Genomic DNA, 72089 nt, shown 5'->3' on the forward strand with positions numbered 1-72089 from the left:
ATGTTCATCAAAACCGCCAGCCGAGTATTCGACATTATATCAGATAATGATCGCTCCAGAATGGAGTCAGTATATTGTTGAATATCTCACAAATAGAACTTTCCCAGAAGGAACGTCAAAAGCTCGTCAGAAATCTGTAGAGACAGAAGCTAGAGATTACGCTTTAATAGGAGATCAACTCTATAAGAGAGGTAAAGACAACCAGCTTAGGATTTGCGCATCAGAGTCTGAGTATGTGATAATCCTAGCAAGCTCATGGAGGAGTAGGTGGAGGCCATTTCTCAGGTGATAAGACAGCAAAACTTGTCTTAGCCGCAGGAATATGGTGGCCAACATTACATATGGACGCTGAGGAATACGTTAAACGGTGTGATGACTGTCAGCGGACCAAAGTACCACTTAAAAGAGATGATATGCCGCTTAGACCAATGATGGGGGCAAGAGCTTTTGCAAAATGGGGGATTGATTATGTCGGACCCATTTCACCTCCTGCATATAAGACTCATGCACAATACATCATTGTGGCTACAGACTATCTAACAAAGTGGGTCGAAGCAAAGGCAACTCAAAAAGCAGATGCCAGGACCACGGCACAATTTCTATATGAATACGTCTTTGTACGATATGGATTGCCAATAGAAATTGTGAGTGATCGAGGCACACATTTCATAAATGAAGTGATAGAGATCCTTCTAGATGAATTCATGGTAATCCATAGGAAATCAGCCCCGTATCATCCACAAGCAAACGGACAAGCTGAAGCAACAAACAAAACCATATGCACGGTCCTTACGAAGATTGTATCTGAGTCGAGAACTGACTGGGACCAGAAGTTGCATTCAACATTATGGGCATATAGGGTAGCGTATAAAACATCCATAGGAACGACCCCATATAACATGGTTTTTGGGCTAAATGCTATCTTACCAATAGAATTCTTGATTTCAACCTTAAGAGTGGCTAAGGATCTAGAGTGGATAGGGCACGAGCTCTCTGATAGAATAGATGACCTGGAAAAGCTAGATGAGCTTCGCCTAAAAGCAGTAGCTTCCATCTACGCTCAAAAAAGGCGACAAAAGGAATTTTTTGATAAGCATGTGCGGACTAAAGAGTTTAAAGTTGGGGACTATGTCCTAGTTTACACTCTGAAACAGCATGCTAAGAAGCTTAAAAGCGAGGGATGAGTCCTCTGGTGATTAAAGATCTATCACCAAGTGGAGCCGTCAAGCTTGCTACATTAGACGGAGAAGAAATGCCCAATTGGATTAGTGGATGCAGAGTGAAAAAGTATCTGTTGCCGCTAACACAAGACATGCTTCTCCAAATACATCAAGAAAAGCTGCGTGTCCAGAAAAAGAAAAAGATTGAGGAGGAAGCGCAAGCCGAGGCGAAGAAAAGAATGGAGAAAAGAAGACTACTGCGTCAGAAACAGCGCAATGAAGGAGCAATACGAATAAACGCAGTTAGTATAACAGAAATGGGGAATGACAAAGAAGAACCCATCATTGAATGCAAAGTAGGAACCAACCAAATCAAAGCCAGAGCACTATTGGATTCAGGAGCTCAAGCTAACCTACTTTCACTCAGTTTGTATAGACAATTGACAAATGACACTAAATTACAAACTGCCAAGCAAGAGTTAAAAAGTTACTCTGAGAATTCAATCAAAACTGTCGGATGCACAGTTTTACATATACAGATTAACCAATATGTGTATCCTCATATGTTTTACGTGGTTGAAGACCAAGCTACACAACATCCATTATTGCTAGGACAACCATGGCAGAAGCAATACAATGCAATGATTGACTGGAGTTCTAAATCAGTGCTTATCAAATACGAAGGTGAAAGTCAATCAGTTAAGTTCACCAAAGGAGCAGAGCCAACTCCAAAGGAAGAATCCACGGACAAGGGCAAACAACAAACAGAGAAAAAGAAGAAGCAATGGCAACCAAAAGTTTCTATACAACCGGATTACTCTTCGACGAGGAATTCTCAACAGTGGATAAGGAAGACAAGCAATAATATAACAGCTCAACCTTGGAAAAAAAGGAGTCAAAGTTGGTATGGAGACCAAAAAAGGTTGTGCCAGAGAACAAAAGGTGGAAAACAGAGTCTTCAATACCAGACAACAGAGTGATCCCCGACAATCAAGGACAGTGAAACAGATTTGGATTCCAAAGAAGTTCATGACGGCACAAAGCTACAGCAAGCAAATTTGGATCCCAAAGATTTGTAAACAGGAACTCCCTTCAATACAATCAACGGAAACTCCTAGGTATTTCAAGGCGAGGAAATCAACACACAGAACAAAGCAGGTTTGGGTCGCAAAGAGTTTGTGGCAAGCACAAGCAAAGCGGAAGCAGATTTGGATTGTGAAAAAAGACAACAAGGTAATGAAGAATCCATCTACTGATTCTACTACCGAAGTGCCAAAACCAACCCAAAACCCGACCACCAATCCTTCAATCAAACAAAGAGCAGCTTTATTGGAAAGAATGTTGTATCGTCGCTCTACAATTGCATTGGGAACTTATGACCAAAACAACTACAATGCTTCACCCACAGACACTTCATAGTCGTCCGGGAGGACTCAGACTAGGAGGGGGGGAGGTATACAGGAGTTACAAAGCAGCTACAAGTGAAAAAAAACAAAGAAAAACAAAAATTATATTACAAGGGCAGTGTCTTACATGATTTTGCAATTTTTTTATGTTTGATTGCGGATATTGATAATATTTATGCCCTTATATACCTTGTTTTGCAACAAGAAGAGATCAAATGATGAATTTGGGTCTCTAGATGTGTAAATATCACTAAATAAAAGTGTTTTTGGAGCTAAAAAGTGAAAAAAAGTGGTAATCCAAGTCCAGAAATCACAAAGAAGTGTATATTCATATACACAGGGTTACCAGCTATTTATCATGTATGTTTGGAATTTTTTGGCTTCAATTTGCTATTTTCCTTTATTTTTTATGATTTTCTTAATAAAATTAAAAGAAAAATAAAAAAGCAGGTGAAATGAGATCGGAAAAAAAGAAAAGAATAGACGGTGATGATCCTAATGACAAGGGCAACCCATGGTAAAAATGGGGTACAATGCTGAAAAAGTTGCGGAAAGCCCGAAATGACAGAATTTTGGCAAAGTGGACAGATTTCTCAGAAACAGGTCAAATGGAGTCCAAATTGAGAAATTTCAAATCCTAAAGTGCATTTCACGACGAGATAGGAGCACATGTCAAATTTGGTAACAAGTGATCCGGGAAGCCCGAATTAAGTATTTTTCACTTCACTATCAAGCTCATTTCCACTATTACCTTCTTGGAGAGAGCAAAGAGCACACAGGAGCATCCGACCTTCTACCGCCTTCTACGACTGCTACGAGAGCTCAGAGGACACCAGACATGAGAGGTAGACTCGTTGCCATAAGCTTTTGATGCTTATCATTAACTTTTGTCGCGAAAACTCACCAAAACCAAGAAACAAGAGCAGACGGGAAATGGGGAAGAACGCTAGGTAGGGGCACAACCGCCTAACCAAACCTTGCAAGAACTTAGAGGTGGGTTACCCTAGTATAGGAGATGAGTTTCTAGCACTCAAAGCTCGAGAAAGAACGACTGGAAAAACCCTAGGTCAACAGAGCCTGCAAGAGGCAAACAGAAAAAAGTTGTCGGAACGACACAAAACTTCTCAGAAGCTTAACAACATCGAGGGCAATGCAACCATGGAGTATCTCCAGGTTTGGACCACCAAAAGTAGGTCGGAACAACCGATTCGGCTGTGGACACACAAAGCGTCATTTTGGCATAACGGCTAAAATTGACGACCAAATGACATGAAACTTCACAAGCAGTTTCAACTATACATGGATGACTTATGTTTGCAAGCAAAACCCAAAAGAAAGCTGATTCACTTACCGATGGTGAAAAAGACGCTTTCGGGCAACCAAATGGAGAAAGATGGAGAACGGGGAGCCAAAGTCAAGTTCAACCGAATAGGTGGCTTCACAACATATCCAATGAGCTGGAAATGCAACTCTCAAGAAGAAAAGTTGAAGAAATTCAACTCCAAGGCAAAAAGACGACTTCGGAGACTGAAATGCCTATAAGGGGGCTTTTTAGCTAAACTGATGACTTTTTAAGTTGAAAACTAGTTAGCAGGGCTTAGGGCACTAGCACAAAGCATTCTTTGCACAAAAAAACCAACATTTCAAGAAAAGACATCATACGCGTATGATGTCTCACAGCATGATTTTCACATCCATTTCAACATTTGAGTGCATAGCCTCATTCCACATGTTAATCACATCCTATGAACCAAGTATCATGAGAATTGGAGTTAGAAAACCCAAGGAAAACCAAAAAGACGCAAAGTAGGCCATAAAATTGATTTTTGGTCCTAATTTTGTCAAAATAACTCCAAACTCATTGAAACTTTGTAGGATTGTTGATTAACACATCTACAAGCTATCTGGAACCAAAAAGCACCATTTTGACACAAAAGACATCATACGCGTATAATGTCTATTTGCACTTACAGAGCCAAAAATGCTCATTTGTCATCATACATCCATTATATATATCTAATACATGCTACATATGAAGTTTGGAACCATTTGGTCAAGTGGATCACCCCATTAGCCCAATTAAGAGAAAATCCTTCATACAAAGCCTATTTTTGTCCCAAATCCAACATATTCAAGTCCAAACCAAGATTTGAGTATAAACAGTCCTTCACTAGCACATGGAGAGTCCACAGAACCAATCCCATGAAAAATTGATGAAAAAGACATCATACGCGTATGATGTCTCCAGAGCCATTTTTAGCCCAAAATCTATCCAAACTTCATAAATCCACTGAATAAGCCTATTAAAGCCAAATCCAAGCTTATAGAGAAATTTGGTCCAAAAATGCACTAAAAGACATCATACGCGTATGATGTCTCACTATGTGATTTTGGCATCTAAGGGCTTCAACCACCAAACAGAAGTGTTCTACATGCCATTTGAAAGTAATCCACCAAGTTTTACCCAATTTGGATCATAAAATCCATTTCCCTTTCAAAATTTTGCCAAGAGCCTGAACTGGACTAAACTGGCCAAAACTTGACCAAATGGGATCCAAACTCAAATCCAAGCATATGATACTCATGTATACACTATCAGCTACAAGCACAACCAATATGAAGTCATTCTGACACAAAAACATCATACGCGTATGATGTCTCAAGCATGTTTTTGAGCCCAGTTTGCATATTTTTTCACCTACATTGCATCCTTAGGCCCTGAATAGCTCATGTTTCAATTTTCAAGTCATTTGAATAGTTAAAAGCTTCATTTCGGCTTTCAGTACTAAAAAGACGCTAACTTCTGAAATTGGAGTTACAGGATCCATGGATTCCGCTAAGTCATCGGCAACTAAGAGAAAAAGACCAACCATCAAGGATGCTCTTGCAGAAGCAGAACCTTTTGATATTCCAACAGAAACCCTCAAGCCAACCAAGACTTGGATGGAGGAAGCAGTACTAGAAAAAGAGGGAATAAAGATCTACCAGGGACTTTCAGAGATCCTCAAGGGCAATCGGTCGATGTACCTATGATCCCACGAGAATTAGTGGATTATAGTAGAACAGAGAACATAAGCAGATACCTGGAAAAGGCTGACTTACACAGGTTCTTCACCTCGAGACCATCAGGTGTAGACACAAGAAGAGTGTATGAGTTGGCAACATCCATTCAGAAGGATGGGAAAGCCACGTTGACAGCCATGGATGGAGAAACAGTTGAAGTACAGATCACTCCACAGCTCATTGCAGATGCATTGAAGCTGCACAACAAAGGGAGTTCTGTCAGAGAAAGAAGGGAGGCCATAGAGGTCTATGGATCAAAGAAACAAAATACAACCTACGGAGATATGGCAGATCAACGAGCGGCAACCCTTTGCCGATTATACAACCAATTTTTCCATGTGTGTAGTAAAAGACCGCAGAAGTATACTACACCACCCCATGCCATTGCGACAACCATCACATGGGCATTGAAAAGCAACATGCCAAAAGAGGTGAATTATGCTCAATACATCCACGAGCAAGTGATCGCCATGCACAACCAGAAGCCAAAGTACATAGGAGGAGGAGAAATCCTAACAAGAATAGCTTATGAAGCTATTGGAGCTAGGGATCAAGGGCCCCAGATTCCCTCCCAGAATGAGTGGCTTAGAGAAGCCGATGAGGAGGAAGAACAGCAAGAAGTATCCAAGAGGGCGTCCACAAGAGCACACCGAAAACTAGAAATAGTTTCAGAACCTGAGGAGGCCATGGACGAGCCGCTCAAGAAGAAAGTGAAGAAGAAGGCTGATCCCAAGCAAACCAAAAGTCAAAAAGCCGCAAGAATGGAAAGGCTGGTGGAGCAGTTTAGAGCGGAAAGAGCTCTAAAGGGGGACTTCGAAGAAAGGTGGGTGCCAGACCCCAGTAAAGTTGGAACCAGCTCAGCCAGGCCACATGTTGATCAATATGATCAATATATTAGAGCTTATGAGGAGTCGGAGGCCATACTGGAGCAGCAACCTGTCGAGCCTTATACTGAAGAGGAAGTACAGCTTTTAAAAGCTGAGCTGCAAAAGGACGACAAGGGGAAGAAGAAAGTAGATGAGTCTACTGAACCTCAAAAGAAAGACGGGCAAGCAAACAAAGGGAAAGCCAAGATGACTGAGGACAATCAGCCCTCTTTTACTGTTGTACCAAGCCCGAAGAAAATGGAAATTATTGTGGAGGAGACCACAATAGAAATAGAAACAGAAGTTATGGAAAAGCCGGAGGACGGGACCAAGGAAAAGGAGATAGATCCAGTTCAGCAAAAGAAAGATGATTATGAGGATCTGGTCGCTATCGGATACAGTGAAGAAGAGGCCCTGGAGGCAGTTTATGGGATATCCCTACGGAAACAAGATGATCGGAAAGGGACGAAGGAAAAGACAAAGGGTACAATGGAGAGTAAAGAGAAAATGGACGAGCCGAAGCCATTGGAGGTGGTGGCAGAAAGAGCTGTCAAGTTGACAGATGAAGATGAAAAAGACATGCACATGGTGCATGAACTGCTCAGCAAGATTAAAGAAAGATCCAGAGCAAAGGAAGTAGCACTTGAGACAGCAAAACAAAAGGAAGCAGATTTGCAGAAGCAGTTAGAGAATGCTATGACTGAATCTGAAAGTCATAAAGCATCACTCTACGACGCAGAAAACGAGAGAGACGGCTTGATACTCCAACTAGCCGAAGCTTCAAGAGAGGTAACAAGTTCACAGGAAGCAAAGGAGCGAATAGAAGATGAGCTGGAGGCAGCCAAGGATGAGCTCATTGAGCTAAGGGAAAGAGTCGAACTTCAAGAAAGGACAATCATGAGACTCAGGACCACCCCTAGAGCTAGCAGAGCAGGAACAGAACAAGAGGGAGCCCTCGTACCAGCTCTGGAAGAGCAGGTCAGAAGTTTGCAAAGAGAGCTGAGGTTAGAGCAAGTACAAAGATTGCACATGGCGGAGGGATCATTGGCTGTAGAGGAGAGGCTCACATCAGAAAACCAAACACTAAGGACAGAAAATGAGGCCCTCCGCAAACAGCTCCAAGACCTCCAAGAGCAACAAAGAAGAGAAACAGAGACACCACAAGAAGAAGCAGGGGGAGCAGCCATAGAGCTACCAGAAACTGGAGAGGCAACCACAATTGAAGATCCAGCCCCAGTTCAAGAAGTGGCCTCAACTTCAGGAATCTCTGAAGAAGAAGAACAAAAGCTCCAGGACCAAATAGAAAAGTCAACAGAGGAAAGTGCCAAGGCGGAAATGGAATGGGAAAGGAGACTCCTCATCTCCATTAGACTTCAAGGTTTAGACACAAAAGTGCTCCATGAAGAGTGGATGCAACCAAGCCTGCCTTTCCCTCTGATGAAATTTGAAGTGATAAAGACGAAAAAGAGAATAGAGGAGGAGCAGTATGTCGCTCTTTACGAAGGCGACATCACAAAGGATGAACAATCAAAGAAGATTGTAGATTCTCAACCTAGATGGAGGAAAGGTTGGCTGAACAAATATCCAGCCTACCTCATCTACTTGGTAGAGGCTCCAAAAGAGATTCGGGAGGATGCAACCTTCTGCCCGGTGCCAAGAGTCAGAAGCTGGAAAGAGCATGGCAGGATTGCAGAAAAGAAGCCAAATTGGCTTAATTACCCAAGGATGCCAGGACCAAAGGAAGGAGAGAGAATAGGTAAAGCCTACATGGTGAAAACCCTAACGGGCACCATCAAACTCTTTACTGGCTCTCCTGACCTTTCGTGTCAGATGCTAAAGAAAATCTGCAGGACTCTCTTAGCATGCATTGAAGTGTTCGCGCCAGATAAAGCTACGACCTCGAGTCTACTATCGACGGCCGACACAGTGACAGATATGATGTATGATCTTTCTTTGCAGCCATCACCAAAGGTGTTACATCTCTTATACCAAAGAATTATGTTTTTGCCTAGCTTCCACATGCAAACATTCGAAGAAGCTTTCTACACCGGCTTTTTCACTCACGAAAGCAAAATATTCGGCCCAACCTTGACCATCGGCAACCTACGCTATGAATCACATTTGCAGATGCTCAAGACGACAGGACTCTATTGACCAAGCCTAAAAGTCATGTCAGGGACGACATGAACGCGGAGGGGGGGAGTGTTGAGCCAGCAGAGGATCACATCCGCATTTCTGCTCACACCCATAATTTTGTAACCATTGATTGTAATAAATGTCTTTCCGACATTTAATTTTGATTTGAGCCATTCATTAAGTAACGGGACTCAATTGAGTTTCCAGCTTGTAATCTCGACGTAATTTCATCTGCTGATGTAAATAATTAGAGATGTTTTCACCTCCAAGGCTGAGGTATATAAGCCAAAGTTTTGTAACCTAAAGGAGATTCAATTATTAATCAAAGTGAGTTTTTGAGCGCCGTGACTGTGTCTGAGAGAGAGAGAGAGAGAGAGTCTTATCTCCTTGCTACGCGAGCTATGGGGCCGCCATTGGAGAAGCGACACCACCATTGTGTTAGCAACGCTGAGAGCTACGCACAGATACCAAGAGTGCGCGCTATCGGCTTCTATGTGTGGTAAGTTCCTACGAGCTTCGGTGTGAGTTTTCTTCCAACTCGTGTGTCGGAATAGAGCGTGCAACATATCTATAGAACCACAACGAGTAGAGCTACACATTCGTACCATCGGGGTCAAGTTTCGGTCTCCTGTAATTTTTGGCCTGTCTTCATACGCGTTTACCGCACGGAGTGGTTATAGGTTGATTTTGCAGTTCAAGTCTTTAGGGTGTTGTTCTTACCTAGTGTATAGACTCCCCCTTGAGTTTGAGATCGATTCGATGATTCTAGATCCTGTTTCGTATAGCATTCGTTCGTAGTACGGATTTCAGTCACTTGCGTATTTTAGAACTTAGATTTGATTTCCTTGGTAGTGATTGTCATTAGAAGGTCGAGTAGGTGATTTGACACCCACCTAGTTGTTTCCATGCGCCTGCGGGTCAAGCTCCGTCCTCGTCTGACAAATTCTGTTGTTGGTTGAGTTCTCGCTATTTAGCTTCCGCTAGCGGCGTAACCGCCTTAACACATACCCTGTTGCTCAACATGATCACCCATGGTTACCCACAAAATATCACCCTGGCAGTTTCGCGTCGGGTTCACCAAAAATATGTCGAGAAATTTGCGGTCTTGCCAGGAAAGCACTGGGCTTATGGCTGTGAGAGTTTGTGAGGGAACTCAACAAAAACTATATGAAGGAGTTAAACCATAGATGCCATGAAGACTATGGTTTGGAAAGAAGTGCAATCAAAGAAGACTCACTCTTTCTCTCTTGCACTCACACACACAAAGAAAGAACACAAAAGACAATGTCAAAACAATACGAAGATGAAAACATCAAGGCTATGGTCATATCGTATCATGGGTAATATGAAAGGGTTAATAGATGAGTTAATGGCATTCAATCTTGTCTTACCAAATAGGCTATGAATTGTTCTTTGGAATTGTAGTTTTGTGCTTACCATAATATATATATTTTGTCTAGTGATTGGGATTAATTGTGTGTACAAATCCTCTTGGTTCATAGCAAGATAACTACGCTTACATCAAAAGAAAAATTATAGTCTATGAGAGGTAGTATGATGGGATCCGGTGATAGAAGTATTTCATTGAGCCTTTTAGGGCCGAAGAGAAACACTATACGTTATTGAAAGTGTATTTTACGGCTAATCCATACGTTAATTCTAATAAATCGTACAGAGTGAAAGCGATAGAAATGATCATCATGTGGGTTATTCATCTAGGATAGTATGTGAAAAATGTAGATATGAGAAAAATGCAGATATGAGAGAAGTGAAGAGATGAGAAGTTTCCCTCCCAAGCCCTATTCTTGCCCGTAGGCAATAAGGATACTGCGGGGAGAGATGTACCTGTAGCAAGGAGAACCTAAAATTTGTAGAGAGGATGAATTACTAAGAGTGAGAGAGATAGGTTTGTTTAAGGAGATGAGATTAGATACATATATATATATTTTGGGATTAGAGATGAAAATGAAAACAACAAGAAATCAAGAAAACATCAATGTAGAACACATCTTACTTGAAAAACCCTTTCGGCACCATTATTGATGGAGAGAGAAGAAGAGGGGAGAATTCAAATTTGATTGATACGCCAAGTCCACGCCCTTCTTTGATTATAGTTGATCTTCCAAGGATAGCGTACAAGAATGGCTAGTCTTCCTCTAGGAGAAAGTGTAGGCTTGGGCTTATGTTAATGGGGCTAAGTACAATTAGGCATTACTACTCACTCCCTCAAGAATTCCTCTCATCAATGGATTGAATGCTTGAGTTCCTTTTCAAGGAAGAAGAGGTCCCCTTTTATAGGTGAAGGGAACCCCCAAGGGTTTACACAAGAAGAGAAGAGCCAGTGTGAATAGGAATTGGAAAAGTTGGAAATGAGCTGTCCCTGCATGATGTGGGCAGACTGGGGTCCAGTATTTTGATCATATCTCCTCAACCGTGGCTCCAAATAAAAAAGTAAAAATATAGGCAGAAACTTCAGCTCATTAGCTACGATTTTCATTTTAAAATCATTTTCCAATTCGGATTGGAACCTTGTGTAAAAAAATCATCAAAATAGGGTCCATTTCTGGCAGCAAAAGTCTTCCCGTGGTCCCCTTAGCCTAGACTTTCATTTAATTCCAAAGGACACCTCATGCCATATGAAAGCATGACATTACTCCTTGACAAATTTTTGTAATCATGCTTGCAATAATGCATTAAAATAAGTGTATCTTTGAAATCATGCCACCTAGTGTCCCACTAGGATTTGATTCCCTCCTAGTAGCTATTTAAAAAGAAATATAAGAAAAGTATAAAAAATACATAGAATATATATATATTGGAGTTTACCCTAGATATAGGATCTAGCTAGGGTATGAGATGATAATGAGATAGTAGAAATAAAGAATCAATGCTTTTTTCTCCAAGTTAAAGAGGCGGAGCTATTGATGCTTTTCCCATAGTATTTTCTGATGGTAAAGTAAGAATAGGTTATCCTTGAGAAAAATAATAGGATGAGATAGAAGGCTTATTATTATACTTAAATATGCATATGTACATTATAGGAAAGATAATTATGTATCTAAAAAGTTACAAGATAGATCTTGTAGCATGAATCCCCACTATGTACGTGTCACATCACGACACAGTTAACTTTCTCTCTCATTCACACATGGTGATCCTATTTTGTGTGTCTGTTTAGACATGGGAACGACTTTGAAGCATCATGGGAGGAGATGGTGAGGTGGTTACACCAAAGCTTTGAGGGCTCTTTGTGGGCATGGCTTGAGTTCAACATCGAGTGATGTTTGAATTTTGCGCAAGAAAAAGAGTCGCTTCTTGAGAGAATAGATAGAGGTTAAGTGAGGGGAGTGCTTATGCCAATGATTATTTCAGCTTGTCTAGTAGGTCATTTAGGTTGAACTCAGCACTTCCAGCCTCAGGAGGTTGGTTTGTAAGTCCTTATTGCATAGGACTAGAGTGGTTTGGTAGAGGTCCATATAGCGAGGCATATCGTTGCAGCTTTTCTTGGGCCTTCTATAACTCTATCTCAAGCTCAAGGATTCTATTGTGCAACATGTTAGGTGTCTATCCTTGGCTTGCTAATTCAATCCGCGTCTCTAATTCTTTGGGAAGTAGAACTATAGGGCGTTTGCATGTAGGCATTGGTTTATTGGCGTTGGTTGTTTCCAGTTTTTTTGCAATTCAACCATGGCCAACACTAGCATTCTTTGGGTGGTGTGACCAATCTACCCATTCGTGTAGCCAAAGTGTGTCAACCCTAGCAAAGGGCACATGTAGTGATGTGTATGCTTGTAGATGTATGGCAGAGGGCTAGAGGAGATGGGAAGAGCCGAGACAGGCAAGTGGTAGCGGAGATGTATGCCTTATGTGGTTTAATAGGCCAAAAAGGTTCCACAAAAGGCCAATTATGATAGTAGGTAAAGAATATATGAGGTGCTAGTTTTTGGCCCATATATATAGAGCTTGAAGTCTTGAAGGAGCAGGTCCAGATGGCTTGTCAAATGGAGCTATAGGGCAAAAGATATGGCTGGTCAAAGTTGGAGTGCATTGTAGATCTAAACAAACAGGCCACGTAATGCCAAGTGGTTGGAGCTAGTTTCAATGGATGCGTGTGTAGTGCTTGATTTTTGGAGTTTCTGGTCTTTTCAAATTGGCAATCAGAGCTTTGTATGTCAAGTTATTAGCAAAGTCAAAGTTTTGTCGGGGGCCAGGTTTGTACCGGGTTGGTCACCTCGATTGGTGTGCCATCTAGTGGCTTTTGGAGCTTGACATGGTTTGAGAGGGTGGTGCTTAGTATATCGGGCTAGCAGGAAGTGACTGTGCATCAATCGGGACCCCAATCAGGAAGATATTCCAAGGTGAAACTGGTGCCAGCTGCCTGTGGAGTGGCGACAAATGAACTTTGCCGGTTTTGTTGGCCTCAGTTTGCAGTCTTGAGAAAGTCAAAGTGCAAAGCATGCAGGTGAGTTTGAAGTCCAAAATGATATCTTTTGATAAAACTTGCAACTCGACCATTTGGCAAGAATCGGGAGAAGTTGGAAATCGGGGCAAAAAAAAGATGAATTTTTTGAAGTTCATGTGGATTTTTTGGGGGCCTTGAAGGCCAAGGGATGGAAGAACTCCACGTGGCACAATATTCATCCCACATACCATGTGAGGAGGTGGGCTCGCAAGATATATGAGCTGGAGGGGGCGCCCATTGTGGCCAGTGAAGTGGAGAAAGAGCTCATGAGCTCGATGGTGATGGTGTTGCCGGTTGTGGGTGCTGCTGCGCGTACGCGGGTGGTGGCCTCGGGTGGTGGCCTGGCGGCACTATGTATGGATGGAGGTAGTTGTGTCTATTGGTGCCGTCGGCGGTGTTGCTGCACCAGTAATGACATGGAAAATTAGTAAGGGGCCATGCTCGTACGTGCCATAAGGCCGCCAACTATTTTTTATAAGGGGGGCTCCCCACAGTAGAATCCAGTGTAGCTGGCTTCACCAAATGGAGGTGAAGTCCCAAGGGTGAATATCATTGGAGTAGATAAACAAGATGTTGAATTTTTGGCTAACAAAAGGGCAAGAGCTGAGAGGGAAACATATATCAAGAGGGAGATGAGAGCTTTCAAGGGTAAAGAGAAAGTGTACAAAGGCAAAGAGAAGTTGGAGGCTAGAAAAAGAAGGAGATGCCGCAAGAACAAGAACATTTTCAATTGGAACGTGGATACTTCGAGTATAAATTCCTCATCTTGTATTACCATGGCTGCAATACCCCCATGCAGAGCCTTCAATTTTGTTCGAAGATGATCCTTGTAATACTTGCATCTCCATTGGTTTCTGTTTTCTTCATCTAGGAAGGTGTGAAGTTTTCAATAGGCGCGTTGCTTCTTACCCATGGTTGTACATACCACTCATGTGAGTGTTGATGTATTATTACTAATGATTATACACAAAAGAACTTTTAGTTCAAAAGAAAACATGCTTAAGACAATTGGAAGATGGATTGCACAAAACCAGCTCACTCTTAGATTCATTTTTGTACAATATGGTAAGAATGATGAAGTTATTCTAATAATCATGTATAAAAATTATTTGAATTAAGGTATTAATCTTTAGAGTTGGCTAAGCTAAACCATTTTAAGAGAAGGTAGCATTCTCACATGCATCCATATAAACAAAACAACAAATTTGTTAGCTTTGAACGTATATTACAGATGTCAAAGAACCTATCAAAAGTTATCCTTGTCCTACATAAAGATAATTTAAATAAGCTATTATCCTAATAAGCAAAAGATTTCTTTCAAAAAGTAGGTGAATTCTTTTAGAAAATGTTATTATGACTCATCAAAAGGCAATCACCTCTTTTGATGCAAATGGTCATACTTGTTTAAAAAATGTAGTCTTATTTTCTTTTAAATGAAAAAACAAACCCAAAACATATCTTTTTATTGTAGCTAATTGCAATGTTTAAAAAGGAAACAAAAGGAAGCTTATATCTTTCCATTACCAGGCAATGCAAGATAATTAGATTGCCACAAAATTCAAAAGGTAACAACTAGCCTTAATGAGGCATTATCAAAGTAAAGCACTACTCGCACTAGTAGACTACTCTCACTATGTCCAACCACTATTTTCCATACAATAAAGCTCCACCCATATCTTGTGTGCATCTCTCCCCTTACCACTCTCTCATGTGCTCTTCTCGCTCTCGCATCATCAACAACGATCCTACAAGTGGTATCAATGCTTTGGTTTCATGGAGGGTGTCGTGCTATGGAGAGGTGAACCGTTAGCTATAGTGAGCTCACTTTGGGTGGGCAACCACCAGATCTGTGCTCATGGATTCTTGAGGAAAGTTCCTAAGCTTGAGAGGAGAGTGTATTGCAAGTATATGCCTTTTTTGCATCCATATTTCAGGAAGAATGCAAATTTGCATTTTTGTAGGTCATTTTTGGGCTCCAAAATAGTGCTTTTTGCAAACTTTTGCATACACAATGCAATTTATGCAAGTTCAAGGTGTAACTTGGGATTCTGGCACACTCCAAATGCAATAATAATGTGTATTGGGACTGATTTGTACCTCTACAATTTATGCAACAACAGTCCATGGTTTTTGTATTGCAGGAGTTCTCTTCATACCATGTTTGCTATCCGATTTTGTTTGTTGTGCATCGAGGCTTCCGCACATGATTTTCTCTTGGGTGTGAGTGTGGTATTGGTAGTTCATATTGAGTGTAGATATGATGCGCATTTATTGCTCATGTTGGAGCTTTCAGCTTGTTTGTTATTTGAGTCTGATAGCTAGTTTACTATTAGAACTCTATCAATTTTTTTGGAGAAGTCTTATGTGCATGATTTGATGCGATCCAGGTAGTGATTGCAAGTTGCAATCATGGATTTTTATATTATTGAGGAGGGAGGAATATGGGGTGGGGAGAGAGAGAGAGAGAGAGAGAGAGAGAGAGAGAGAGAGAGAGAGAGAGAGAGAGAGAGAGAGAGAGAGAGAGAGAGAGAGAGAGAGAGAGAGAGAGAGAGAGAGAGAGAAACAATCCCCCCCCCCCCCCCCCCCCCCCCCCCCCCCATTCAAGGTCGAGAGAAAGTCCCTTCTTTAGCCACCACAAAATAGATAGAGAGAGCGAGAGAGATGACCCTTCCAATCCTTCAATTTCCCTTCTTCAAGGTTGAGAGAGAGTGTGTTGAGCCAACCCCCTCTCCCTCACTCCCCGAGCCAAAAAATTGAGTGGACTTGACATGAATTTTTTGAGCACCTTTATTGACTTGAAACGCTTGATGAGACGTGATTATGAATAGTTGCCAGCATATATGCCCAAAGAAGAAACTTGAAAGAATTTGACAACTAAAATATCAAACTCAAAGAGTTTTTAGTGGACAATTATGTCCTTGTTTGGCTATTTCATCATACAAGTGTCCACCTAGTCAACCACCACATTTTTTATATATTTGTACTGGGTGTAAGCATGTTAACGTGTCACTGAAAATATTTTCTGGGGACAATGCTAGGTAGTAGTGCTTGTTAGCATATGTCAAAAAGCCAAGACAATGTCCATTTTCAAATTAAAATGTCCATAAACAATTATTATCCGTTCAAATGAGACAAGGGATATGGTAGTATCTCATGTTACTCTATAGTATAGGGGATTTGATGCTATCTTTTGATCCAAGAGTAGAGTCACAATCCTCATGATTTATGTCAAATTTTTTATATGTCTTTTGATCCATGAGGTGATTATGGTGCTTATGGTTTAGGCCAAGATGGAGGACTCCACACTGATCATGCTTTATGGAGCTTTATGGAACTATGCTTACATACTTATTGATGCACTAGTTTATTTATAGGTGCTTATGCCATTATTTCAAGCAAGCCTTTTTGTTATCCCTATGATTTAAGAGGGGTTTATGCTTTTATGAAGCCATAGATTGGGAGATTTTGTACACCATGCTCCAATAAATAGCGAGTATGTGCTTTTACAAATTTTATGTTTGCATATCTGATGCGGTTGGCACATGCTAGAGAATGCGCAAGTTCAAAGGGGGTGGATTTTGTGCCACAATGCACACACAAGTGGAAAATCAGGAATCACATAGCAGATGTGAAGGGGGTAATGGGAAATATGCCCACATTGTTGTCAATTTATAGGCAAGAACACAGATTGCACCTCAATCAACTAGTAAACACATGCCCAACTGTAAAATTCTTCCCAACCAATGCACAATCACACACAATTAAACAATCCAACACCATCAAACCTTCAACATCCCACTTTTCTCTCTCAATTTTTTGCAACCTCTCCCCTTAATGCTCACATACAACCAACATGGTGTTGTGCCGCAATGTGAGCATGGATGGAAAATTGGGAATCAAAGAGTAAATGTGTATTTTGACAAATATTGTGGAAATTGGAAATTATTGTGTTTGCCAAAGGTGGTCTCAAGGTGGCCAAGAATGTAGTGATCGTAGGATATGCCCAACATGGTAGTGGAAAGGAAGCTTTGATTGTTGTTGCCGCTCCATTGCTAGACTCACGGTACCATGTCAAAAGCTTTCTTGAAATCCACAAAGCAGCAATACAACTTTTCCTTTCAATCGAGACGCTTCCATAAGAACTCGAAGAGTGACAAGGTGATCAATAGTGCTATGATGCTTCCAAATACCTGCTTGGCGAAGCACATGTTTGGCGTTCTTTTCAGCCCATTCACTTATCTTCATCTCCATGATACATCTAAATAACTTTGCCATCAAAGAACCAACCATTATAGTGCGATAGTTGTTCACATTGTTTACATCTCCTCCTTTGTGCAAAGGTTTGATCCAATTTGCACTCCAATCATGAGGCATACCATGATGAAGTGCACGGTTAAACATATCACATATCCAATATCATGTTTTCTTGCTTGTCCATTTAATCATTTCAGCCTTGACACCTTGAAGGTCCACTGCTTTGCAAGTAGCAAGTTTCTCAAGTGCGTGGCATACATCTTCAATAGTGAAGAAGGGAGGCATACACGGAAGGGAGCTACAAAACTCCATCTTATCAACATTGGTTTGCTCATAGAGGTTCTTGAAATGCGTATACATATCCTCAAGAGTCAAGTAACCAAAGCTCTCAACACGCTTGCCTTTTAGATTTTGCCAAAACTTGCCACATGCATGTGATTTTTCTTGTGCTAAAAGAAGTTGTTTTTTGACTTCCCACCTTCTCCTCTTTTTTTGAACAAGTGCTTTGTATGTGTGTGAACGTTCCAAGTAAACTTCCTTGTCTTTGCTTGCATCCAAACGTAGCAAGTGTTTTCGGGCTACTCATTGATGAATTGGAATGCATGGTTCTTGATTTTATGCAGCAAGAAGGCATAGAAGAGGTCAAGATTGGAAATGCGGTGATCATGCTTTTGCTTTATGCCGATGATGTAGTGCTCTTGGCACATATTTTAGAAGATGCAAAAAATCTTATGAGTGTCTTGGAATGCTTTTGCGTACATAGCGGGCTGATCGTGAATGGATCCAAAACCAACGTTATGCTTGTAAAGACCCTCAATGACAAAAATCCATGCATTGTATACAACAATGAGTAACTTGAAGTGATAGATAGCTTCAAGTGTCTTGGCCTTGAGGTTCCATCCAATCATAAATGGAAGGATTGCGCAATGCGTTGTTTGGAAGTAGGAAAGAGGGCTTATTATGAATTTGAGAATATGTGCAATGCTGGAGAGATCAAGTGTTGGGCTCTCAAAAAGTATCTCTTTGACACATTGGTGACACCGGTGCTTCTTTATGGAGTGGAGGTGTGGGGTGGTAGCATCAAAAAGTCTACTTGGAAAGAGTTTGAGAATGCCCAAAAGCGTCTTTTCACCAACTTTCTCCAAGTCAAGACACAAACACCCTACATGCTCTTACTTCTTGAGTCTGGATCGCTTCCCATTGAGGTCTTGGGCATGCAAGGGGTTGTGGAGTACATGCTTAAGACACAACGTAGCCCTTTGCATCGACTTCCTAGAATCTCATATGAAGCAAGTCAAAAGGTCCAAAAGACATGCAAGAGTAAAATACTAAGTTTGGTGGATGCTTGACATCAAGAAATGGCTTGGAAGATGGGATGCATAGCAGGAACTGATGGTTGCTTGGCAGAGCCCCCATGTCTCTTGCCTATGGCCCCCATGCCTTGCTTCCCTACGTGCTTCATCAATACACTTCACTCAGTAATGTCCTTGCCGAAACTAACTACTAAAAATGAAAAAAGGGAGCTTTGGCTCACCAAGTTAAAATTTGAGTTCAAAAAATGTCCCACCACTCAACCTGACATGATTGCACCCCACTCATTTTAAATACACAATTCCATATACTCATCCTAAATATTGTCCTTATGATGACGATATGTGCTTGTTGGCACATGCTAACTAGCACAAAAAGCGTGTCATGTTAACATGCTTACACCCTACTCTATTATTTTCTAGATCTATTGTAGCTCTACTATGTGTAAATATGGATTCTAGAGTAGAAAATATGTTCTGTGAGTTGTAATTCTTTTATGATATTTGTAAAGGCCCATGTGAGCTGGCCACTCGCCATTTAGAAATCCCTAGGTATAAAAGACAATAACCTTAGTATGAAAAGGAGGCTTATCTCTTGGAGAATGAAGAAGCTCTATGTACATACGCTCAAGTGGTTGAGAAACTCCAACTTGTAATCAACTTTTCTAATGATTGGCTAATCCAATTTCAATTTTAAAACTTACATCATGTTCCTCTTTCCATGGTATTTCAATCAAGTGTAAGCATTTCAAGTTCTATTGACGTTTGTGACTATGTTTTTGCAAGCCTAATCTTCAATTTTTGAGTGCTAAAATCACTATTTTTTGAGGTTTCAAGTTCTGTTGAGGGTCGTTTTGTGACTATGCTTTTGCAAGCCTAATCTTAAATTTTGAGTGCTTAAATCACCATTTTTTGGACATTCTGACCATAAGAGAGTGTTATTAGACCTTAGAGTGACCTGTTTGGGCTGTTCTGCTTCAATTTTTGTGACATGGTACCTGAAGGATTGACTTTGGTACCTTGTTAGGTTGCAACCAAACTTTGTAGACATGTCTCCTTATACCTAATATAGCTTCCCTTAAATTTTTGTGACAATTCGAGTCCTTTTAGTCATTAAAATGACGTGATGATCGAGGCTAGTGAGAAAGGACATAGGTAGATTTTTAGAGTTTGGAGTTGGTGATTTGCTTGTTGAGTTGATGTATTTGCTTGTTAGGTTCACTTCTTGAGGATTGACAACCTCAAAGAGTCTCCATGCCCCATGAAAGTCACTTCCCTGAGTATTAACATGACTATGCTAGTGCCAGATAGCTATGCTATAGGTGTCCATCATGACCACCCACTAACATTGGTGCCATTTTCGAGGAATGGTCCATAGATGGTGAGTGACCTCATGTGTGTTTTGACTTTTGATCTCTAGAGATTAGTCTTTCCATTCCATTTACACTAGTAGCAAAGTAGCTAAATGAGGGTTTAGTACTTGATAAAGTCTAGAAGTCGAGGCCTTGCTAGATCTATTCTCGAGAGGTAAAGAGGGTTGTCAGTGAGATAGCCAAAAGCAATTCATTCTTTGATTTTCTCTTGCACCATTTTTTGTTACAAATTTTATTCGCATTGTTTTGTCAGATTTTGTTTCTTGTTTCTTTCTAGCACATAGAAGTAGGGTAAGTAGAAACTATCACTATCAAATTGGACTAAAAAGGTCAAGGCAAAAAGGGTTGAAAACCATTTTTTGGGCGAAAACAACCATAACTTTGAAATTCTAAAAATTGGATTGGTAGAGATCTAAAATCCAATCTAAAACCAAAAAGTTGGTGCTCAAGGGCCTCAATAAACTCATCAAAAGAAAACTTTCATCAGATTCTGTGGTCAAAACATGGATCACGATCCATGTACCTCAGAGGCTATTTTTGCAAGAAAGTTGTCTCAATGACAGTTTGTATCAGTATACACCCATCACTGTAGGGCTAACTTATCTTTCGATTGCACACTAAGTAATACACTCTCTATTGTGTGCCTTGCAAATCCTTCGTCTTCTTCAATCTATGTGTGTTTTCTTTCAACCCTAGTTCCTACAATTGGTATCAGAGTAGGTTGCATCCTCTCAGGGTAAGTCGCCGGTAGCTCCAACACACGCCTGCTCACTTTCTTTGATTTTTGTGAGCTTTGGTAAGCATTCACAGGTGGACATATATTTTAGGTAAGCTTGTAGAGCTTATTATGCTTAGATTTCTAATTCGAGCTCATTTTGGCCTCTATTTCCACTTTAGGCTGTACTACGTAGGCTATTTTGTCATTTTGTGTAGAAATTTAATCAGTGCCGTTTTTTGCATAACAATTCTCTTACAATCTTCTATGGTTTGTCCTATATATCACATGTTGTTCCTGCTTTCTTTCTCCTCTTTTTGGGCAATTTTCACATCAAGTGCAACATTTACCATGGCTAACAACAACACAGATGTGTTCAAGATGTTTGCTGCTAAGGACATATTGGATGGAGACAATTACCCTATGTGGGCTTATATGCAACATTTTCTTGTGTCAAAGGGAATTTGGAACATTGTGAAAGGCATTGATGTACGTCCTGGTTCTGAGAATATAGGAGATGTTGTAGGTCTTGTTGCTGCTAGAGTTGTTTTGCCTAAGGTTGAGCAAGCACGTTGGGATGTAAAAGATGCTCATTCTCATGAATTGCTTGTGTTTTCTATGAAGTGCACTATTACTCCCCACATTCATGCAAAATCTACAAAAAAAGCTTGGAATATTCTGGATGGTCTTTATGCAAGTCGCAATGATGCAAAAATTGCATTGTTGCATAAAGAGCTGGATTCAAAGATTATGCATGAGGAAGATGACATGGACACTTTCCTTGCTAGTGTCAAGGATATCAATGAGCAACTTATTTCTGTAGGTGAAGTCATTTTGATAGTTCCCTTGTGAAAACTGTTCTTGATGCTTTGCCAGATTCTTACCAGACTTTTTCTAGTACTTGGAGACTTATGACCCAAGGAAATCCTGAGTTGTCAAGTTTGATGCATTATGCACATTGTTGTGCAAGAGTCACTTTCTAGAAAAAATAGGACTAGGTAGCGTGAAGTTGAACATGCCTTTATTGTTTCTTAAGGAAAATTGTTAGGAAATAAGACGTAGCTAAATAGATAATTGAGTAGATTACTTAATGGAGAGAGACAGATTTACATACACGAGATTATAGAGTAGAGAGAGAGAGAGAGAGAGAGAGAGAGAGAGAGAGAGAGAGAGAGAGAGAGAGAGAGTACACAATATACGTGGTTCACCCAATGTGGGCTATGTCCACGGGAAAGCAGCCACTCAATGGCTTTAGTACTTCACAACAAGAAGTAGTTTACAAAGGGATTATACCCTTAATGGAGCTCCCGCCTTGCTTCACTCTCACCACCTCACACTCACCTTGTTGCATCAACTTCACACTATGAAATGTGTGTAGAAATGGCCTCCTTTTATAGGCCAAAAGGGCTGCCCTCTCTTATGAGAGACAGCCATTTGTAGCCGCCCTTGTGCGAATAAGTCCAAATCGGACCCTCCAATCCCCCCATGTGTGGCTGCCCTTGAGAAGACAAGTCCGCTTTTGAATTCGGCCACCGGCCACCGGCCATTGACTTCCGACCACCGGCCATCGGCCAACCGATTGGTTGTTTTCCAACCACTTTCCGGCCGCCGTCCGCCATAATATTCCGGCGAAAAAAAAGTATCGGGGGCCTTCGTCCCCGAGGCCTCTAAAGTTGCCCCTGATTCTTGTCCGTGAAAATTTTGGTTTCCGGTGAGTGATTTTCCTTCATGCACGATGGCTTCTCCTCATAATGGGGGCCTTACAAATGTGCGCTTTTACCACAAAAAATTACAAAGGGTAAATCAGGCTCCATACTTGACAATCTCCCACTTGGAGACTGATCTCCAAACCAAACCTGTGACTGCTTTCCATTCTGGCTTCTTATCCTTGAATGCCGATTGAAGATGAGCAAAAGCTCAACTTCTCCTTGTTGACCACCTTTGTAAACATGTCTGCAGGATTTTCACTTGTATGCACCTTTCCTAGCTTTAGCTGTCCCTCTTCCAAAAGAGTGCGTATAAAGTGATATCTCACCTCAATGTGCTTTGTCCTTGAATGAAAGGTTGAGTTCTTCGCAAGATGGATAGCGCTTTGGCTATCACTGTACAAGACACAATTGTCTTGTTTGAATCCAAGCTCTTCTAAGAATATGTGAAGCCACATAATTTCTTTGCTTGCCTCCTTCATTGCTACATACTCTGCTTCCGTGGTAGAAAGTGAAACCACTTTCTGCAGCTTTGAAGCCCAGCTTACTGCTGTGCCTCCAACCGTGAACACATAGCCAGTAGTGCTCCTTCGAGTATCTTTGTCACCTGCCATATCTGCATCAGCATACCCTTCTAGAAAAATATCAGTTCCTCCAAAATACAAAGCATTTGTTGTTGTCCCTTTTAGATACCTAAGTATCCACTTCACAGCTTGCCAATGCTCTTTACCTGGGTTGTCCATGAACCTACTCACAACTCCCATTGCATGTGCAATGTCTGGCCTTGTCCAGACCATAGCATACATTAGAGAACCTACCGCTGCAGCATATGGAACTTTAGACATATAGGCTATCTCCTCTTGTGTCTTTGGACACATATCCTTCGTTAGTTTAAAATGACCAGCCAAAGGTGTAGAAACTGGTTTTGCATTTTGCATTGCAAACCTTTCTAGGACCTTCTTGATGTAATCTTCCTGAGATAGCTTTATTGTCTTCTTCGTCCTGTCCCTTGATATTTTCATACCAAGTATCCTCTTTGCAGCACCTAAATCTTTCATTGAAAAAGATTTGGACAGCTCCTCTTTTAGGTCTTTGATGTCCTGCATGTTAGCAAATGTAGTTGTGGATTCTAAGGCTATTTTAGATGCAAAACTTTGGCATGCACGTTCTTTGCATCTGAATTTTGCCTATTTGCTACATTTGCAGAAATCTCATATGGTTGATTCTTGGCCGCCTCTTAGCACATGTCAAACATGTTTGTGAAGGTTGTATTTTGGGTAAGATGCAACATTCTAAGTTTTTGAAGGATGGTTCAATTAGGGCCACATGCAGATTGTAGCTTGTGCATAGTGATGTTTGAGGGCCCATGCAAAGTTCGTCCTTGGGCAATTACCTGTACTTCGTGACTTTATTTGATGATTACTCTAGACATGCAGAAATCTCATATGGTTGATTCTTGGCCGCCTCTTAGCACATGTCAAACATGTTTGTGACGGTTGTATTTTGGGTAAGATGCAGCATTCTAAGTTTTTGAAGGATGGTTCAATTAGGGTATATCCTCTTAAAGCTAAGTCTGAAGTTTTTTTGTGCTTCAAGAAATCTCTAACTATGGTTAAAAATTTCTCAAAATGTACTATGTGCACCCTCCATTCCGATCCGTGGGGGGGGGGGGGGGTATATGTCTCATGAGTTTAATGAATTTTTGGATAGTCATGGGATAAAACACCAATGTACAGTGCCTTATACACCTCAGTAAAATGGTGTTGTTGAGAGGAAAAATAGGTCACTTATAAAAATGGAACGATGTATGGTCAAAATTCAAGCTTTGCGGCATTTGTTTTGGCTTGAGGCCATCATGTGTGCCACTTATGTACTTAACAGGTGTCCTACAAAAGCTTTGCAGTCTATGACTCAATATGAAGCATGGCATGATAGAAAGCCTTCTATTGAGCACATGCATGTTTTTGGTTGTCTGGCATATGCTTTGGTGCCATAGATGCAGCATAGGAAATTGGATGATAAGGCTATCAAATGTACTTTTGTTGGGTATAGTGCTGAAGCAAAGGTTACAGGTGTATCATCCGCAAACAAAGTGTATCTTGGTTTCACAAGATGTTGTGTTTGTGGAAGATTTTGTTCAGCCCTTGCTGTCATGTACTAGAGACAATAATGTAAGCTCACAGGACATTTATGATACTTTGTTTCCTCTTTTCAAAGGTGAAAGTTTAAATGTAAATTCCAATGAGGCAAATGTCCTATGGGGGTTTCTGAAGATGTTACAGATCCTCCTATTACTGATGTAGTTGTACATGATGTACTTGATGAGGAAAGGACTGAGAATGAGCAGGCTAGAGGTATGCCTAGATGGATAATGCATATTTTATGTGATAATAAATTGGATGCACCTTTGTTTAATCTTACTCGTTCAGTTTCTCACCATACATCTTATGCATCAGACTGTTATGCTTTGGTAGTTTTTAGCTTACATGATGTTGAGGAACCTCTATCTTTTGATGAATCACATAATTCAAAAAATTGGATGGTTGCCATGCAAAGAGAATATGATGCACTTAAAGAAAATGACACATGGACTTTATGTGATTTGCCTCATGGAAAAAAGGCCATTGTTACATAGTGGATTTACAAGTTGAAACGCAAGCCAGATGGTGAGATTGATTGCTATAGGGCTTGACTTGTTGCAAAAGGTTATGCACAGCATGAAGGCATAGATTATGAAGATACTTTTGCTCCTACTTGTTGTATGACTACACTATGTGCATTGGCAGCTCATTTTGATTGGGATGTATATCAATTAGACATTGTTATCGCTTTCTTGAATGGTAACATATTTTACACAGCCTCGTGGTTTTGTCAAGAAAGGACAAGAGGATAAAGTGTGCAGACATAAGAAAGATTTGTATAGGTTGAAGCAATCTCCTCGTGCTTGGTATGAGAAAGTTGATACTCATTTGGTCAAACAAGGATTTAACAAAAAGCACATTGTATGTAAAGCGTGGGGTGATGTACTTCTCATTGTGGTTCTCTATGTGGATGATTTGCTGACCACTAGACCAAATGAGAGACATATTGTTGCGTTTAAGGCTGATTTGAATGCTACTTTTAAGCTGAAAGATTTGGGGTTGTTGAATCATTACTTGGGTATACAGTTTAAGAAGTGTGATGGTGGTATTGACTTGTGTTAGAAAAGTTACATAGAGACATTGATATGTAAGTTTGAACTTGAGGATTGCAAACCTATTGCCACTCCCATGGAAATAGGTTTAAAATTGAGTCTTCATGATGCTGGTGATCCTGCTGATGAAACTCTTTACCAAACTCTTGTTGGATGCCTCATTTATGTATACAACACGAGGTAGGATATTTAGTTTGCAGTCTCACAGGTCAAGAAATTTATGCAAAGCCCAAGGTCTAAGCATTGGCAATGTGTCAAGAGGATTTTTTGCTAGTTGAGTGGCACTTTATATCTTGGCTTGTTTTATTCCAATTTGGGATTATTGCCGCCAGATTTACATGCTTTTTTGGACTCAGCTTGGGTTGGTTTTTTGACACACGAGTACAAGTGGTTTTTGTTTCATGCTTGGTAGCTCATGTATCTCATGGTTGAGTAGGAAGCAACCTACTATAGCCACTTCTAGTTGTGAGGCTGAGTATAGGGAAATCTTCACAGCAGCCAAATTTACATGCTTTTTCGGACTCAGATTGGGTTGGTTGTTTTGACACATGAGCATCCACAAGTGGTTGTTGTTTCATGGTTGGCAGCTCATGAATCTCATGGTTGAGCAAGAAGCAACCTACCGTGGCCACTTCTAGTTGTGAGGCTGAGTACAAGGCACTCTTCACAGTTACAGTTGAGTGTGTATGGCTCATATGCGTTATGGCTGATTTGGGTGTTGGAAAGGACACTGCCAACACTATCTACACTTACAAATTGAGTGCATTGGCAGTTGCGAGGAACCCAATTTTTCATGCTCGCACAAATCACATTGAGGTGCATTAAAAATATTTCAAAAAGAGGCTCTTAGCAAGAGAGATCAACTTGGCTTATGTGCCAACATAGGATAACCTTGCAGATCTTTTCACAAAGGCATTGTCTCGTGATAAGTTTGAAGCTTTCCGCAAAGCTTTGGGCTTACTCCCCCTTGTGGACTGATCATGTCCTTAGGGCATGGTACTTCCCTATACTCTATGTTCCGGTTCTTGTTCACCGCATCACTCCTAGAGGGGATTTGTTACCATATACAAGTGGTAGTGATGTGTGTGAACACACTTAGGACTATCAGGGCATTTTTTCCCTCACTAGGAGGTTTTTTTCCCCCGTGCATTGTATATGCGTCCATCACCCTAGGGCTAACTTATCTTTCCATTGCACACTGAGTAATACACTCTATTGTGTGCCTTGAGCTTCCTTCATCTTCTCCAAGCTGTGTGTGTTTTCTTGCAACCCTAATTCCTACATGTGAATGTGAGCATGGATCTTGAAAAAATTAGAAAGTGACTTGTATACCCAAAGTCCTTCATTTTATTTTGATAAAATCCTTTAAATTGACTAAAATTTATAGATTAAAAATAAATCTTGTGACAACTTGTTAGAGAATGAAATGCGGGTCAAAAGAATTTGAAAATGAACAAATATGCCATCGTAATTATTAATGGGAGAAAAATTCACATCAGTTACAAGCTTTTACAATAATATATCACAAGAACACAATGTCCTCACAATCAAAGGATTTTTTTTTTTTGTTTCTAGAGTCTAGACCAAACAACCTTGTCATTGCATAGCTTGGGAAATGTATATCCCCAATTGAGATACTTGCGAAGATGGCCGAGGTGCCAATTGTCTTTAACAAAGATGTTGTGCACCGCATCATCCTGGAAACATATTTGAAGGTCAATTGTTTCTTGAGCAGCAACATTAGAGTCTAGCGCCTCCCATACTTCTATCATTTTCTTCAAACTTCTGTAGGGAAAGACCATTGACAAGCTTTTCCTTGTCAGATGTTATCTCCTACGTGATTGACCACCTTGGTCTCCAATCCAACTACAACGATCTACTCATCACACCACCCCCTTTTCAAATCCACATTGTTGGTGTCCTAACATGAAGAGACATAAACCATTTTACCATTGCTTTGTGAGACCCATAGGTGAGCTTCATGGCTACATGCACTCCACCTACATTCTCTTATTGTTTGTTTCCATCGATGCGTGTCTAGAATGGGCGGTTCCAAACTCTTCAATCTTGGTGAAGGTATGAGAGATAGATAACATATCCATTTTGCTTAGGCATGAGATAAGTGGCTATAACAAAAGGTATCCCATGAGGCAAGCTTAAAGGATAGAAATGTCTCATGAGGCAAGTTCAAAGGAAAAAGATGTCCTATGGGGCAAGCTTAGAGGATAGACAACCAGGATATAGTAGTTTGCAAAGCTCCAATGGATGGCTTCAAAGGTCCCTATGAAAATTGGCAGATGAAAAATACTGCAAGAATGAAAACAGATTAAAAGTAACATATGAGGTGAAGGTAGAAAATAGAAATCCTAAAAAAATTTATACAGAAGTGGAATTACAATTTACAAGAAACCTCGGTTGAGTCAATGTTGTTCCTAACTTCAATTATGAAGCTATATACACATGTGGCATGTTGGCTAGCTACTTACCGTCTTGAATTTTCTTGAATTCCTTGATTGTTTCCTTTCACTGGTGTGCTTGAGAATCTATGTGTCGCCTTGAGACCTTGTGTGCACCTCTAGAGCTTGGTTGTATTGTCATCGGCCACATAAATTGTTTTAGTTGATAGTGAGAGGCGGAAGTGAAAAATAGACCCGGTGGCCTCTACACCAAGACTATGCACAATGGCCTCATCATGGGGGATACACAATAGGGGCACCACCTAGCAAGATATGCGGCTAGGACGCATACATATACACAATGAAGCATGCCATGGAAAACAATTCAAGATCCACGCCCAAATGTGGAATGGGGTGGTCGGAGAATAAGGTGAGAGGAGTGGTGAATGAGTGAGAATGGGCTTGCTACTCGTGCATGTTAGTAAGGAAGATAATGAGGTAGGGGAAACTTGCGAGTATGCTCACTTATCATACAAGAGGTGGCAAATCCGCACACCTCAAGATGGAAGTAGCAAGATGATAGGAATATGAGAGGGAGAGAGAGAGTGTGTGTGTATGGTGGCGAATCCGCACACCTTTACATAAGCAAGGAAAAAAAGGCAAGGAACAAGCATATACCATACTCACAATGAGATGTAACCAAAGCGACACAAAGTATGACACCAAGATGGAGTGTGTTGATTGCTTGCAAAAGATGAATACAATAGGTAGCGTATGGCAGGAAAATGAGAAGGGGACAAAATCGTAGGAGGCATAATGGAGAGATGGGAGTTGATGGCGAGGAATATCATGAGTGTGTCCACACTTCTTCTTCTTGAAATTGTGCCTTCAACCCTTAATTACAAGTGGTGTGGAGGTGTGGTGCTCATCTTTTGTGCATGGTGATGGTGATGATGATGGTGTTGTGATTATGTGATTAGGGTTCATGCTACAAGCATGTAGCACAAGAGTGTGTATGGATAGGTGTGTGTGTGTGTGTGTTCTTTTAGTGAGCTCTCATGGCCTCCTTATATAGGGAAGGAGGGGAGGATTTAGCAATATTTCTATTTGAGGTGAGTGTCCCACTTTGGTGACTAGGAAAATGGGGTGCATGTGACTGTGGCTCCCATCTTGTCTCCTCATTATTTAAAATACCAGAGTCAATAGAGAGAGAAGATGAGAGAATGTGGCTAGGATGTAGAGGATAGGAGATATTTACAATAGTCTAGCTTTGGCTAGACATAAGCTTATTAGGGATAGAAGAGAGAGGTAAGAAATTTACAAGAGAGATTGTCAAAGGTGGATAGTTGTTGATGAGGATGGATCCTCCAAAAATGGTGATAGAATCACTCTAGACTTTCCAAGACCTCATTTAAAGAGCCTTGTCTCTTGTAATCATGCTTGAAGACTTGTAGAAACATAGCCATTCTAGAGGGAAGAAAATTGGGGATGGCCTGTGTCACCATTACACTAGAAAACTGGGGTCCACTACAAAAATCATATCTCCGTGTTCATAACTCCAAAAATTCTGAAAATAATTGAGCTAAAATTTGAGATCATGAGCTACATTGTTTATGTTGAACGCTCCTTCAGATTCGGGGTTCTTCTTTACTTAAAAAATTCAGCCAAATAATGTATTATTTGTGGCTGCAAAGGTCTTTTGGTGGTCCCCTTTGAGTGGACTTCTCTCTTGCCTTCAAGTGCAAGGTCCTTCATGTGTATAAAAACATGACCTAGAGTTTTGAAAAGAGTGGCAATCATCTAGATGGAGGTATTATTGAAATTTTAAAGTGGGGTTGAGGTTTGAAAATGAAAACTAGTGAATAAAATATTTGGTAGGGTGGAATAATATACATACATGAAAAATATATTAAAAAATACTAAAATATATAATGTAATTTAGAATATATATATTTAATATTTAAGGTCAAAAGAGAGATCAACAAAGAAAGCTTACTTATTTATGCTACATCGTGATTGATTAGCATAAGTCTTATTTATTTAATAAAGGCTAAAACGTTTGTGAAAAAGGGAAGAAAAAATCAAAAGTAACTTATATAATAGGAAATATTTTTGGTAAAAGAGAAAAAAAAATATGGGGGGTTCTCATGCATGGAAAAGCTTGCCTCATTAGCCCTCCCCCTAAGGCTAGAGGTATTCATGCCTCTAGCTCTGTTGTTGAGCATGTTGAAATAGAGTAGGATTTCTCCTTGGTGGCTGGTAGATCCTTGTAGGGAATGATGGATCCCTTGGAAGCATGAGGATCCCCAAAGTTCTTTTCGGTGTCCACCTGGGTCCCACACTAAGCGTAAATCCATTGTATGCAATAATGTCCTCTTCAGAAGATCACACTTATTATGATTCTTGAGTCCACAAGTTGCATAAGAATTAACTCTTGCATAAGTGATAGAAGGTATGGAAAGAACTTGATCAGTCCTTGAAAGTATTCCAAAGCGGGACCATGCATGGCTTCCTCGTCCAGACACATAGCCAAAAGGGAGTAAGAAACCATAATCCTCATATCTTGCTTGTTTTCCTTCTTCATGCCAAATTGATAGAGACCTGTTGCCCACATGGATAGATTGCATGGTTGATGCCTGTTGCACAAGAGAGCCCACCATGTACAAAAGATAAACTGCAAACCACATTTTGAAAAATGACTCAATGTTACCACGAGTATGCAAAACCATTCTTCCTTGATTGGTGTGTCCTAGATTGATTCCACTGGTTGTTGATGTCAATCCTTCCACTCTTGTCACAACCCAACTTAAAGAGCTTCCCAAATTAATGTTACACACAATGTTCACAGTTAGAAAGGAAAACCTAAAGTGCCAGTAGACCTCAATTGCATTTCTCTGCATGAGTCTTTCACCAATCTCGTGCCATAGGGGTAGTTGAAGTGTCTTCACCACTTTCATATGTGCCATAGGGGTAGTTGAAGTGTCTTCACCACTTTCACATGTGGTTGCAAATTTGAAGGGTCCACCTTGTTGTGGTTGAATGTGAGGCCCATTACCTCAATGGAGCTATCACTTCCTTCACTCCCTGTTGACTCCTCCTCTGAAGTGGTTGAAGAGTCACCACTAGAAAACTCATCCATAGAGGTTTCTAGATCCATGTCGCATTGCCGACCTTTCTTCATGTCGTAAAGTATTGGCCTCCCTTTTGCATCCTTCATCTGGATTATGCCGATGTCCCACTCCTGCTTAGCTCTCATAGCCATAAGCCAAGGCCTCCCTAGAATGATAGGGTAGCCCTCCCCTTTGTGTGGCATGACAAAGATGTCCACATCTACCTCGGTGTTGAATGCCTTTATCCTAACTCCATTTATAACACCAACACATTGAACTTTTAAATTATTTGCCATTTTGGATCGGCATGGTGCCGGCCGACTCACCTCTAAACCCAAACGGTGCATCATTTTTTCACTCATGACGCATATTTGTGCGCCACCATCGATGTAGATATTGGAGATGTGTTGCCCTTTGATGTAAGCATCCATCACTGGTAGTATGTCATCTAGATTCCTCCCAGAGATAGCCCCAGCTATCTTTGGCTTTGGTCGTCTAGTGCTAACCATCTTTGTCCATTGTCTCCTCACCCTAGGTGCTAGGTGGAGTAACTGGGGCCATGTGATTTTTGGGCCCTGCATAGAAACATCTTGAACCAAATCATATGGTTTAGAACATTCACCCAAAGAGAAATCTACAATGTCAATTTTACGTCGTGACTTGGACGGATTTTTGCTAGATTCCCCTTTAGTCTTCATCTTTTCTTCCTTTTGGGAAGATTCACCATGCCTAGCGCGTTTTACCCCTATGGCATCTACTCCTTTAACTTTGGTCTTATCCTCCTCCACTTTCTCCTTTCCTTTACCTTCAAGACTGATGACGCTTACTGTTTGATTGCCAACTGGTGGTGGGGGTAAGGGTGGAATGAGAGGTTGTGGTGGTGGTGGTGGTTGTGGTTGAATGGGTGGTTGTAGGATTTGCATGGGTGGTGCTTGTTGTGGTGCCCTCGGTGGTGGTGGTCTTGCTCTCGGTGGTGAAACCTGGTTTTGCCTGGCTCCTCTGTTGAAATTCTGCCTCCTTGGGTGTGGACAGTAGTACATGCCATGACCATCCTCCCCACAATTGTATCAGTGGTATTCTTGGTTTTGCCTTCGTTGTCCTCTTCCTTGCTCTTGGTTGCGATTGTGTGCATGACCTTGTTGTATCAAATGGACTGAGAGATTCTCAAGTTGATTGGTGATTCGATTGAGCAGGTCTTGCTGATCTTCAGTTGGTTCTTGTGGTTGAATCCTCTGGGCGGCTGTTGTAGGTGGTGCTAGAGGTGGTCGGGTCCTAACGGCTTCCTCTTTATCGATATTCCTGGCTTGTAGGCGCAACTTCTTGTCTTTAAGGCGGGCCACTTCAACTGCTAGCTCATACGTAGCAGGAAACCTTCCCTTCACCTTCTCTTTAAGAGTTGGCCATAACCCAGCCACAAACCGATCCTTCTTTAGGAAATCAGGTGCCCCCTCATCCTCTCTTAGCGATGCAACCCATCGCCCCCATAAATCTACAAACTTTGACTCATATGATGCGTATTCCAGCATACTGCCCTGCTTCAACTCTGTCAACAATTGCCATAGCTTCTCTGATGTTGTGCCCTCTTTAAAACGCTTGACAAAGGCTGCTCTTAATAAGTCCCACTGTTCCTTGGTTGCTTGTGCCAAGGCATTGTACCATGATCTTGCCTCCACCTTCATTAGAAGTGGGAAGATGCGCAAGCGCGAAGCATCATCAACTCTCGCAGAGATGACACATGCTATTTCCAAGTTGTCTAGAAAGTCTGCAGCATCCTCACCCACCTTACCAGTAAATGTTGGAAATGCTACACTTGCCATTGTGAGAGTGAGAAAATTAACTCGACTTAGATTTTTTTTTTTTTTAAAGAGATTCAATACATGGGTGCTCGGTGGATGGAAAACATACTATACAAAGATGAAAATAACTACATCAAAAGACACTTCATGATTAATCATAGGGAGGATAAAGGGTAGAGAAGAGGTGTTTATCTCTTGCAGTCGTTCTCTACCAAACATGGTTGTAATGATCTGCTGATAAAACATCTTGCGGTCCAAGATTACTTTGATCGATTGAATTCGTTGTGGTGCATAAGTTTGGTTCCTTGCAAAAGGCTGATGCGCTGGGTCCATCACATGATAATTCGGAAAGGCTCTCTCCTTTGTGGTGGAAGGTTATAGTCGGAGGTGTAGAGCTCTTGGTAGTCGAGGTCAAATTTATAGTACCACAGGACAAGGTTGTCTTCGTCTTATAGCTCTAGGACTGTCTCTCTAGCAAGCTCTTGGAAAAGCTTGAACTCTCTCTCTCTCTCTTTGAGCAACTTCACTTTCCTGCGAGATAGAGTGCCATCTAGTGTATACACACGTGTAATGAGGTAGGTGGTGAGTCTTACCACTTGTATTAATCCAAGTTGGATGGATACATAGCAAGCTGTAAAGTCATCATCATAGCCTTGATTCACAAGCAACACCCCTTGAAGGTGGAGGGTCTTGTCTTTCCGCCAAGCAAAACCAGTGTCAAAGACCTTGTCGATGACAAGCTCCGCCACTTCACTCGGTAGACGACGTAGAATCCATGCTGCTGTTTCTAGTTCCTGGCTCATGAGATGAGAGTGAGGTATAGAAAGACTTTGGAGGATTTACCCTTTTGTTTTGGAGACGGGGTGATTGTCGGCGCTGGAAAACCCTTGAATCTTTTGGCGCAAGGGAGAGGGAGGGACCACGCGTTTGTAGTAGCTTCCTCAAGTTGTGAAGGCTTGTTGTGGGCATAGGTGGAATAGGTGGCAAAGATGGGGACGTAGATGTAGAGAAGCCTGGTGCTACTTGAAAGCCTACTGTTGTGAGAACGCCTGTGCGGATGGCGAGGGAGAAATTGATGGCCTTTTCTTCACTTTGGGTTGCACTCATGTCGAAGGTGCGGTTTTTGGCTACAATGTGAGCATGATGCAACTTGTGCCTTGATTTTATGCTTGCGGGGATGATGAGAAATGTAAACAATCTGAGTAGGGAAAGAGGGTCTTACCACTTCTTCTATGCTAACAATACAACACCCTGGCAAGAGTGTCTTGATGACTTGAGTCAAACCTTCTTGAAGCTCCTCCTCTTCAGTGGTCCAATTGGAGAATTCAAGAAGCCACTCGTCCATGAAGAGAAGTAAACATGTCAGTCTTGTAAACTGAAGGTCTTGAGTTCGATCCTCAGTGGGGACACCAAATGGGAGGCGGAAGTGAAAAATAGACCCGGTGGCCTCTACACTAAGACTATGCAAAATGGCCTCATCATGGGGGATACACAATAGGGGCACCACCTAGCAAGATATGTGGCTAGGACGCATACATATACACAATGAAGCATGCCATGGAAAACAATTTCAAGATCCACGCCCAAATGTGGAATGGGGTGGTCGGAGAATAAGGTGAGAGGAGTGGTGAATGAGTGAGAATGGGCTTGCTACTCGTGCATGTTAGTAAGGAAGATAATGAGATAGGGGAAACTTGCGAATATGCTCACTTATCATACAAGAGGTGGCGAATCCGCACACCTCAAGATGGAAGTAGCAAGATGATAGGAATATGAGAGGGAGAGAGAGTGTGTGTGTGTGTATGGTGGCGAATCCGCACACCTTTACATAAGCAAAAAAAAAAAGGCAAGGAAGAAGCATATACCATACTCACAATGAGATGTAACCAAAGCGACACAAAGTATGGCACCAAGATGGAGTGTGTTGATTGCTTGCAAAAGATGAATACAATAGGTAGCGTATGGCAGGAAAATGAGAAGGGGACAAAATCGTAGGAGGCATAATGGAGAGATGGGAGTTGATGGCGAGGAATATCATGAGTGTGTCCACACTTCTTCTTCTTGAAATTGTGCCTTCAACCCTTAATTACAAGTGGTGTGGAGGTGTGGTGCTCATCTTTTGTGCATGGTGATGGTGATGATGATGGTGTTGTGATTATGTGATTAGGGTTCATGCTACAAGCATGTAGCACAAGAGTGTGTATGGATAGGTGTGTGTGTGTGTTCTTTTAGTGAGCTCTCATGGCCTCCTTATATAGGGAAGGAGGGGAGGATTTAGCAATATTTCTATTTGAGGTGAGTGTCCCACTTTGGTGACTAGGAAAATGGGGTGCATGTGACTGTGGCTCCCATCTTGTCTCCTCATTATTTAAAATACCAGAGTCAATAGAGAGATAAGATGAGAGAATGTGGGTAGGATGTAGAGGATAGGAGATATTTACAATAGTCTAGCTTTGGCTAGACATAAGCTTATTAGGGAGAGAAGAGAGAGGTAAGAAATTTACAAGAGAGATTGTCAAAGGTGGATGGTTGTTGATGAGGATGGATCCTCCAAAAATGGTGATAGAATCACTCTAGACTTGCCAAGACCTCATTAAAAGAGCCTTGTCTCTTGTAATCATGCTTGAAGACTTGTAGAAACATAGCCATTCTAGAGGGAAGAAAATTGGGGATGGCCTGTGTCACCATTACACGAGAAAACTGGGGTCCACTACAAAAATCATATCTCCGTGTTGATAACTCCAAAAATTCTGAAAAACATTGAGCTAAAAGTTGAGATCATGAGCTACATCTTTTATGTTGAATGCTCCTTCAGTTCGGGGTTCTTCTTTACTTAAAAAATTCAGCCAAATAATGTATTATTTGTGGCTGCAAAGGTCTTTTGGTGGTCCCCTTTGAGTGGACTTCTCTCTTGCCTTCAAGTGTAAGCTCCTTCATGTGTATGAAAACATGACCTAGAGTTTTGAAAAGAGTGGCAATCATCTAGATGGAGGTATTATTGAAATTTGAAAGAGGGGTTGAGGTTTGAAAATGAAAACTAGTGAATAAAATATTTGGTAGGGTGGAATAATATACATACATGAAAAATATATTAGAAAATATTAAAATATATAATGTAATTTAGAATATATATATTTAATATTTAAGGTCAAAAGAGAGATCAACAAAGAAAGCTTACTTATTTATGCTACATCGTGATTGATTAGCATAAGTCTTATTTATTTAATAAAGGCTAAAACGTTTGTGAAAAAGGGAAGAAAAAATCAAAAGTAACTTATATAATAGGAAACATTTTTGGTAAAAGAGAAAAACAATTATGGGGGGTTCCCATGCATGGAAAAGCTTGCCCCAATAGTAACTCCACAGCCATTGTTGTCTAGCACATTGCTACAAGGAATTGAGTCAATAACACTCCTAGGTTCAAAGATTGTCATCTAAATTTGTACCCACATTTTGGTTCATAATATGCACTTGATTTGAATACACATGCTGCAAAATAGCATCCAACCCCGTAATCTTTTGCATCTCTTTTCCTTGGCTTGTCAAAATGGTTTGTTCTACTTTAGTCGATTCACATCGGATTCATAAAAAATATGTCGGAGTGTGTGGTCCTACTAGGTTGACCGGGAAAGCGCCGGGCTTCTGGCTATAGATAAATAATCAACACCAAAACAAGTGAAATGAGTGCAGATATGGGTAATCTAGGGGTAATAATAGCGTACAATGAATATTAGAGAGAAATTTGAGACTCGAGAGAGACGGAATGATTGGGAACACAATTTATGGCTAAAAAAAATCTAAGTTCTCTCTTTGATATACTGGCTCATTCAAAGTACTCAAGTGAGTAGGAGATATGGCCTACAAACTCTCTTTACCTACACATTCTCGCATTCATTTGGTTTTTCATGTAAGTCATTTAATAAATATGGCCTATGAACTTTCTTTACTTGCACATTCTCGCATCCATTTGGTTTTTCATGTAAGTTGTTTACATAGATGCTTGCATAGGGACGACAATCTAATTGTTCACCAAGTTTTGGTCGATCTCATTGAATCTCCCACCGAGCTACATGAACCCAAGCGATTTTCTTGACTATCATGATTTACATGCTCGTCTCATCATGTGCATCCTCAAGCATTAGGTAAAAGGAAAGATATATCTGAAGAACCACTTGGAAAAACATTCGTGTTCTTAAGAAGAAATATTCCACTTTTGTTTTCGAAGATGAAAATGTCTCTCCAAGACCAAGAGTAGAACCGTAGGGTGCATGGGTGGGAGGGGGGGGGGGGGGGGGGGGGGGGGGGGGGGGGGGGTGGGTACACATGCAAGCTTCAAGCATTTCCTTTTATAGACTTCTAGTCTATCTTTAGGAGATCCCAAAAACTTGCATTCGTATCCTAGGTCTGTGCCCGCTAGTACCTTAATGTGAAGAAAGGCATATCTTTAGAAGAAGTGGTAATGAATGGGTAATCAGTTTTCAAATCCAAAAGTTACATTGTGTTCCTCTCTCTTTGCTCTTTAAATTAATTGTAAGCATTGTCAGTTTTGTTGTGGTTCGTGACTACATGTCCGTGAGCTATAATTGCCGATTTGAGTGCTTAAATCATTGTTTCTAGTCGTTTTGACCATAGGAGAGTGTTCTTAGACCATAGGGCGACCTTTCTGGATAGTTCTGTTGTAGTTTTCAGGACCTTTTTCATGATGGATCGTGATTTTGGTACCTTGTCGGATTGCGACCAGACTTGCTAGGATAGTGCCCCTAGGTGTCCTAGACCTCCTCCTAAAGTTTTGTTGCATTTTGAGTCCGTTCAAGTGCCTAAATGGCGTGATGACCTAGAACTGTGAGAAAGGACATAGGCAGATTTCCCTGATCATTGAGTGTTGGTTTGCTTGTTGAGCTAGTGTGTTTGCTTGTTAAGGTTCACTTCGTGAGATTGCCGATCTCATAGAGTCTCTGTGCCCCATCTGAGTCACTTTCCCTGAGTAATGACATTATGTTAGTGCCAGAAAGCTATGTTGTAGACGTTCGTCGTTGCGACCCACTAACACGGTGCCAATGTTAGCGGGTCACCGCGACGGACGTCTGCAACATATCTTTCTGGCACTAACATAATGTCAATACTCAGGGAAAGTGACTCGGATGGGGCACAGAGACTCTATGAGATCGTCAATCTCACGAAGTGAACCTTAACAAGCAAACACACTAGCTCAACAAGCAAACCAACACTCAATGATCAAGGAAATCTGCCTATGTCCTTTCTCACAGCTCTAGGTCATCAGGCCATTTCGGCACTCGAACGGACTTGAAATGCAACGAAACTTTAGGAGGAGGTCTAGGACACCTAGGGGCACTATCCTAGCAAGTCCGGTCGCAATCCGACAAGGTACCAAAATCACGATTCATCATGAAAAAGGTCCTAAAAACTTTAATAGAACTATCCAAAAAGGTCTCCCTATGCTTTAAGAACACTCTCCTACGGTCAAAACAACTAAAAACAATGATTTAAGCACTCAAATCGGCAATTATAGCTCACAGACACGTAGTCGTGAACCACAACAAAACTAACAATGCTTACACTTAATTTAAAGAGCAAAGAGAGAGGAACACAATGCAACTTTTGGATTTGAAAACCGATTACCCATTCATTAGTTGCGTCGATTACAAAGTGGAGCAGCTCGTAGCTTGAGCGTATGTTTTTTGAGCTCCTACTTCTTCTAAAGATAAGCCTTTCTTCACATTAAGGTCATTGACCTTTATACCTAGGGATTTCTAAATGGCCAGTGGCCGGCTCACACGGACCTTTATAATTATCATGACATCATTACAACTCAGGGAATTGACCTGTTACTCTAGAATTAGGATTTACATAGAGTATCACTACACAGCTCCAAAAACTAATAGAGTACAAATATGATGTCCGACTACATGTCCGGCCAGGTGGGCGTCCGTTCGGTTTGTCCTCAAACATTCCCCCCTTCCTAAGTTGTGTCGTCCCTTGAAACGACCTTGTGCAGTCTTGTCATAGGGTTGTCTTCAGCTTGGGAAGTGCTTTGTTGTTTATGACGCTCCCCCCTTCCTTAAGTGATTCATATCTGTCATGTTGATACATGATTTGATCTTTAATTTTTGAGGCAACTTTTCTTCTTGTTGTGCATTCACCTCTTTGTTGCCAATCTTAGCCCCCGCAAAGGTGTTTGAATTTGTAGAACTAATCCTCTTTGGCACGTGGACTTTATGATGGATTTTCTTTCAAGGTCCACTGCAATTTGAGTTGTCTGCAATAGGTCACCAATGTTGAAGCACTGTTTGAGCTACTTTTGATTGTTGTGGATAGCTTGTTTGTTGAATTTTTATTGCTTGTTGTTGTAGGCCATTCTTTGTTGTCGTCCTTGAAGATAATAGATGCTCTTGATAAGCATATGCCTGCTGTGTTTGCTCCAAGTCGTTGATGATTGAATTGGGTAGCTACTTCCTTATTGTTGATGTAGAAGCAATATATACAAGAAGTTGATGATGAGGGTTTCTAGATAGGGGCCTAAAACCTGGATGACCAAAGGGGAAAAAACCCGGTGGAAAAAAAGTGCCTATGGTATACGCTCTTATTATTGCAGTTGAGCATTTGGACTTGAAGTACCTGTCATGCAAGGTGAGTGCTTGGGAGAAACAAAGGAAGAGTGCCTAATGCAAGTGCCAATTATGGGACACTCTATATGCATATGAAAATTTTTCAAACAAAAGCATGTAGTGTAAGAGATGGAGTTGATGGGTGATTCAAGGAACAAATGTAGCACATGTGACATCAAAGGATGTCTCAATAGCTTCCATGTTTCCAAGAAGGGTTTTCGATGTAGAAGCTTCTCCAATCATACCTTACTGTGTTGAGTGCGTGAGTGTCTTTTGGACTTCCTCTTTTACTTACCACTATACTACAATGGCTTCGACTCTTATGCTCACCTATACCAGCGTGAGCGACACAACGTAATTATACTCAACTGTTCTAGCTTGAGCAGTACCTAGGATAACTAAGACGCTTAGACCACAAAGAATATTACATAAAGTTTTGGGACTAACGCCTCCCTCATTTAGTAGCTTAGCTGCTCGACTCTGACTTTTTATGCCATGTATTTTTAATGGCGACTTGGACTCACCTGTTCAAGGCCAGAAACCCAATTCCATAAGTTCTTGAAATTTAGGCCTTTTCCATTGTGTTGGTCTTTGGATGCCACCATTTTGTCGAGTAGGTTGGCATATTTTAGCTCCTCTTGACTTGCTTGTTGTATGTTGATACTTCTTTGTAAAACAAGTCCGTCAGCTCTGATAGGGCTTGATGTAGCCTTTGCGTTAATTTCCATGAGAAGCGATTGTCGAGATGTGTGGGTTCTCTGTGATTGAGTTTCCACTAGCAATTTTGGAACCCATCTTGTTTTTGGTCCTTGTGTGACCGTCTTCGGCATTTTATCTTCTTCTATAATTTGATGGACACTAGGCTTTGGTATCCAAACCTAATGATTTCCGTTGTAAAAGCCTTGCTTTTGTAATTGATGACAAGGTATCCATCTCGAGATTGTAGCAACCTTCGTTGCAATTGGCTTCTGTTGGATCTTGGTTTTCATTGCTTGCCTTTGGATAGAAGCTTGTGTTGCATGCTTTCTCTTGGTTGTTCCAGATTGAGTTACACTTTTTGGTAACTATATGTGAGTGTTACCTTCATAAAATCCTTGCACTTCGAGTAGCTTGACTGGAAACATCCGTTGCCTCACCTGTTTGCATTGTGTAGCTTGGGTAGCTTGTTTGAGGTCTGACTTTGGTACCCATGCTTGTTGCATTGCTTGCTTGGAAGGTATTTTCTTCTGCATTTTGCGGGTTTTTTTTCTCCTATTTGAGTTGTTTGTCTTTCGTTAATAGATCGGCTTGTTCTTTGTAGAACTCGTTGATTGAGGTGAATAGATCCAGGCTCTTACTTTAGGCTTTTTGGCCCAAACATTAGCGTTTCCTTGGCAGTAGCCTTGAGTAGCGATTGACTCATTTGATGCTACCCACCTTGTCACCTTTTGTTATTGTGGTTGAACCCGTGCTTCATGTATCAAAATTGTGTCTTTGACTTTGATGTGCTCTTTAGATACCAACACTTGGTTGATTCTCTTTGGCTTCTTCCTAATGCTTTGATGTGATGGAAACTTTGGTTGATAAACTTTTTGTTTCGGTTTCCATTGTATTGTTGATGGTGTGTCTCTTGATGTATAAGCTTTGTTGGAAGTTTGATGTAGGCTTGTTGAAGGTAAAGTCGTCTTGTGAGGTTGATAAACTTCAGTGTTTACCTTACCTTTTTTCGTGATGGTTGGTAATTTATTCTCGACATGGATTTGAGGTTCTTTTGGGGTCTCTTATGGTATTGTTGTTGAAGCTTTTCCTTGTGGTAGAAAGAAGATGTTCCTCCAGATTTCTGTTAGAATCAGACTCTCTTTGATGTGATGGGAGTCGATTATGTGGAAAGTATCCTTAAACTCCCCGGTACTCAACTTGAGTACAACTTCTGCCACTCCGAAGCTAGGAATCGGCGGTTTTGAACTTGTGTACACGATGTCCTCTAGCTCGATGATTGGTGGCTTTCCCATCATGATCCAAGTTCCATAAGTCATTATATTCTTTGTTGGTTCTGGATCTATCACAACTGAACATGTGATTTTGAGTCCTGTTTCTCCGCATATGCTAAATTTGATCATCGTAGGAGACAAGTGATCTTCTTCCTTGTCCCTGTTCTTCTTTTGATCTTGCATATTTTGAACATTTGACATTGAATTTGGAAACTTTTTTTCCTTTATCTGCTTTCATTTGCACTTTTTCTGGAGTCGGCTTCTTTGAAACAGCTTTTGTCAATTCTTCAGTTATGTCAATGATGACATATTCTTGTGGTTGCTCTGCTTCCTTTTTTTTCACCTTGAACCATGCTCCATGATGTAGCAATCTGTATCAACTTTTCTGCTTTCACACTCACAAACTTCATTAGCTTCCTTCAACACCTTTATCATAAATAAGGGAGTTATATCATACCCATCTTCATTGCAAAATTTAGTCAGGGTCGCCTCATTCACACACACATTAAGAGTCGCTAGTATTTGATCCCATCCAAAGGGTTCAAATAACTCCTCTGGAAAAGATTTTGGTACATATGCCTCATCCTCTACTGGACGCTCTAGGATGCAATCTTGCTTTCTAAGACTTCCACTCTCAGGAGCTCCGTACATCCAAATATGCACTTTGCTTTCCAAATCAGTTGTGGAGTTTAAGTCTTCCCCCGGGGTTCGCACTACATCTCTATAACTATGATCTTTGACACTGATTTTTGTTGTGACCTCTTTGTGTCTCAAGTAGATATAGTCATAGCCCCAGTCTTGTACCATTTTGAGCTGACCCATGAATGGTCTGCCCAATATGATTTCAAAGTTGCTGCTCTTGTCAAAATTCATTATGGCAAAGGTGTGCTCATACTCTATGCCACACGAGGATACAATGATTTGTTCTAATATTCCAATCAATTTCTCCGTGTATCCATTCGCTAATTGCAGTTTCATTCGAGTTTCCTAAGAGCAGGATTTCCCCATTTTTTCCATATCTCTTTGGTTGCAATGGCAATTCCTGCCCCACTATCTAATATAGCAACCGTCTTTACTCCTTTGTACTCAAGTGGTAAGGTGGTGTTCCTTCTTCTCCTTCACAGTAGTCACCCACCTTATTTACTGGTACTGGCTTTGTCTATGGTTTCTTAGGCAAGGTGTCATCCATGTTTTCATATGCAAGTTGGTCATGTGAAGGGATTTTCAGCCCCATGTTTTCCAAGTGTTTGCCCATTTGGCCCCATAGATGCGGTCTAATTTTTAGTAGCTCTGAGAGATAAAGTGTGCATTCTATAGGAGAAGACATCAATTCATGCAAGCTCTCGGTATCCATCATTTTTGGTGTGGCTTTCCATTGAGAAGGTACCATTTTAACCTCCGATTTTGTTTCAAGTTCTCCTATGAAAGATGGCAACGTCTTTAGGGAGCGTGGTTTACTCTCTTCAGATGTGACAGACCCAACATCCCCATATAGAGATTTTATATCCCTCGGGAAAAATTTGTGATCCATGTTTATCTCAAGAATAGGTGCTGACTGTAAGGTAGCACTACCATCTTTTCGGTTTCTGATTGATTCCCACAAGGATTGTGGCCACGGTTCTTCTACCTCTGGAATAGGCATCACTGCTTGTGAGCCCACCCCATTTGTGGTATTGGCTACTTCCCTTGTATCTGAAGGTGCCTCAAATCCTAGCTCTTCCTAGTATCTGTTTACAATACCCTTACTCTCCAATTCTTGGACTTTATCACGGATTAGCACCTCCATTTTTGGAGCATCTAGAAAATGTGGTTCCATAAGAGCTTGGGCCTTCTGGATGAGATCCTTGCACATTTGCAACCTCTATTTTTCATACCCTGGATGCGGGTACGTTAGCCATCTATCCTCTTGGGTTTGGTTGGGTTTTAGCCTAGCTTCATCAAGAGCGCATCCAAAGGTTCAAACACTTTGTCAACCAAGACTGAACCTCCCGAGTTAGTCTTTGACTCTTTAGGTCCCTTTGTGTTTTTGTTCCTTTCTTACTCTTGGCTAAGCTGCTCTCGTATTTGATTCAGTTCATTTTCCAAATCCGCTTTCTCCTTGAGCCTCTTCAATTTCATTTTGTCTCATCTACCTTTCCATGATCTTCTTCCGAAGGTTCTCACCAATTTGTTCTCAAATTCTGTTTGAACAGGCAATGTGGATTTTTCAGTTGGTTTGTTTTTGGCAGCTTCTTGAGCTTGAGCTTGAGTCATCACATTTAAAGGAATGGCAGGTTCTACCTCGGATCCGCTTGAAGAAGGCATCACGCCTACAATATTCATTGTTGCTTTCCCTTTGTAGTCTGGATTTTTAGCACAGTGTTGGCATAGATGGTCTGTCCCACAATTCACAGAATACAAATAATTCAATTTGTGGACCCTTGTTTGGACAACTTCGTGCCCGATGATCACCTCCACACTCATAGCATGGACCTTCTTGTTTTACAGCTGGTGATCCAACTAATGGTTGTTCTTGCCTTGTGAGGATGTTCTTTGAACCATACTCATGTGAATGATTGGCTATGAACATGAGCGTATTCGCATCCATGGAGTACTGGTTTCTCATGTGTTGTGGCATATGCATTGATTGTGCGTAGTTGACTATCACTCTCCCATCATTCAAAAGTGGTGGTTGTTGCCCTACCACATGTTGTGGCTTTGGCTGAGTGCTACACCATGGAGTGGGGTGATCCCCTCCACAAGTATTACATATCCTCAATTGAGATTGTCGTACAATCGGGTTCTGTATGTAGCCTTGGTTTATTCTTCTAATCACTCCCTCGACCACTTGATCAATGATTGGTTCCCAAGGAGTTTGAACATCTTGCTTTGTGATTGATTCGCTCTTCAAATAAGAGGCACTACTAGTCGTATTGTCTGTATCTTCAGTCACCTCTCCATAGGCCTTGCAATTGTTAACTAGATATAGAGCTTCTCTAGTGACTTGATCAAACGTTGTGCATCCTTTTAGATGTAGGTACTTTTTGAGAGTTTCATTCCTCAAGCCCTCTATAAAGAGAACTGATAGCCTCTCATATTGAGGTAGCTCTCTCACATGACATCTGTCTATGTATGGCTTGAAGCGAAGCAAAGCTTCCTTCACTCTCTCGTTCACTTTTTGTTTGAAAGCGTAGATTTGGGACACTGTATTGTGTTTGATTCCCCTTTTCAAGAATTCCTCTACAAACTCGTGTAAGAGTTGTGCTATGTTTGGAAAATCATCTCTGTTTAGAGATTGGAACCACGTCAAAGCCGTTCCTTCCAATGTCAATCCAAATCCCTCATATTGAGTATGGAAATCCGCAATCTGTTCAGTTCTCAAAACTTGTTTGAAGAGTGAGACATGAGCATATGGATCCCTTGACCCATCGTATTTTGTCCTGACACATTGAGCCACTTGATATGGTCTTAATCGTTGTGGTTCAGCCACCAGTCTAACCAATTCGTGGTCTCTTGGAAAAATGTCTCTCACTCTCTCCTCTCGTCTTGGAGAGAATCCTGGTGGAATCCTCTCTGATGTGTACTATGGCATCCTTTTTGGCTGAAAGTAAGTAGAGATTAGAGTACCCTTGTATGTATATCTCTGGAGGTCAATGGGATCAACAAGTTTGTACTCACGTCCATACTTATCTACCATCAAAACTTGCACTCCGTGGGCATCTGTATATGTGAATGCATAGAGGTTCTTATGGGTGGTCAACTCTGTAGCATAGGGCTCTACACACTTGTAGAAGATATATGGATCCCCGTTTGTGAATCTATACAAGCCCTCATAAGTGTAATCTGTAAGCACTCTCATGGATTCATTGGCTTTGATGAATCTCACGTTTGGTTTGTCGATTAGAGGATGCCTCTCCTCTAGGTATTCTCCCTATCCCCCTGTTGTTGGCATTGCAGTGTTTTTCATGTCTCTGAGTGGAGTAGAATCCCCTGGTGGTGAATGATTTATCATGATTAAGGATCACTCAAATCTCTCAAGATAGTCCTTCACAAGCCCAACTTGGCTTAGTGCAACTTATCTCTTTTTGCCCTTGGTAAGGTCTCTCAAAAGTCAGGAATTTGTGACTCTTTTGGTCTTTGAAAACTAGTTTTGGGTACCCTAAAAGTTTGGATTTAGGAAACCTAGTAAAATTCAACTCTAGGTGTGTGCTATTGCCTACAAGCTTTCTTCCTAGCTATACCTGATTCAATTTGGAGTTGTCTATCAAAAGTTAGAGCAATTTTGGTGAACTTCACTTGAAACAACACTCAAACCAGTCTTAGGACCAGAACACAAGAACTTTGGCTTGTATCTTGGCCTCCCGAAGGTATTTCTAGCTCAAACTTGAGATTTGGGATGTCCTCAAGTATGTCTACAAGATCATCAAGTCAGATACCCCCACTATGCTAAGAGGTACATGGATCGCGATCCATGTTCCCTGTCAATTTTTTTTCTCCAAATTTTTATTGTGTGTAGACAAGGTCATAAGCAGGCTATATACCAATTTTCAACAAATTTTGAGGTGGAGGTACATGGATCGCGATCCATGTTCAACCACATCTAGACTTGTCCTCTTGGCAGCTTGTTATTGACTATGTCCACAGGCTAAATCTCAAATCTTTTGGGATTTGGACTTGATTTTATAGGTCAAATAGCCAACACGAGGTCTGCACTACATTTTTTAGTCTGTCACTTGTTTTGCTCCCTTTTGATCCAAATTTGCTCAAATGTTTCCAAAATTGGACTTGGGGATATGTTTCTTTGTGTATGCACTATTGATCTGGAAAGTTTCAACTCAAGCTGTCACTATGGGTACATGGATCACGATCCATGTTTGGAGCCCAATTTGACTTCTATTGGTACCATCAGATTCAACATGATTAGTAGGTCCTATGGTATCATTTTGTTTTTGAAAATGGACCTCTGGATTGAAAGTTAGATCAGTTTTGGCACTTTTTCAGAATGCTTGACAGTTGTGGGCTTTTGGTATCCAAATTCACTTTTGAAAAGACCATTAGACTCCTTGTGATGTCCTCTAGCTATGGTGCAAATTTGATATGAATTTGTGACAAAGGAACATGGATCGCGATCCATGTACCTATGTGTCTGATGATAATGAAACTTGGCACACAGCTTCCCCTTGGTCTTCTGATGCTAGCTATGTGGTTTTTGTATGATTTGGACTTGTTTACGTCAGGCAAAAGTCAATCCCCAGGTCTGTTTTAGGGTTTTCACCTTGAACTTCTTTTGGCTCTTTTCACTCAATTTTTAAACTTTTTTGACAAAAATTCTTTGGGACTTTTTTTCACAATGGTCTCTGCTACAGGCTTGAAAAGTTTTTTTCCAAAAATTTCTCAGAGGTACATGGATTGCGATCCATGTTCCACCACTTTTGGATCTAGATTTTTTGTGTGCTAATAGCTTGTGATGTTTGTAGCCTGCTCCACAAATCTTTTTGAATTTGAATCAGTTTTTCCCAACCAAAACTGACTTCTACAATCTATTATGGTACTTTAGAGAATGTTTTGTTTTTGGCTCTTTGGACCACTTTTCACAATTTTTTTGCATCTGGTTCTTTTGGGAAAAGTGTTTGTCTATGTCTCAGCTACCTACTAGTCAAATCTCAGCCAAAAAATTTTCAAAATTTTTTCATGAGGTACATGGATCGCGATCCATGTTTGGAAGCCAAATTGACATTTCTTGGTACCATCAGAATCAACATGTTTACTAGATGCTATGGTATCAAAAGTTTTGGATTTGGACTAGTTTTGCCATTCAAAAGCAAGTTTTTCTGTCTGTCCTGCGATTTTTCACTAGTTTCTGTATTTGGCTATTTTGACCAAATTTTTTTAATTTTTTGACGTGCTCCCTTTTGGCAAACTTCTTCCACTAGTTATCAGGAATGTACTTGTCAAATATTATCCCCAAATGCCAAAAAGGTACATGGATCGCGATCCATGTTTGGCAGCATTTTTTCATGAATTTTGTTTTGTTGGTTCTTTATGCTCTGTAGAAGCCAAATCTGACCCCTTTTTGAATTTGGATCCCAAAATCTCAAGATTTGCTCAATTTTGTGTCTGAATACTTGTTTTGGCTATTTTTTTTCCCTAAAAGTCAATTTTGATGTGATTTTTGATTTTTTCTTTCAAGCAAACTTGATCAAAGCAGTTTCCCAATGATGCTCACTGTAACTGGTCACTTTTCACCAAAAATGGTTTTTTGGGGTACATGGATTGCGATCCATGTTCCTCCACAGATTCTTGCCAAACTTTTCAGAATGCTTCTAGAGAGTATGTTGATGCCCTTGATCCAAAAATTTTTCAATTTGGATCACTTTTGAGGTCTCTACCATCAAATTTTCAGAATTTCAGAGTTATGGTCATTTTTGCCAAAATATGGTTTTCACCCTTTTTACCCTCAATCTTTTAGCCCAAATTTGATGGTGGTAGTTTCTACTTACCCTACTCTTAAGTACTAAAATGAAACATGAAACAAAAACAAATAAAATGGTACAAAATAAAGTCGAAACGAAAAACAGAACAACACTTTGAAAGCATAGAGAAAATTGAAGTATGAAATGCTTTTGGCTATCTCACTCACAACCCTCTTTACTTCTCAAGGATAGATCTAGCAAGTCCTCGACTTCTAGACTCTACCAAGCACTAAACCCCGTGTCTAGCTGCTTCACTGCTAAAGTGTAAATGGAATGGAAGGACAAATCTTTAGAAAAAGAATGCTCTAAATACGCACTAGGTCACTCACCATCTAAGGATCATATCCCCGACAACGGCGTCAATGTTAGCGGGTCACCGCGATGGACGTCTACAACATAGCTTTTTGGCACTAACATAATGTCAATACTCAAGGAAAGTGACTCGGATGGGGCATGGAGACTCTATGAGATCGTCAATCTCACGAAGTGAACCTTAACAAGCAAACACACTAGCTCAACAAGCAAACCAATACTCAATGATCAAGGAAATCTGCCTATGTCCTTTCTCACAGCTCTAGGTCATCAGGCCATTTTGGCACTCGAACGGACTTGAAATGCAACGAAACTTTAGGAGGAGGTCTAGGACACCTAGGGGCACTATCCTAGCAAGTTCGGTCGCAATCCGACAAGGTACCAAAATCACGATCCATCATGAAAAAGGTCCTAAAAACTGTAATAGAACTATCCAAAAAGGTCTCCCTATGGTTTAAGAACACTCTCCTACAGTCAAAACGACTAAAAAATATGATTTAAGCACTCAAATTGAATTATCCTAAATGATTTTCTCATGTTAAACTGATCATTTAATCTGGGGAAGTGCCAGGGGAGAAAAATCTAGAATATTGGTTAAGCTAGTAGACCGATGTCGGGGGATAAGTGTTCGAAACTTGAGCCAAGTCAGTATTGGGTTGCTGGCTGTGGAAAAATTGAGAGCGAAAAATTGTCGCACAGCACAATACATCAGCAATTAATTACTTGGTAATGCTATCGACGCACAAACTTGCTTGAAAGTTGGTAACACCGACGAAATTGATACGCAATCAAGAAGAAGTGTCGTTAACGACACCATTAAATAATGCTAATGATAGTTTAGGAGCTTAAACTCCCATTACTGATCACACCGGGTCGTTAGCGGCTCCATAATTCATCAAAAAGAGATAATTAAACTAATTTGCCTGCTGACGAGAGATTTGTCTTCTAACACTATCTTGCCTTTTCTTTACCACTAGACTTTCCAATTTCCCTTCATGGTCGGCTTGCTCCGAGCTCTCAAAAATTGTCCTACTTGCTATGCCGAAGCTTGGCCTTCTTCCCCGAAGACTGCTTACGAGCCTTGTTTTCTCTCTCCTTGCTTAAGCCGAGAGAGAGAGAGAGTATCCCCTTGGTTCCTTCCTTAGCAAAGGCCGAGAGCGAGCCTTGTGCTTTGGTTAGCGAAGGACGAGAGAAAGAGAGTGTCGTTCTTCCTTAAGCCGAGAGAGAGAGCCATGCCTTGGTTAGCGAAAGATGATAGCGAGAAAGAGAGAGAACTTCCTCCTTGAGCCCTCATTGGCTTCCTTGCCGAGACCTAGAGAGAGAGAGAGAGAGAGAGAGAGAGAGAGAGAGAGAGAGAGAGAGAGAGAGAGAAATCCCTCCTTCCTCGACGAAGCTTTCCCTCCTTCCTTTGTTTTGCAATCCCTTGCAATTCCCTTCCTGCCTGTGTCTACTCTCCCCTTGCCCTATTCTCTTTTTTCTTCTTCGAACAACTACCTCTCCTCCTCGTTGATGCCTTCCCTTATAATAGCCCTCAGTTTTTTGCCCCACCATGCAGTCAAGGCGCCGTGACTGACGTGGCGTGGGAGCAGTCTTGATGGCGTGGCAAGCAAAGGTTCGATGAGCACGGAATTTGACGGGACAAGCTCCAAAAACATGCGCCTTGGCATGCTGAAGAATTTTTCCTTCTCAGTCACGCTCAACCGAGCTCTCTATAGCCCGCTGCGATTTTGTTTTCTTTCCCCTGCTCTCGGCTCGCTGCTGAACGCCATGGCGACTCTCTTCCCCTTTTGTTTTGCACCTTATTTAAAAAAAAAGGCTCCAATTTACCTTTGCCTCAGGTGGCCTCTCTTTTTGGGCGGCCTTACGCTGGCCAAGTTAACTCCTTGGTGGGTGTTAGGCCCTTGTAGGGCACCACCTTTTTTATGCATCACCGACAGCCTTTGTTGAGCACGGCATGTTTTGCAAACATATCGACTAAGGTATTGCAAAGCAGCACGAACACCCCGTTTGGCACACATACTAACACGAGACGTAGCAATGGCAAGCATATCATTTTCTCCTCTAGGCGGCCATAGCCATTGTAAGGGCACCACCTTTGGCATACATGCTAGCCAAGGCAATGCCAAGCATATCATCTTTCCCTAGCAGCCCCCGTCGAGCAACCTCATCATGAAATCTGCTTCCCGTATCAAGAGACGACCTTAAAAAAAAGATTCCACTTAAGCATTTATTGTGCTCTTTGAAGTGCATCACATCCAGTATACATCTCAACCAAAGCAATGGTACCTCGAGCACTTATTCTACTGCGTTCAAAACCCTGGTTGCTACTCAAAATTCCAAAATGGCACTCTTTACGAGTGGATTGGACTGGTACGGAACCGGCCCCCGGTGAATCTTTATCGGCCAATATCTTGGCAACCGGGACTCCAATCACTGATCTGAAAAGACTAACGCACTCCACAAAGTGAGCACTTCAAGCCCATGCATTCATTTCATTTTTGTCCCCTCAGCTGCATCCGGTACAGGTCTGCTGCTGACTCAACTTAAAACTGTCATAACTTCTTATCTGTAGCTCTGATTGACGAGCCGTAAAGACACGCCGGTAGAGCACATCAAGCACTGCAGTTCTAGGTCACAATATCCCATCTGTTCCCACTTCAAGCATAACACTTTGTAGCATCATTAAGGCATCTGTAGGCCTTTTTAAACGCATTTGACATACATTCAACATTGAACTTGTCCTACTACCAAGCCTTACTACTGTTCATTAATCATGTAAGCTTCAAACAACTTGATGTGCATTTTTCTAGCATCTTTCTTAGCATGGGAGCGGAGCTGCACGACATCCACCCCCTTTGAACCTGCACAGCCTCCGGTCTGTGCCAACCGTACTTATAAAGCTTCATCAAGAGCATCATCAGACTCATCGTCTGATGCATACATAACATTGTCTTCAGGAGGTTGATCTGTGTTGAAGTCTCCAATATTAATCTCACCATCTTGTTGCTTACAAAACTTAACTCTTTTCCCTGCAATAGGCACCTTGAGCTCAGCGCCATCAAGCTCGCATAACTTGTAGGTCGCATTATCATAAACATGAAGTACTACATATGGTCCAAACCATCATTTAACCATTTTCCGCATAGCAGTGTACTGGTTCTCTAGGCTACTGTCATATACAAGGACCCAATCCCCATCTTTAATAGCACGAGGTCGTAGTCTGTGCTTACCATCAAACGCTACTTTTTTCTTCAACCTTGCTTCCTTAAGCATTACTTTAGCCTATTCAATATCTTCCTGATGCCTCTCAAGTTGGCGAATGCGCAATGCAAGCAAATCTTCTGTAGACATACCTTCTTCCCATGGCATTACGGTCCAAGAAATAACTGCTTCCTCTATAGGCATAATGGGTTTTTGCCCATACATTAGCTCAAATGGCATAAAACCTATAACAGAACTATGTGTAGTTCGATTAGCCCATAAAGAAAATGGTAGGAGTTTAGGCCAATCACCAATATGTCCATGGCATGCCTTTGCTAAAGCTTTAACAATATGCGGACACCCTCTTTCACTTTTACCATTACCTTCTGGATTGTATGTTGTAGTGAGAGCCAATTTAATGCCCAAGCGAGCAAAGAAATCATGCGCTTCATCTGCCAATTTAATGCCCAAGCGAGCAAAGAAATCATGCGCTTCATCTACATCTAGCTCTCCTCTATTAGCAGTTATTCTACCAACATATCCATACCTGGAAATAACATCCTCAAGCAAGAACTTGCATACGGAACTGGTAGCTTTGGTACGCAAAGCTCTGCCTTCCACCTAATTAGTAAGATCCTCTCTGGCAAGAACAATATACCGCATCTTCCAGACACCTACTGGCATGGTAATCAGGTCCACCACCCCCTTGTAGTGCATAGCCAGTGGATAGGTGGGATGCAATCCATCTCGATGTCGTACATTAGAATACTGTTGGCATATTAGGCATGTCTCCACAAACTGAGCCACATCTTTATACATACCTTTCCATCAGGAATGATCCTTAATCTTGACTTTGATAACCTACTGTTGAGTCGCTTTATCCCAAACAACCCGTTGTGGTACTCCTTTAGAGAATTTTGGCTGCTTCCATAAATGCCCATCCTTCAGAAAATAGCCGTAAGCTTTCTTCCTGATCTTTTTGTACTCTTGATCCGTCCACCCTTCATGCTTACTAAGAGTGCTAAGGTAGCGACCAATCAAAAGCCATTCTCCTTCATAGAACTCTTCAGAAAATACCTCAAAAGTATGAGCGATATTTCCACAATTTGCATGCAGATAAGAAGACGAATAGAACTTCAAGCCAACATAATCACTTGTGGTCATCATCTCTTCTTCATCTTCAAATCTAGCTCTTGATAACATATCTGCAACAGGATTATCTCTACCTGCAATATGAAAAAATTCAGGATTAAGAGATTTAATATAGGCTATCCATCATAGCATAGCAATATCCGAAGTAGAGCAATTTGCAATCATCCCTATCAATGGCAACCAATCTGTCTGTACCACGATTGAAGCTCCATTAAAGTATTCTTTATTAGACCTTAGAGCAGTAGCAACACCCCAAAGTTCTCTCTTAACCTGTGGGTAGCCTCTTTGGCGAGCATTGAGTACTTTTTCTCCAAATCGAACCGCATACCTGTTCCCTTCTTCATCATCTTGACCTATAGCCCATCCAATACCTGTCGGGCTAGTGTCAACTGTTAAGATTACTGGCCTTCCGCATTTGTAGTTGACTTTCCTTAAGGTCGGAGCCTCAAGGAGCATCTTCTTTAATCTCCTCATAGCTCGTGTTCTTCCCAAACAAATCTTTTACCTTTTCTCAATAGCTGATAAAGCACTTCTGCAACATGAGCAAAATGTGGCAGCCAAATAAGATAGAATACACATGCACCCAGAAACCGACGAACTTCAGTAACAGAAGAGCACGTTTCCTTCATCTTTTGAATAGCTTCAAATTTAGTCGCGGACTTGGCCTTCTACCTTTTGGACTTGTGCCCTACAATTAGAATCTCTTTGGCACCAAAAGTTGATTTTTGCCCTGAAAGTGTTAAGTTAACTTCTTCAAGCTGGATAAAATAGCATCACAGTCAGCAATATGTTGAGCAACAAATTGTTGGCACCCCCTCTGATCTTTTACCTCATCTTTTGAGCCTTCCTCACAGATCTTAATCGGTAGATCATTAATGAAAGGCATAGTAACATGTGGGATAAAGTACCTTAATACCTTATTCATACCGTTCATCATATGAGCTACAGAATTAGTAGCACCCTGTGTGAAGGAGTACGAGTAGAAGTGCGACGCGAGATAGAGTGCGAGAAGAAGAGCACGACGATATGGTGAACTCACTCTACTGTAATGTGTAGAGCATAGTGAGTTCTTATTAGGTTTTTACAAAAGAATATGTGTACATACCTGGCGGCCCGCCCACTTACTTGGGCGACCACATTGGGCTTTATACCCCAACAACCTCCCACTTAAAGTCCAATGTGGTACTTTAAGTGTGAGAGAAGCTACTATACAAGCTAATATACAAGAGATGTAGAGAAGTGATGTACTACCCTACACCTAACTGCTTGCGAAAATGCGCAAAGCTCTCTGAGGGAAGTCCTTTTGTAAGTAGATCAGCAGGATTTTCTGTGGTGTGAACTTTGACAAGCTGAAGTTGCTTATCCTCGAGCATTTCCCTGATGAAATGATACTTCACATCCACATGCTTTTTCTTTGAGTGATAAACTGGATTGCGATCCAATTGTATAGCACTTTGACTATCACAACATAACACAGGCATCTCTTCTTTGATTCCCAAATCTGTTACTAGTCGATTAAGACAAATTGATTCTTTGCATGCCTCTGATGCTGCAACATATTCAGCCTCTGTAGTAGACTGAGTAACACAATCTTGTAATCTAGAACGCCATGATACTGCTCCACCAGCCAATGTAAAGACATACCCTGACGTAGACCTTCGGTTGTCTAAGTCACCTGCATAATCTGAGTCTGTAAAACCCTTTACACTTAGCTCCTGACTCCCATAGCATATACGCATACTCTTTGTAGCTTTCAGGTATCTCAATATTCCTCTCACTGCCTCCCAATGTTTCTTGCCTGGGTTTGACATGTATCGACTTACTACTCCCACTGCAAATGCAATGTCTGGGCGAGTAGCAATCATTGCATACATCAAAATACCCACTGCAGACACATATGGAATCTTATCCATTTCAGCCTGTTCTTCCTCAGACACAGGACAATCTTGTTTGCTAAGTTTCACATATGGTGGCAGTGGAACACTCAGTGCCTTTCCCTTCTCCATATTGAAATGTTGCAAAACGTTGTCAATATACTCTGTTTGAGATAACCAAATCAACTTCTTTGATCTGTCTCTCTCAATGCGCATACCAAGTATATGACTTGCCTCACCCATATCTTTCATGTCAAACGATTTTGCCATCTTTGACTTCAAAGCTGAAATTTCTTCCAAGTGCTTGCCAGCAATCAACATGTCATCCACATACAAAATAAGGATCAGCCAACTGCCATCCTTAGCCTTCTTTGTATATAGACAGTGATCAAACTCACTACGTTTGTAGCCTTGAGAAAGCATAAACTTGTGGAATTTATGGTACCATGCCCTCGGTGATTGTTTTAAGCCATAAAGACTCTTTAACAACTGGCATACCCAATCTTCCTTGCCTTTCTCAACAAACCCTTCTGGCTGCTGCATGTAAATTTCCACATCTAAATCACCATGCAAGAACGCTGTCTTGACATCCATTTGGTGCAACACCAAATCTAATATGGCAACCAATGCAAGAAAGCATCTCAATGTAGTCATCTTGACCACCGGAGAGAAGACTTCATCAAAGTCAATGCCTTGTTCTTGCTTAAAGCCCTTGGCAACAAGCCTTGCTTTGTACTTTGGCTGACTATCATGAGCGGTGATCTTATACCTGTAAACCCATTTACAAGGTAGAGCCTTTTTGCCTTGTGGTAATTTAACTAGCTTCCATGTCTTGTTTTTATGCAGAGCTGTCATCTCTGACTGCATGGCCAATTGCCAATTCCCAGAGTCCTTCATTTGCATTGCTTCCTTGTAACATGAAGGCTCATTGCAATCAGTCAACATGACATAGTTCATAGATGGAACAAACCTATCAGGAGGAGGTCGCGTGACACGTCCAGATCTACGCACAATAGGTGGCTCAGGCTCAGCCACAACCTGTGGTTCCACTGTATCCTGTCCTTGCTCCTCTTGAGCCCTGACATTTTGTCTTGCACGTGCAGGTCCATCTTCTTGGAAGACAACTCTTCTAATCTCCTAAACCCTCTCTGGTTTAGAATGATATTTGGATTCATTAAAGTGAACATCATTGCTGCGGACAACCTTTCTGGATTCGGGATCCTAAAGTCTATACCCCATCTCACCAGAATTACCATAGCCTAGAAAGATGCACTTTCTACTCTTTGGCTCAAGTTTGTTCCTAAATTCCTTTGGAACGTGAGTATATGCCTCATAGCCAAAGACTCTGAGATGCTTGTATGAGGGCATTTTGCCTGACCATACCATCTCTGGCACTGAATCCTTCTGCAAAACCTTGCTAGGAGATCTATTTACAAGATGAACAGCTGTTGATACAGCTTCAGCCCAAAACCCATTTGGCAGCTGTGCATTAGACAACATACTTCTGACCTTCTCTTGTATGGTCCTATACATTTTCTCAGCAACACCATTTTGAGGAGGATTGTAAGGAGCAGTAAGTTCACGTTTTATACCTTTTGACTCACAAAAGTCCTGAAAGGCCTTTGAAACATACTCTCCACCATTGTCAGTGCGTAAGCATTTAAGCTTCTTGCCACTCTGATTCTCCACAAGTGTCACAAACGTTTTGAAATCACTAAATGCTTCATCCTTGTGCTTGAGAAAGTAAACCCATACTTTCCTCGAGTAATCATCTATAAATGTCATAAAGTAAGAAGCTCCCCCTAGAGATAGGTTAGGCATAGGTCCACACAAATCACTATGAACAAGTGCCAACTGTGTATCTCTTTTACTGCTTCTATGCTTATGTGGCTGCTGTGTTTGCTTACCATACAGACAATGTTCACAGAATTCAAAATCATTAAATGAAAAGCCAGGCAAATAACCAGAACGAGACAAGATTTCCATTCCCTTCTTGGACATATGTCCTAACCGGCTATGCCACAAAGAAACGTTCGGCTGCTCGGTTACATTGATTACATTTTTAGAGACATTTGATACATAAATCATGTAAAGTCCTCCAGACTTTACTCCATGTGCTACTGTCATAGAACCCTCGGATATCTTCCACATGTTCTGTCCAAAAATGGTGACGTAGCTAGCATCATCAAGTAAACCTGTGCTGATCAAGCTCTTTGTAATTGCGGGAACATGTCTCACATTCTTCAGCGTGAAAGAAGAGCCATTCTGAAACTTCAATTGAACATCTCCAACACCTAAGATCTCACATATCTGCCCATTGGCTAGCCAAACATGATCTTTAGTGGTCACATAAGAAGTAAACCACTCCTTGTTTGGAGACACATGAAGTGATGCCCCTGAGTCTATAATCCAGTCACTCAGTGCATTTCCATCAGATGCTGTAAGAAGAGCTGAGTCCATTGTATTCTTCAAGAAGTAGATGTCTCCTGACACTAGACTGTCATCCTCTGCAACAGTGTTTGTCACATTTATTTCTTGAATCTTCATTGAGGACTTGTTCTTCTCACCATGGTCTTCAACTTTCTCTTTGTCTTTTTCTGCTTTCCATTCTCTGCAGTCTCTTTTCATGTGACCCTTCTTGCCACAATGGTAGCATTCTATGTCACTCTTGACTTTAGCACTGCGGGAATTGCTACAAGACTGATTCCTCTTTCCACCTTTGTACTTTTCTTTGGTCCTTCCCCTGACAACTAAGGCTGTTCCTTTGCCTTTGTCCATTGTCTTTCTATTGGTTTCTTCAGTAAGCAGACTTCCTTCTACACCTGCTATGTTCAAACCATCTGGAGGTGCAGAATTACTCAAAGCTGTGCGAAAAGTGTCCCAACTTTCCGGCAATGTGATCAACAGGAACATAGCTCTAATAGGTTCATCAAACTTGACACCTTGAGCTGACAACTGACTGTAGATTGTGTTGAATTCATTCAGATGATTGGACATAGGTGTCCCTTCTTTCATCTTCAAGTCAACAAGCTTCTTAAGCCAGTATACCTGTGAAGCTGCACTTTGCTTCTCATAAAGATCACTCAGCTTTAACCATGCTTGATAAGCCGACATCTCGTCTTCTACATTGAAGTAAACGCTTTCTGCCAAAGTCAGCATAATGGTAGAAAGTGTCAATTCATCCATTTCGCTCCATTCATCTTCGTCCATATCTTCTGGTTTTATCCCCTTGAGCTTTATAGGTTTTATCTGTTTCTTTTGTACCAACACGTGCCAAATTTGCTTCTTCCACAATGGGAAATTGGTTCCATCCAGCTTCTTGATATTGTAAAGAGCAGTGTCCTGTGATCCAGCCATAGCTACGCTTCACAGTAGTTTACTTTTCTGGGAAAAATTCGACAGAGTTTCCCCTGTAAACTGACCTCTGAACCAATATCAACCTGTCAAATGAACCAAGAAAGCTTCAGATTCTGCAGAAATTTTGGCAGAGTCTCCTTTGTAAAATGGCTCTAGTGTACTAAAAAACAGACCAAAAAACAGCTCAAAAAACATTGTCTCTCTGACACTGTAAGCTGCGGGTAAACCTGTCCTGCACCTGTACTATCTCTGACTGTCCTGTCATTGTCCTGTAAGCATAGACTGCGACAATGCCTCAACGGCAGTAAAGCAAAGATGCAATCCCAACTGTCTAACTCACAGTCAATACATCCTAGCTTCCTATCTAAGGGTGCTCGAGGGATCGCTCCAAGACCCGTATCACCGAAAGGATCTCAACATTCGAGAATCCCCCAGCTCAATAAAACCTCATTCGACCCTCAACAAAGGCTACAGTAAATCTGACAGTACATAGACTTCCCACAAAGTCATACATCCACAAATTTCCCACTGTATGCTGTAAACGCTGCGACGGTTGTTTGCTGCGTGACTCACAGCCAACAAATCCTCAACAGACATACATCATCTCTGACAATACATCCCATGTGGAAGTACCTGCAATGTCAGGATGAAATCTGGAATATCAAGCAGCAAACACAAGCTACCTGATGAACTAGCGGATGTCGCCTACAGCCTGTGTGTAGATGCGCCCGTGTCGTATGTGACACGCCTCCAAGAACTGTGAGCCGTCCTTCAATGTGTAGACAGCCACAAACCAACACTCTGGGAGTGTCGATATCCTCAACACCTGCAGTCGTAGGCCGAAAACCCCAAATTTGCAGAGTCGGATCTGCACCCGTCGAGACCACGTAGTCGAAAATGGCCTGCACAGACCTTTGTCGAAGCCGAACGGTGGCCGTGATGACCTCAGAATGAAATTCTGACAACACCAAGTCCTTCGGGCTACGGATTGTTACCTTGTTAATAGGTTTCATATCCTGTATAAACCTTAAAGTACCATTTTTCTTTGGAACAGTGAACCATCGGTTAGAGTATGGCGCACATGATGGTTCCAAGATTCCCATTTGTATCTTCTCATTAAGCAAATTGATAAGCTTTGGCAAGTGAGCTTTAGGAACTAGAATAGGATGTAAGCTCCATGGCATGTGAGGAACAGTGAATATAACCATAGGTGCTACAACACTTGGATCCACACACCCAATCTCACTTGGCTCAAAGGAAAAAACTTTACCATGTTTTTCGAGCATACCTTGAAAACACTTGATTTCCTCTTCGTTGAGAAAACCAGGTTCTCCCACCTTCAGCTGCTGCAATGTCTCTTTAGTGAATTTGTGCCCAATGTTCTTAGGATTTCTGAGCATAGGCTATCGAGAAGCTTCTTTAATTACTTCATCACTTCCCTCTGGTAGAGGTGTAGCCACAGGTCTCACTTTCTTTGCAACTGTTTTGTACTTCATCTCTACCTGTGCTTCAACTTCTTTATCCAAGTCATCCTCAATATGCACAAGTGCCTCGTATATGTCCAGCTCTTCGTACATGTCCATTGAGTGAACTTTAACAACTTCAATTCCACTTTCTAACCTGTTTTGCTTGATATCCTCAAGATTTGACATAGTATCAACATAAGAGATCTCTTCGAAGATTCTTGAAATCACATCATCCGGTTCTAGCACATCACATCCCTGCAAGTCACTTTGAATGCTTGAAACATATTTTTTCTCCCACTTAGTTAAATCATTAAATTTCCTGTAAGATACTGAACCCTCAGATGTCAACCCCAAAAATCCTGAAGAGAAGGTTTCTCTTTGCAAGAACTTCTCCTCACTTGAACCACCATAGTCCCGCTTTATAGTGGCACCCCAAGAAAATCCTGAGAAAATCTTTGTTCTTTAAACTCCTTACGTATCTTTGGCATTGGACGATCACGTAAACTGTCTTTGTTTCTAGCATGATCAACACATACAGTTAGAAATTGAACCGCTCTCTTACCATCTTGGCTTCGAACCCTGGCATAGGCCGAGCCATCATCCAGCACCTTAGTTTCCATCCGCACAGCCGTAATGTAGGGTTGTCCTAGAATTAAGGAGGAATGCTCCTGTATAAAAAGTTTTGCTCATCAAAAACATCCCCAATAGTTACCTTAACATTTGCGCATGCACCATAAAGATCTCCAGGAAGCATGTTGGCAGCTCGAATTCACCACCCGTGATCCACATCAATAGGCCATTTCCCCTTTTGGTGCAAATTCCTTGCCATGCGATCGATTTCTGAACCATGGTCTATGAGGGCTAAGACCGGCTCCTCAATGTCGCCAAGCTTTACCACTGTTTTTGTCGTGGCTCTTGCCCAATGAGTCCTTGAAAAGTGACTCTTTGGTATAAGTTCTTCATCTTCACCATCATTAAAATGCATGTTTCTTACCTCAAGTATAATCGGGCTTGGAACCACCACAGGCTTTGGCTCTTCTTCTTCAAGATCTGCTAAATACTCTTCATAGTCTTCCAAAATTGCTCTAATGTGACGAACCACTTGGCTTTTAACTGGATTTGACTCTTGATCACTCGATACTTGCCGCTTTCTTTTTATAATGTCGATGATCTCTTCGTGGAACTTGCGCTTAGCAATTCCAAGAATATCCCCCAAGGTGAGCTCTACTTTACTATTTAGGATACGTTCTTCAAAAAATTTCTTCAAATCTGTAGCCAGTTCAATATCAGACTTGAGTTTATACGAGGGCCCTTTAGGCTTACCTTGCTTCTTGTCCTTCCAAACCTCTTCCATAACCACCTCAGGAGCAGGTTTAGGAGCAGGCCCTTCTTCTTTCTTGTTTCCGGATCTCGTTGGCCTTTTTGATGCCCCAGCCACCTCTTCATATCTTTTTCGCTTCTCTTCCACCATAGCTTCATTGGCTTGAGCTTTAGCAATATAATCATATACCGAAAGAGAATCCACTGGATCGGTCCACCCAATGGTTTCTCGAATTGAATTCCCCACCTGTCGTAACTTCCCGTATGTTACCTTACCTGCTTCTGCTGTCTCTAGAGCATATGGCCACAACTGGCCCTTTGCACCTGTACCATCATCATCTTCCTTACCACAAACTTGCAGCCCATATGTAGCTTCTTCCACAAGGGCAACATTATGTTGTATTTCCTCCACTGTCTTCTTCATTCCGCCTCTGCCAAAGTTCAAGCGGAGCATTTCCCCTGTCGCCCTAAGATGAATCTTCTTGTCTTTCTAGAAAACCACATTCTTCTTATAAGCTTCATCAAACTCATTACACTATCTCACAAACCTGTGGTCTTCACTATCGCACCACATGCATCGATCCCAATTTTTACGTGGTGCCTACCTGCTGCTTAGGTTCAGAAGTAGACGCATTTGCAACTAACCCTTCAAATTTAACAGTTTTAAAATTCAAATTTAGTTCTTGAATACCTTTAACCAGGTCGTCACGAACAGGCCCCTCCACTTTGGGTACTGTAGAGGAGTGCGGCTTCTCTTTAGTCTCTTCTTCATCATCATCTAGTACCTCGCTCACGATTTGCTTATCAACTCGCTTCTATCGTTTTACAATCATGTTCACCACTTCAGATACTATTTTCCAATCTGATGTCAATCCCAATTCTCCCGTCGGATCCTCCAATAATTGCACCAAATTCTTTTGTAGTCGCGGATCAGCAGCTTGAATAAACAATTCCACCTTTTGATCCCTCAAGGAACGTTGTTCTGCTGATGATAACTGATTAAACTTCTTCTCAAACTCTCGCAACAGTTCTCGTGCAGATAAATTTTTACCCTTCTTCTGCACCCACTTCGTAAAACTCTGTTTGGTCACCCGTTGAGAATCCTCTAGAAAATATTCCTCTTGCAGCGCCTTCTTAAAGTCCTACCAGTTCGGTCCTTGAGCCGCCTAAATTTCTTTAATTTGGGCCCTAAGTTCTGGCATTGCAATCAAATGAAATACTTCCACTGAATCCTGGTCTTCAATTCCATTATCTTCCATAGACTGCTCATATAGATTGCAAAATTTTGAAATATCTCTGCCCTCAAACCGTTGCAGCTTTTCTGTAACACTTTGCCGAGCTTTGCGAATCCGCTCTTGCAAATTATGTTGCTGCTAGTCAGCCTGTTGGCTATTGCATGTATGCTGCATCATCTACTGCATGGCTGCTTCTTGTGGTGTAGACATAAGCTTCAACAATTTTCCCACCCCGGCTCGGGTTTCACGTCGGGTTCACCAGGTGTCGGGGGATAAGTGTTCGAAACTTGAGCCAGGTCAGTGATGGGCTGCTGGCTGTGGAAAAATTGAGAGCAAAAAATTATCGCACATCACAATACAACAACAATTAATTACTTGGTAACGCTATCGACGCACAAACTTGCTTGAAAGTTGGTAACACCGACGAAAATGATATGCAATCAAGAAGAAGTGTCGTTAACGACACCATTAAATAATGCTTATGACAATTTAGGAGCTTAAAATCCCATTACAGATCACATCGGGCCGTTAATGGCTCCGCAATTCATCAAAAAGAGATAATTAAATGAATTTGCCTACGAGAAAAATATTGTTGTGTCGATTCCATCTGTTTGATTTGTCTTCTAACACTATCTTGCCTTTTCTTTAGCACTAGACTTTCCACTTTCCCTTCATGGTCGGCTTGCTCCGAGCTCTCAAAACTTTTCCTGCTTGCTATGCCGAAGCTTGGCCTTCTTCCCCAAAGACTACTTACGAGCCTTGTTTGATCTCTCCTTGCTTAAGCCGAGAGAGAGAGAGTATCCCCTTGGTTCCTTCCTTAGCAAAGGCCGAGAGCGAGCCTTGTGATTTGGTTAGCGAAGGACAAGAGAAAGAGAGTGTCGTTCTTCCTTAAGCCGAGAGAGAGAGCCGTGCCTTGGTTAGCGAAAGACGATAGCGAGAAAGAGAGAGAACTTCCTCCTTGAGCCCTCATTGGCTTCCTTGCCGAGACGTATCGAGAGAGAGAGAGAGAGAGAGAGAGAGAGAGAGAGAGAGAGAGAGAGAGAGAGAGAGAGAGAGAGAGAGAGAGAGAGAGAGAGAGAGAGAGAGAGAGAGAGAGAGAGAAAATCCCTCCTTCCTCAACGAAGCTTTCCCTCCTTCCTTTGTTTTGTAATCCCTTGCAATGCCCTTCCTGCCTCTGTCTGCTCTCCCCTTCCCCTATTCTCTTTTTTTCTTCTTCGAACAACTACCTCTCCTCCTCGTTGATGACTTCCCTTATAATAGCCCTCAGTTTCTTGCCCCACCACGCATTCAAGGCGCCGTGACTGACGTGGCGAGGGAGAAGTCTTGATGATGTGGCAAGCAAAGGTCCGATGAGCACGGAATTTGACGGGACAAGCTCCAAAACCATGCGCCTTGGCGTGCTGAAGACTTTTTCCTTCTCAGTCGTGCTCAACCGAGCTCTCTATAGCCCGTTGCGATCTTGTTTTCTTTCCCATGCTCTCGGCTCGCTGCTGAAAGCCATGGCGACTCTCTTCCCCTTTTGTTTCGCACCTTATTAAAAAAAAATGGCTCCAATTTACCTTTGCCTTAGGTGGCCTCTCTTTTTGGGCGGCCTTACGCCGGTCAAGTTAACTCCTTGGTGGGTGTTAGGCCCTTGTAGGGCACCACCTTTTTTATGCATTGCCGACAGAATTTGTTGAGCACGGCATGTTTTGCAAACATATCGACTAAGGTATTGTGAAGGAGCACAAACACCCTGTTTGGCACACATACTGACACGGGACGTAGCAATGGCAAGAATATCATTTTCTCCTCTAGGTGGCCATAGCCATTGTAAGGGCACCACCTTTGGCATACATGCCAGCCAAGGCAATGCCAAGCATATCATCTTTCCCTAGCAGCCCCCGTCGAGCAACCTCATCATGAAATCTGCTGCCCGTATCAAGAGACGACCTTTAAAAAAAGATTCCACTTAAGCATTTATTGTGCTCTTTGAAGTGCATCACATCCAGCATACATCTCAAGCAAAGCAATGGTACCTCGAGCACTTATTCCACTGCGTTCAAAACCCTGGCTGTTGCTCAAAATTCCAAAATGGCACTCTTTAGGAGCGGATTGGACTGGTACGGAACTGGTCCTCGGTGAATCTTTATCGGCCAATATCTTGGCTACCGGGACTCCGATCACTGATATGAAAAGACTAACGTGCTCCACAAATTGAGCACTTTAGGCCCGTGCATTCATTTCATTTCTGTCCCCTCGGCTGCATCCGGTACAGATCTGCTGCTGACTCAACTTAAAACTGTTATAACTTCTTATTTGTAGCTCTGATTGACGACCCGTAAAGACACGCCGGTAGAGCACATCAAGCACTGTAGTTCTAGGTCACAATATCCCATCCATGCCCACTTCAAGCATAACACTTTTTAGAAACATTAAGGCATCTGTAGGCCTTTTTAACCGCATTTGACATACATTCAGCATTGAAGTTGTCTTGTTACCAGGCCTTAACTACTATTCATTAATCATGTAAGCTTCAAACAACTTGATGTGCATTTTCTAGCATCTTTCTTAGCATGGGAGCGGAGCTTCACGACACTGGCCACATTAGGATCCAAAGGAGGGGAAATAGGGATCCAAAGGGGGGGGGGGGGGGGCATCTGCAAAAGATCAATGTGGAACAATGGGCTTAAAAGACCCTAAGGTTCAACCCCAACTGCAAATTCTCCCACTGCAGCTGCGATATCCGGTCTCAAGATCAGCATCTCATACATGAGACCACCGAATGCCGATGCAATGCTAGCGGGCCCTGCTAGCTCTACGGAGCATGCATCAACATATATATCCCTGGAAATAGGCATATCTGACTGACAAGGCGTGTCAGCCACATGCATCTCCTGACTGTCCACAAAAGATGCATGAACCTGTCGTGCAACCTCAGAGCAAACTAGCTGCTCTAGGTGTTTGCTGGAAGACATATCCTGCACAACTATATCCCCATGCTCACTGTCGAGCATAGAAAGGAATAACTGCATAATCGCTGACATCTCAGTCTCCTCTGCAATCATCCACTGCAAACATGACCACTCAATCTGCTGTGACTCACTAGAGCTCTCACGCTCTAACTCCGTATGCATAGACTCTTGCACAATGTCCTCCTGTCGTGACTCACTAGAGCAAGACCGCTCTACCTGTCTATCCTGCATAGAAGTATCTCGCACAATTGACTCTCTGCTTTGCTCAGTCACTAGCAAAGCATGCATGTCTGACTCTGTCACCTCTTTGTGTGACTGCTCAAGTCGTGCCCCAACTGTGTGCACAACGAGCTCACTACTCTGCACTCCATGCAAAGTACCCTGCTCTCTCGCTGTCTACCTGGCTGCGTGATCACAGAGACAACACCGTCTCTCCCGTGATCCACATGCAATGGGTAACCTGTACCACTCATGGCACCTCTCGCAAACACTAGCGAACCCAAATGCATCACAAAATCTCGCTCTCATAGCGAAATCTGACATCCACTATCCCGTAACTATCTCACTGAGATCAAATCCCGTCTCAGATTTGGCACATAACGCACATGACGCAGGGTAAATCTCATACCACTGGGCAAGGACAAACATACGTCTCCTGCACCCTCAATGTCATACAAAAAACCATCAGCCATGTGCACACAATCAAGTCTCCCACTAGAAAACATGCTAAACCACTCACGATGCGACGTGACATGGAAAGTAGCATTTGAATCTAGTAACCAATGTGAAGACAATGTGCAATCCGATATGCAATCCATAGACATAAGATCGTCTGAAGACAAGCTAGATGTAAATGTGACATCACCATCACAAGCATACTCAGTAACCACCGGACTGATCTCACTAGCATCTGTCATGCCCAAATCTACATCACACATCTGTCGCCTCCGTTGTCTCAAACGCCTGAAACATCGACGCCTAATGTGCCCTCTATGTCCACAATGCCAACATGTCAAGTCTCTATGCCGTCGAGACTTGCGTGTGGGATCAATCTCTCCCATGGACATAGAAGTGGGACTAGACTTCCCTGTAGACATAGATGTTGCGTACATAGCATGTAAACTCTTCCATAAAGCATGAGTTGTAGTCTCCCTCGAGACCTGCCAGTAAACAGACTCAACCAGATGTAAACAAATTGTAGACATGGCTAACTCATCAAGATCCTGCCAATCATCATCACGCATAGACTTGGGCTTCGTCGATAAACCATGCAAGGGTTTATCCTGCCCCAAATCCGCCAATGCAACAAGCATATGCTCCTTCCAAGCAACAAAATCTGCACCATCAAACTGTGTCAGACCATAATGCTGGAAGTCAAATGCAAAATCAGCCATAATGCTCTCAAAAGAGCAACCAACAATGAGTAGCAAATGTCAACCAAATCAGCCCTAAACTGGCTCGAATCGCATCAACAAAAGTCTGCAAAATATGGCTCAAAACCTGATGCAAAGTTGCACCAATAACCGTGCAAAACCTTGCACAAAATCACAACTCAATATGACTCAATCGCGCGTAAATATCTGACAAAATTTTGGCAGAGTCTCCTTTGTAACTGGAGCAAAATCTCAACAGTAAAACTCAAAGAGACAATAATATATGCCACAATGGCCAATCCGGGAATAAACTCGACCGGAATCACCTCACAAAGTCATACATATGAGCATACCAGCTCTTGCCGGAGTACCACTCAAATAATCTCAGCCATAAACAAATACACAAATCCATATATGGCATACATAAACCGCCAAGACCATGGCAACATAGCTCACTCCCGCATGAGTGGCTCTCTGGACAAATGCATATCCAAAAAACTGTGTACATCTATGAATTTGCTGGTTGCTGCAGAAAATACTCCATGTGTGTGAGATATACCAAAAACAGTATTTTTGGGATTCGAAAGTGCACAAATAAACCTGCTGCTGTACCTGCTATAATTCAAAGCATAATTTCAGCAAGTAGACATCACCATCGCGTCCGGAGCGTGCCAAAACCCTGACCTAGACTCCTGGATCATGTAGATCTGACTCTGTATGATGGAGCTACTCAAAAAACTGCGTTTTAGAGCCCGAAAATGGCAAAAACGAGCTGCACACAGTCTTGAACCTACTCCTACTCCACTCTGCGTGATGCAATGTCCTCTCAATGCAAGCTCCAATGCAAGAGCTCTGCCACAACAGCATCCAAGCACTCGAATGTCAAGCTCTCCTCCGCCGAGCACTTCTCTAACGAGCTCCACTGAGCTCAAAAGCTGCTCTCACCAAGGAAGCCGCAACCGCCTCCTTGACCAAGCTTGACCACACCAAGCTCCTAAGCTCCAAAGACAATGCTCCTCAAGCTAAAATCGCTCTCCGTGAAACTCTGCGATCGAACTCCACCGTCGAGAGCGAGCGAGCTATCGCCTCGAAGCTCTCAAAGCCGTCGTGCTCTCCGCGGTCACCATAGCTTTGATACCAATTGAAGGGGATCGGGGAGCACCACAGACGGAGAGTGAGAGAGAGAAGGAGACACACGACACACAGATATGGGTGGGGAGACTCAAAGAGTGATTAGCCCCCTATACACTTATGCTATGTATAAGGTATACAAGTCAGTGGGCGCCCAGACTCTGGGCGGCCGAGCAAGGCACATGCGCCTATACCCCAACAGAAGTGCCAAAGTACACCTAAAAAATTTACACCTAAAAGTTGTTAGAATGGCTGACAATAGTAAAGAGAGTGAAATTAATGTTGATAACTTTGATTTTGCTAATGAGCAGGCTACTAATGATGCCCATATGCTTGTTAACTACCTTGTTTCTAGGCTTCAACAAGCCATGGGCAATCCATCCCTCCAAAGTGAAGTGCAACGGTAGCTTCGTGCTCATGGGATTCTCCAGGCTCCCCACCATGACGAGAGAGCACCTAGGAAGCCTCCTTGAGAGACTCCAAAAGAGGCCTCTCTCCGATTCGGGAAGAAGAAGAGGATCCATACAAAGGGCTCAAAAATTTGCTTCCCGATGACGCATCTCCTTCTCAAAGGAGAACTCAAGAGCCCCCACCGAAGGAACAAGAAAGAAGTGAGTCTCTTGCCACCTCGGTGGAGATGGCTCCACGAAGACGACGGGCTAAACGCTCTCCATCACCTCCAAAACGGAGAAGACCATCACACACTTCTCCACACCATAATTCAAAGAGGGATGAAAAAAGGCAAGAGAAGAAAAAGGAGAGAAAGAGTACACCCTCTTCTCCATCTTCTTTATCCTCTTCCTCTTATAAAAGTGATGGTAAAGACAAATAAGATCAAGGCAAGAAAAAGGAGAGAAAGAGGACACCCTCTTCTCCATCTTCTTCATCCTCTTCCTCTTATGAAAGTGATGGTAAAGACAAAGAAGATCAAGGCAAGAAAAAGGCAAGAAAGAGGTCACCCTAGTCTCCATCTTCCTCAAATTTGTCATCTTTTGAAGAAAGTGATGGTGCAACCTTTGAACCATAAAAAAAAAGAGGCCATAGGAAATCCTATGCCGTGTGGAAGAGGTCGTCTATAAGAAACTAGGCAACTAGGCTCTAGTAGATCCTCCTCCCAACCTCCCTTTATAGGGTAGGCTCCTAGCCCCTTGCCCTAGACGGATCGCTTGTCCACATTGCCTAGCCCGGCCCGTGCCGTAGTCCTTGCCTAGCTTAGTTCTTAGGGTACAAGACCCGTGTCCTGACATTACTCCCCCCTTAAAGAAGAGTTTTCGTCCTCGAAAACAAAAGTGGGAAACTTCTTCTTAAGAACACTAATGTTTTCCCAAGTGGCACCTTCTTCAAGTCGGTCTTTCCACTTGATTAAAGCTTGTTGTCGTACATGATGGTGCGTACGCAACTCATGGAAATCCATAACATGTTCAGGTTCATGATGTAACGTAGGAGGTTCAATGTAATCGACCAAAACTTGTTGGTCGATGACGTTGTCGTCCCCATGTAACCGCTTTCGTAAACGGCTAACATGAAATACCAGATGAATACGAGAGTGTGATGGGAGTAGTAGCTTATAGGCGCGATCACCAACTCGCTTGAGTATTTTGAAAGGCCCACAATACCGGGGAGATAATTTAGGTGTCGGTCCAGTTTTCAGACTTTCTGAATGTTCTAGCACACATAAAAATACTTCCTCCCCTTCTTCGAAGGTAACTTGCCGACGCTTCTCATCAACATATTTCTTATACCAATCCTGTGCTTGTCGGACATTCTGACGAGCAAGTTTCAGCATATCCATGTGGTCTTGGAGAAAATCCTTAACATGTTGAAGTTTTTCGGTTGCCAACCCCACCGTAACTGGTGACCTAGGTTGAAACCTGTACATGAGCATGAAAGGACTGAAGCCCGTTGTGACATGCTTAGAATTGTTGTATGCAAACTCGAGAATAGGTAAGTATTCTTCCCAGTCTGTCTGTTTTTTGCTAACGTATGCTCGAAGCATATCCTCTAGCACCTGGTTAACCCGTTCCGTTTGACCATCAGTTTTCGGATGGTCGGCTGTATTGAGGTTTAGTTGTGTACCCAACCGTTGTGAGCGGGATGAAAACACACACAGCGCCTCTATAACGACCCGACACACACTCTTGGGAAGATACACACACACAATAGGGGGCACCACTCGGCTTACACAACACACCTGGCCGAGACAGGAAACACACCTATGGAGTGAGAGGAGAGAGATTATCCACTTGCCCACTCCACACAGAGACACACACACACACCCAAAAACACTCAGCTCAAAAGAGGAGAATTTTTTATGTTTAGATACAATTGAGCTTGGGCCAACACCAATGGGGCAAATAGCTCACACAATATAGGTAAAATAAGCCAAATACAATCACAAACTAGAGCAGAAACTTCGCTCATAGGAGAAACTTACACAGAAAAACAGCAGGAAAAGAGTGAGGAATTTGGCAAAATGGACAGCGCCATCGCGTGCGGAACGGCCCAAAACCCCAGTCTACAATGTCAAAGTGCTCAAATCCGACCTCAGCTGAGCAGTTTACGACCAAAACAGGCTCCAAAATGAGCAAAAACACACCTGCGGCTGTTCCTCCTCTCTTCTCCACGTTTTTTTTTGTCTTCTCTCTGTTTTTCAGTTCCCACACTTAGCTTTTTTAGTTGGGCACCCTTGGCCTTTTAGATGACCTCAAACCGACCCCGAACAGGCCAAAAACTGACCTCGCAGTGCATAGTTGTCACCTTTTTGCATCCATACGCACACCTGTCACTCAGCTTTTTCCAATAATGCGTCCCTCCACCACGTGAAGTGGCCCCAAAAAGTGATCCTAATGATGACCTTTCTGCATAAGTATCACAAGAAAACACCCACGTCGTGTCCGTACTTCTCCACGTGCAAGTACTGACCCCATTCGACGTCCTAACGCCACTAGATGCCATCTGACGCACCTGCTTACCTCATGTCGTCAGCCCGCAGATAGCTTCCTCGAGAAGTTTTATGTGCTATCAAATCCTCCTTATTGTAGAAAAAACACACTGGTACTAGTAATAGTGAAAATCGTTGTACTATGTACACCCTGTCCGACCTGTACACACGTGGGCCCTACGTAACCACCTGGCTATGGAAATTGGGAAATCCTTTATTCGATGCACCATGCATGTGTATGTACATATGCGCAATCCCTTGCTCAAAAAAACTCCTGACATAATTTGCCCATCCCCTAGCCTGCTAGATCATTCATGATCAGCAGCAGCAAAGAGAGATATGAGACTCGCCGCATCACAGGTCTCCTCATCCTTCACCAACATTGCTTGCTCCACAGACAGCTCATCTTGCTCCACCATCATCAATCTAGCATGATACAATTTAAGACGCAATCCATTTACCCTTGACTTATGTAGAACACCATCCAGGTTAGCCAGCTGATATGTGCCATTTGGAAAACACTCCACTACCTTGAAAGGGCCTTCCTATTTAATTTGAAACTTCTTTTGGAAGGTGTTGTCCAGCTTACTGTTGTAGCGCAAAACCAAGTCATGTTTCTTGATACCCTTACTTTTGACCTTTTCATTTATCTTTGCCAAAGCCTTATCCTGCATCTGCCCATAATGCTCCAATGCGCTCATCCTATCCAATTGGACCTCTTGTAACTGCAAGAGCCTCTCTTTGAATGCATCACTAGGCGGCCCAAGCAACTTCTCTAACATCTTGACCGCAGGCAACTCTACCTCCACAGGCAATAGTGCTTCCTTTCCATACACCAAATGAAATGGAGTAAACCCTGTACCTGTCTTCACCGAAGTCCGGTAAGCCCATAATGCACTAGGCAATTCCAAATCCCAATTCTTTCCTTGGTGCTCTGTCACTTTAGAAAGAATTTGTACCAACTCACCATTGAATCTTTCATTTAAGCCATTACACTGTGGGTAATAAGGAGTGGTATGCTGGTGCTTAATCTTCATCTTTGCACATAAAAAATCTAGCAGTTTAGCTCGAAATCCTGGCCCCTTAGCTAAAAGTAGCTCTAATGGCACCCCAAACTTGCAACATATTTCATTATACACAAATTTTGCCACATCCTTTGCAGTGATCTGTTTTACTGCTATAGCCTCTGCCCATCTAGAAAGATAGTCCACTGCTGTCAAAATATAGCTTTTGCCCCTGCTTGTGATAGGTAACGGGCCTATTGCATCAATCCCCCACTTTTCAAACACATCAAACGCCATAATGGTTTTTCGTAGCTCTGGCTTCAACACTATCTTCCCAAATGCTTGACACCTATTGCAAGACCTACACCAATGGTGAACATCCTTGTGCAAACTAGGCCATACATACCCCTCTTGCAAAATCTTATGCAAGGTGATCTTTAGAGCAAAATGGCCACCACATGCGCCTTCATGATTCTCTTCCAACACTCTGTAAGGCTCCTCCCGCCAAGGTACACGTCTCAACACGAGATCAGCCCCTTTCATGTATAAGACATCACCAATCAATTTGTACCTGTATGCTCTACGCACAAAGCCATACTTCTTAGACTTCTGAATCTCCTTTGGAATGATTCCTGTTAGCAAAAACTCCTCTTCTTGAGCCAAACTTTCCCGGCCATGGTAAAGAGGTAAATTGGTCCTCAACACGAATAGCTCCCCAATCACGCCTTGAGCTGCTTCATGTGCCTCTCCATTTAGAACACGTTCAATGTGTCTG

Source organism: Adiantum capillus-veneris, chromosome 19 (assembly GCF_014529385.1).
Source record: "Adiantum capillus-veneris isolate H3 chromosome 19, ASM1452938v2, whole genome shotgun sequence".
Lineage (NCBI taxonomy): Eukaryota > Viridiplantae > Streptophyta > Polypodiopsida > Polypodiales > Pteridaceae > Adiantum > Adiantum capillus-veneris.